The sequence below is a fragment of the Meles meles genome, chromosome X (assembly GCF_922984935.1).
Source record: "Meles meles chromosome X, mMelMel3.1 paternal haplotype, whole genome shotgun sequence".
In the NCBI taxonomy this organism is placed as follows: Eukaryota; Metazoa; Chordata; class Mammalia; order Carnivora; family Mustelidae; genus Meles; species Meles meles.
In genome coordinates this window covers 34804465-34876553 of record NC_060087.1, presented here as the reverse complement: position 1 = coordinate 34876553, position 72089 = coordinate 34804465, and the positions used below count along the sequence as shown (strand labels likewise).

At 47.3% G+C, this 72089-nt stretch overlaps 1 long non-coding RNA gene across 1 annotated transcript; it reads right to left on the bottom strand.

The window, feature by feature from the left end:
• Positions 1–22424: 22424 nt before the first annotated feature.
• LOC123934427 lies at positions 22425–45913 on the bottom strand. Its single transcript, XR_006816794.1, has 3 exons — positions 45727–45913; positions 28755–28850; positions 22425–28560 (listed from the first exon to the last, which is right to left on the bottom strand). It is a non-coding gene; the product is annotated as an uncharacterized LOC123934427 (long non-coding RNA).
• Between the last annotated feature and the right edge of the window lie 26176 nt (positions 45914–72089).

Here is a 72089-nt window from a genome sequence, read left to right as displayed (position 1 = left end):
CTAACTACCCTTCAGCTGTACACCCCCCACAACCCCTCCATCTCTGCCCCGAGCCTGAACCAACCACTAATCTACTTTCTGCCTCTCTAGATTTGCCTGCTCTTGACATTTCATACAGTATGTGAGTAGAATCATACACCACGTGGTCTTTTGTGTCTGGCTTCTTTCACTCAGCATCATGTCTTCCACATTCATCCATGTGGGAGCAAGTATCAGAACTTCACTCCTGTTTATTTGAGTAAGAGTCTAGCGTAGGGATAGACCATATTTGTTAATCTGTTAATTGGTTGATGGACATTTGGGTGGTGCCCACTTCGGGGCTATTGTGCATAATGCTGCTGTGAACATTTTTTTTAAGAGATGGAAGTGGGTAAGAGTGAAGAGAGAAGGAGAGAGAGAATCTTAAGCAGGCTCCATGCCCAGCGCAGAGCCTGTCGTGGGGCTCCATCTCACAACCCTGAGCCAACATCAAGAGTCAGCTGCTCAACCAACTGAGCCCCCCAGGTGCACCCACTCTGAACATTTTTAAACATGCTCATTTTGTGAATCCACCAGTAATTTTTGAGAACTGTTTCACACCAAAACTTTGGGGACCTAGACGTACAAAAATGAATGGAACCCTTGTCTTCAAGGAAGACACAATCTTCCACAGATATACCATCTGAGGGAGGTGTTCCCAGTGAGGGCGGGGCCCAGAGGCAGAGAGCACGCGGCAGGCTGTAGAAACTGTCCAGGTGAAGGCACAGAGGTGTTGAAGAAAATACCACATTCTGATCATTGCAAATAATAATAATAATAATGCTGCCTAATCTTCCCTGATGTTTGCTATGTGTCTAGTACTAGTCTAAACCCCTTTATTTACATGAACTCAGGGACTCCCCATGGTAGCCTATGACCCTATTATTTCCCCCAGCTTCTAGATGGGGTAAACAGAAGCACAAAGAGGTAAGTGATAACCTGAGGCTGGCCACCTAGAGGGGGATCCTGGATTCAAACCAAGGGTCCAATGCACCATCTGAGCCCCCATGGGGATGACCTTGTTTAATTCCCAAATCGTCCTAGTTGCTTAGATCATGGAGTGTGCGAGGGGAACAGCAGGATATGACATTGGAAAGGCAGGCCGTGCTAAGCCATATGAAGAAATCCTAACTCCCAAAGCAAAAGGGAACTGTTGAAGGTTCCTATGCCAGGCAACAACGCCAATGAGATTCTCAAAGGCAGACAAGCGGCAACAGTGGGAGGGTTGATGGACAGTGAGGAGAGACCATGAGTTTATTTTCCTATTAATATGACCTGAAAGTGAACAGTGCCTCGACCACCTTTTCCCATATAACACACCTGTCACAGGTGTGAAATTGCATTGGTTGTGCTGTCCTGGAAGCAATCCTTCTAGGAGGATGCCACGGTCAAGTTTTTATGAACATCATTCTCGTGTTTGCTATCATAGGTTTGACCCTGATTCCCAATGAAACTGGGCTGGAAGGTGACATAGATCTCACCGTGCAGAAGCAAGAATTCGGTGTACACATCTCTGTGGCTCATACCTCTTTTCCTAGGCACACCAAAGGACGGATGTCAGCTGACAAAGACAGGGCTCCTGTGCCCAAGGACCGTTGAAGGGGGCTTTTCGCACACACATATCCATAGCAGGACTGGTCCTCACCACGTGGGTATCTCACGGGACTCTTGGCCCTGCTTTTCCATCCTTGCCCTTGAGATTTAACTGTAGCTTCTATCCAGTAATGGAGCCCACCCAGACTATAGAACCAGCCAGGGGAGCACCGAGGGTGCTCCAGAATGAGTGCCAATAGAAACCAAGACATGGGGTCACCTGGGTGGCTCAGTGGGTTAAGCCTCTGCCTTTGGCTCAGGTCATGATCCCAGGGTCCTGGGATCGAGCCCTACATCGGGCTCTCTGCTCAGCGGGGAGTCTGCTTCCCCCTCTCTCTCTGCCTGCCTCTCTGCCTACTTCTGATCTCTGTCTGTCAAATAAAGAAATAAAATCTTTTTAAAAAATACATATATATATAAAAAAGAAAAGAAAAGAAACCAAGACATGACTGCGGCACCTATGCGAGGCGCATAGAAAATGCACCCGCTCGTTATCCCTCTGCCGGAAAACCACGGTTGTTTTATGGAAGGTAGAGGATGATCCTTGAGCCAGCAAGAGTTCGTATTTAACTCACAAATCCTCCCAATCCCTTTATGAAGCTGCTGTGATCATTTCCATTGCACAGGTGGAGACGCAGAGAGAATGAAGGGTTAGCGGATTGACCTGCTGTATTCAAAACTGTGCTGGTAAAACAAGGCTCTGGGCAAATCATCTCCCTTCATCCTCCCCCCAGATCTTTCCTTGTTTTTCTGTTAAGATCGAGTGTTTTCTAGGATCTGAGATGGTGTGGGGGTTGGCAAATGCAACACTTGGTACGCATGTCTCTAGAATCTCACCATTTTAGCTGGGATCATTGCAGGGATGCTACAAATATCTGTTGAATGAGTGAATAAATAAATGGTGGAAATATCTCTCGGGGTTAATTACTAAAGCATCACCCATCTCTCTATCTCTCTGAATGTGTGGGTATGTTTGGGTGTAGACATCTATATGTATATATAGACATCTATATGTATATATAGATGTGTGTATACATCTCATACGTATTAACAAATATATGAACAAAATATATATAAATAGATAAATAAAAGCAAAAATATGTGAATACTAACTTTCAATGCCTATATTCATGCTCTGAATTGAGTTCTCTATTTTAGAAAAATAACTAAAAATACCATAATAGCTAACTTTTGTGGCCTGCGTATTATGCACCGAGAACTGCTCCAAGCTCTTCAAATGTTTTAGCTCATTCAAGTCCTACAACAACCCTTTGTGAGGTAAGCTCTTATTTTCCCATTTTACAGATGAAGAAGCTGAAACAGAGATTTTTGAATACTTTGGTCAAGTTTTTACAGGTACTAAGTGGAAAGTGAGTGAGGATCTGAACACAGGCAGTCTGGCTCTAATTCTGGATTCTTCCGTTAAGAGATAAAGACAAGGTGGGGCATCGGGATGGCTCAGTCGGTTAGGCATCTGTCTTCAACACAGGTCATGGCCCCAGGGTCTGGGATTGAGCCCAGCATCGGGCTCCCTGCTTAACAGGGAGCCTGCTTCTTCTTCCCCTCACCCCTGCTCCTGTTCTCCCTCGCTCCTAAATAAATAAAAGCTTTTAAAAAAGATAAAGATAATTCTCAAATTGCTGATTGAGAAAACTATATGAATTATACTCAACTCCATCATAATTTGGCTCCCCTGGAGAGAAACTGGTCATTTGCCCTGTAGCCCCGAGTAACCTGATTGTTTTAAGTGTAACCCAAATAAAATTGGGTTGCCTTGAGGCCAATCTCTGTCTCAGCATATCCAAAAGAAACAAAAATCTCATTACCAAAAAGACTTAAAAGTAACAAAGTTCTCTTGAGATGATGGTGAGGAGGAACTTTTATTATGGAACATATAGGAAGACTAATTAAAATCTAATTCATATACCACTCTTTCCAAAATTTGTCTTTTTATCTTTTTCCTCTGCCCCAGCCTTCTGGCCCCTATCCTCATGCTGGCTTGTCCTACTCACTTTCTCCCCCTTCCTCTTCCTACCTCATCTGAGCTCAGAAATAGTGCTACCATTCTCCTGTCTGCCCCTCCTGACCCTGAAGAGCCAGGAAAGGCCTCACCGGTCAAGCAAGCAATGGAGATTTCCTTGCTATGAGACAGTAGGGGAAGTAAATTGAAGATACTTATAATTCACTTATTCCTGACCATACTTCCACAAGATAGGCACAATCATTATCCCCATTTTACAGATATGTCATTTGAGGCTTAGAGCAGTTAAGTAACTTCCTTAAAATCACACAGCTGGTAAAGGCAGAAGCAGAACTTGAATCTTGACCTGTCAAACTTGTAGCCCAAGCTTTTTCAAAATATATATGTATATATATTATTGAAGTAGAGTTGACATACAATGTTACTTTAGTTTTCAATTGCATAATATAGTGACTCGACAATTCTATACAGTATGCAATGCTCACCCCGGTAACAGTAGTTACCATCTGTCACCATACACTGTTATTACAATGTTATTGACAATATTCCCTATGCTGCGCTTTTCATCTCTGTGACTTATTTGTTTTATCACTAGAATTTGGACTTCTTAATCCCCATCACCTATTCGGCCCATCCCCCCACCCTCTTCCCCTTGGGCAGCCACCAGTTTGGTCTCTGTATTTAATCTCTGTGCTATACTGTAGGTGGTTCATGGATAAACATACAATGATCAGGAACCTGCTGAGTTTGGAGAACGTTTTCTGGTTCTACGAGCAATGCGGGGAGGGAGGCTCTGACTGAATTCTAAAGAGTTTTACATACTTCGTTGAAGACTTTAGACTATTCTTCAGGCATTGGGAAACCACTGGGGATTTTAATCAGGGGAGATTTTAATCAGAGAAATTTTAAACATGGGCTGTTTTGCTTTGTAGAATAATTTGTTGGCAAGGGTATGAAGAGTGGACTGGTAGCTCCACACTCCCAAAGACTTTTTTTTGGCTGCTCAGTCAATAAGTTTATTGTCTACATCTGAAAAATCTTCATAGAAAATAGTGGCTTGATTTATTAACTCTCAGCACCCCACTCTTGAGCATACATTGTGTTCTTTCCATGGTTCAGGCTTGCTTTCTTAGAGAGCTAGGGGAGTGGGTGAAACTGCTTAACCTAGGGTACATCTGAGAGATTGAAGTGCATCCTGGGAAATAACTATCCTTAAGGGAAAACATCTCTATTTATGCAGGTGTGCCATCTTTATTCAAGTGCAATAGGATAAAATTTTATGCAAAGGGTAACGATTCTACAGAAAGATCTGTTTGTCACTCAGATTGCTTTCTGTCTCAGACCTCATAGATTTACACCTGAGTTCTAAGGAGGGAGGACTACAATAAGGATAAAGTAAAATCTTAAAAAGTATCCAGTTCATGAACATGACTACCCATAGGGCCACAAGAACTTGGCCTTCAGCAGCACTGATGTCCTCAGTCTCCACAGGGATGGGGAATAATTGGGTTCCAGCACCAGCAGCAATGGCCACACCTCAGTGGGCTCAGGGGACAAGGCTCTGGGGATTGGTAGTCACAAGCAGCAGTGACATGCCTGCTGTTTGGGGCAATAGTGGCAACACAAATCGGTAGAGCATACCACTGCCGGAGGAAAGGAAAATGACAACTCTTTTGGAGCAGCCAAGACCACTGGCTCCCAGACTGTGCGTGAGACACTCCCTGGAAAATACTGAAACCATTTAGAACCCATGTGAGGAGATGTGGAATTCCAGTAGATGGTCAGGGGCCAAGCAAGAGAAAGGCAGTTTTGTGACCAATTTTCTGGCCTTGATTTTGACACCGGTCCTGGGGTTATGTGGCCTGGGGGAAGTCCAAGTGTCCACAGTAATGATACATAGGTCCAGAGGTTACAAAGGTTGAAATGGAGAAGGAAGCATGGAAGATAAGGGGAAGTGACAGATATGAGAAATGGTTAGAAGGAAGAGTGGCCGAGTCTAGTAACTGGGTATAGAGTCTTGGGTGACATCTTGGTCAATGAGGATGCCATTTGCCAAATACCAAAGTCCAGAAGAGGAGCTTGAATAGGAGATGATGAATTCTGCTCTGAGGCATGTTGAGTCTGAGGGTCCTGCAAGTGATTGAAGTGGAGGTACAGTTTAACATAAATGACAGGACAGATACATCTAGAAGGTACTTGCATGTAGATTGTAAATTTAGGAACTTGTGGTAGAACAAGTCATGGGAGGTGTGCCAAGTGAGAGACAAGGAACAAGAATGAATCCTTGAGTAAGGTCAGTAGTTCAATACTTGGTAACCAACTGAATATAGACATTAAAAGACTTCATACGTCTAATATCAGGTGAATATGGGCTGTTTGGGGAAGTCAAAACAAAAAGTGAGGGGGAAAAAGAAAACAGCATGATCTTGAGTTGGGTTTTTAAAGGTGTATGGGTAATGTAACTTAAGAGGTCCAACAGACAATTCAACAAAATCTCTTTGGGAGGAAAACTCATGCTGGGATCTGTTCATAGGCAAGTGTCAAAAGCCTGGTGGACTGGATATTTTCAGCATGCTCAATCTCTTCCAAGTGACTCAGCGTGTGAGAAACGCCAAGTCATTGGGGAAGAGACTGATTCCAGTTAATCTTTTCTTAGGATGAGACTCAGCTGTCAGTACAGGGAAAGTTCCTTTTTGCTTAGCCAAATAAGAATGATATCAGGATTGTATTAAAGGCACAGTTAAGTTGAATCCTCACCATCTAATGTCATTTCAACTTGCCCTACAGCATAGCATTCAAGTTAATCATAAAGTTTTTCTCCAATGAGGCATCTTTCTCCTTTTAAAGGAAGCTTCCAAGAGGTTTTTCTTTTTTTCTGGCCTGAAATTTCCACCAGAAGAGTCATTATTAAGTCATAAAACTTTAGGGAAACCAGACTGTAAGTTTCAACTAGCTTAATCCCTTTATTTAGATGAGGATAGTTAAGGGCAGAAAGGTTAATTCAAGGGCTCTCATTCAAATGCCTTCTGGGATCAGGGAGGCAACATCAGTGAGTATATAGCAGTCCTTGAATTTGCTTTTTAAACACCTAATTTTCACCTCCAATATGAAAAATGCTCCCCTTCTGTTTTTCTTGAGATCATGCGGCCCTCATTTCCAGCTCCCCTCCCCCAACACATTCACTAGAGACAGGGGAACACAATAAAATTTCTAACTACAGAGAAAAGGACCATTATAAGCAGGGTAACAGATATGGCTTCTAAGTCAGGGGTCAGCATCTGGAAACTAACAAGACAAGCTCCAACCAGAGAGGGTCAGCTTTTCCCTAGCTTCAGTCATCAGGGGTCTCAAAAGACTGTGAACCCATTGCTGCCAGACCTTCCAAATGTATTTACTTGTCTTCCTCTCTCTTTTGTCTCTAGACTGCTCCACGCTTTTTCCATAGACTTTAACTCGTCTCCTGAAACTAGGCTGTTGATCGGGATGAACACACAAATAACTTTCCTAGAGTTACCCTGTTATTTTTTGAGCATCTGGTGTTTTTCTGCGTTTCAGATGGATATAGAATGTTCCAGATGTCTCTAGCCTAGGTCATTTGGAACACAACACTCATGTTTCAGTTGTCTGCCTATCTGTTTCTCTTCTTACAGATATTTTCCTACAATAATTTCAAACACCAAACCAAACAGATTTTAAGAAATTATGTAGCAGTTCCTTCATAGTAAATAATGGATTAGGGAACCAGAGTAGTGCCATCGGGCAATTTTTCCATAAGTTCATGGTTTAAACATGCTAACGGGAACCAGAAATGCTTCAACATGTATGAATCTCTAAGATTACATGCTTGAAACTAGGAGGTTACCGGCAATGTCAATAGACTGTAGGTAAAACCCAGGTCTATGAGTGTATTGCTTGTATTTCTGGCCACAGCTTAGTTGAGTCTTCTGTCGCAGCGTCTCTCACAAGGCTGCGATCAAGATGCTGGCCTAGGCCTTGGTCTCATCTCGAGTTTCAACTGCAGAGAGATCCATTTCCAAACTCATCTATGTAGTTCTTGGGAAGCTCAGGTTCCTTGAGGGCTGTTGGACTGAGGGCCTCATTTCCTCGCTGGCCGTTGGATGGAGGCCATCCTCAATGTCCTGCCACATGGGCCTCTTCAAGATAGCAGTTTGCTTCATCAGAGCCGCCAAGAGAGTCTGCTAACAAAAGGGAAGTCACGATCTCTTGTAACCTAATCATGGAAGTAAACTCCACGGCATGAATTTGCCATATTCTCTTGGTAAGAAGCAAGTCATTAGGTCCATCCACATTTGAGGGAGGAGAATTAGATAAAGATGTGAATTCTAAGACGTAGGAATTATTGGGGGCCATGTAGAAGTCTGCCTACTCCAGTGTGGTTCCAAATATACTTTTCACCATACCAACTAGAGGTTAACAACCTCAGTTTTAAATTGAACTTGATTGTACCCCTTGAAATGGTAGAAGGGTTGAGAGCTAGAGATGAGATGTGTTAGTTGGGATACCAATGGCTGCTGTAACCAATGAACTCTAAAGTGTCACTGGCTTAACACAAACTAGGTCATTTATTGCTTTTGAATACCCATGTAATGTGGTTGTTTCTGATCAGTTAGTCCTCCTCAAAGTGGTGATTCAGGGACTAGGCTCCTTCCATCTTGTTGCTTACCTGTCTTGAAAATGGCTTCCAAGGGGTGCCTGGGTGGCTCAGTGGGTTAAAGCCTCTGCCTTCGCCTCAGGTCATGATCCCAGGGACCTGGGATCGAGCCCCGCATCTGGTTCTCTGCTCAGCAGGGAAACCTGCTTGCCCCTCTCTCTCTCTGCCTGCCTCTCTGCCTACTTGTGATCTCTGTCCGTCAAATAAATAAATAAACTCTTTAAAAAAATAATAATAAAATAAAATAAAATGGCTTCCAAGGTCACCCTGGAGGTTGTCTCCATTCCAAGAATCCAGAAATGGGAAAGAGCATGTAGGGTACTATCTGAGAGGTCTCTATGGGTCAGGCATGGAAATGGCACTTCCCCTCCATTTCCATCAGGTAGAACTGACAGGCCATTCCTAATCACAAGGGAGGCTGGGAAATAAAGTCTGTTTACGTGTCCAGAAAAAGAAGAACTGGTTTGACGAATAACTAGCCAGTCTCTGCCACAGAAGCTTCATCAAATTCATTCATTTAGTAAACATTAATGAAGGGCCTTCTATGGGCCAGACACAACACAAAATGTTGGGAAGATACACATGAAGGGATGGATATTTGAAGAATATCCCTATTTTATTCCTGCGTTTTCTTTCTTCAGTTTCTGTGGGTTTTTTTTTTTTATTTCCTTTATCATTTCCTTATATTTTCTCTTTCTTGCTTTTGGTAAACTACCCTTAGAGATGGATAGCAACAACTCTTTCTTCCTTCAGGTACATGCTATTCCTTTAATTTAGAAGAGAAATCTATTTCCCAATTCTTTGAATTTCATGCTGGCCTTGTGACTTGTTTTGACCAATAATATGCTGTAGAATTGATACAGTTTCACTTCAGAGTACTGGCCTGAGACCTTATGAGGCTAGCCCCTTCTATTTCCCTGCTCTACATACCCTGAGACCACTTTGCTATAAGGAAGTCCAAGTTAATAGCATGAGGAGGACATGGGGAGAAGAACAAAGGCATCCAAATAGCCAGTTCCAAGTGTGCCATTAGCTGAATGCAGCCAAAGGGGTCACTTTGGCCAATACCACGTAAGGCAGAAGGACTGCCCAGCCAAGCCCCACCGATCCACCAGATCAAAAAATATAATAGACCATTGTTGTTCTAAGCCACCAAATTCATAGTGGTTTACTACACAGCAATAGATCATTGAAACACAATTTATTCATTTTCCCCTTCTTTACTCCATGCTCACATTTCTGGAATGTCTTTCAGATAAGGTTCAGAAGGAATTGCTTCAGATAACAGGAAAATAGGTGAAACATATCACAGAGTCCAGATATACATGATACAACAAGCACCTTTAGCAATCACAATACTTCAAATCATTGAGGCAGTGTGGGCCAAGTATTTATTCACTCCGTAGAAAGTGTGGGCAAAGTATTTATTCACTCCGTAGAAAGTGTAATCAGGATAAAATGCCAAATGAACTTTGGATGTGAATTGCTTCCCTCCTAGGATATGACCTGTTACAGCCACATTCTGTAGGCATGTAAATATTGATAAATGATAAATTCCGTAGTTCAAATAAAAGAAAGTTCCAAGCGACATGGTCATGGATTCAGAATGTCAATAGTACAAGTGACTAGGGATTGATACGACATCTCATAGCTGAGAATATGGAGGGATCGATTCTGATAACTATTGATAATACCCTGGCTCTTTTTATGTATTTCTTTTACATATTAGGCCTAAAGTCTACACAATCTGGAGGGGTGGGGAGAAGAGTTACATAAGAAGTATCAATTCCAAGAGAAAGACTGATGGTAAAAACCTAGAGATGCTGTGACCTCACATCAGAGTCTTAAAAAAAAAAAAAGGCACACCCTTAGTTTGCAGAAAGGAAAAATGGCCCTTCTCCAAGGGATGAGCACAAATGATTCTACCATTGGTTTCCATCCAGCCTTGGCGAAGTCTTCCTTGGTTTCCTCTGTCCTTGAGTACTCTGGGGGCAGGTGCTGGCAGCCCAGCAGGAAGGGTGGAGCGGAAGTAGTGGAGGGCCAGAGCAGAGCCAGCAGACCCTCTTGATTTGCCCTTCTCCCCCGACATTACACTTAACCTCGTAAGAGCTGCCCCTGAGTCTCTGTGCAGAAGCCAGTTATCACTGAGTTTCATACCACAGTCTGTCCTTTATATGACTTTCGTCTGCTTCTGAGCAGATGATATCCTGTGTTCACTGTCCATGTTACAATCAAGGCATCCTCATTGGAATTAATTGCCATCAGTCAACAAGATTTGCCTCTGCTTTATGGGAGAAAAACAGAAGGGCCCCCATGCCAAAGATCTACAGATAAATTGAGAGCCAAGGAAGGCTTCCTTGAGGAGGCAGAGGACACCTGGAGGAAAGGTAAAAGGAGTCAGAGAATAATTTTGCTCTGGGACACCACATTGTCTGCACTTGGATGGGTTATAGGAGCCGAGACCCAAAGAGACTTTCTGTTTAAAGATCCAAGGGTGAGGGGCACCTGGATGGCTCAGCAGGTTAAAGCCTCTGCCTTCAGCTCAGGCCATGATCCCAGGGTCCTGGAATTGAGCCCCGCATCGGGCTCTCTGCTCCTCGGGGAGCCTGCTTTCCCGTCTCTCTCTGCCTGCTTGTGATCTTTGTCTGTCAAATAAATAAATAAAATCTTTAGGAAAAAAAAAAAAGATCCAAGGGTGAGACTCTCAGCATTTGTAGTCGGATGGCAGCTGGGGCAGGAGTCATCTGCAGGTTTTACTGGGATGAACATTCAGGGTCAGCTCCTTCACTCACATGCCTGACATCCCAGGGCTCCCCTGCATGGCCTCTCTCTCCAGACCTTTTTTATGGACACTCAGGGTCAAGGCTGGAATTAGAAACTGCCAGGCCTCTTCAAGTCTAGGCCCATAAGTGCCAAAGTATCCTATCTGCAATATCTGCGATATTCTGTAGGTCAAAGTAGTCACAGGTGACCCCAGATTCAAGGGGGCATAAAGAATGGTTGCTTCCTCTTAACGGAGACGCGGCCTGTGTTTACAGGAAGAGAGCAGACTGAGGGCAGCCACTGTGGGTGACCAGGTACCACACAGCCCCTTTCCCTCTCAAAATTTTCTTGGTTTGCAAAATAAATCTGTAGTTCGAAAAGGCAGGCTGGTAGTGGTTACCCCCGAGGGAAGGGTACATGAAGGGGCTACTAGGGTGTGAGGAATATTCGGGTATGTTCACTTTGTGAAAACTCATCAGGCCGGACACCTGTGATTCGTCTGTGTCACTGAATGAATGCCCTACTTCAAGAAAAAGTTTAGGGGCGCCTGGGTGGCTCAGTGGGTTAAAACCTCTGCCTTCGGCTCAGGTCATGATCCCAGGGTCCTGGGATCAAGCCCCGCATCGGGCTCTCTGCTCCGCAAGCAGCCTGCTTTCCTCTCTCTCTGCCTGCCTCTCTGCCTACTTGTGATCTCTGTCTGTCGAATAAACATTTAAAAAAAAAAAAGTTTACATGAAGTGAGATAAACAACTACAAACCAAAGAAAGGTGACCCTTTTCAGATGACAGATTATAAGGTCACCCTGCCATAGTCTGACGCCAGGCCACAGGAGAGAAGCCAAGTGACTCAGTTGAAGTTGAAGGTGGGAAGGGAGTGGCTGGAGTGCCGGCGTCTGCACCACTGAGAGGGAGGGCAATGGTGGGGGCGGTGGGGGGGCTTTCCCTTCACCTTAAACCAGGTGGTCAGGGCTTTATTAGAACTACTGAGAGCCTGACCTGTGCTCCCTGAAGCTTGAGGGAGGTAAAAGCAGTCATCTGACTCTTTCGCGGGGCAAATATGAAGGTGTGAGCGCTTGGTGAGCAGCTGGACGCAATGCAGGGAAAGAGGCCTGCCTGGAGAACCACACTGTTGGAATGCTGGTTCTCACGAGCGCCCTCTCTGGTAAGAGGTTCCCAGCAATGCAAAGTCCCTCAAGGACCAGAAGAGCTGCCAAACTAAGAGCTTTGAACATCCTCCACATCCCGGAAGCTCCTTGGCCAGCAGCAGCTACACGAGTCTAGCGACAGGCTCCCTCCCCTGTCCTCTGCCCCTTCCTGGGCACCCGCTATGGAAGGATGGGACATGGCGACTAGAGACTGGGGGACATGGACTGGGGGGAGGAAAAGGGAGGAAGAGGACATTGCGGTGCACCTCCCTCTCCCCTGCACACATCCCAGTCCGAATTAGACTGGAGCTGGAGACGGGCAGGGGCAGGTGCTTGAAACTGAATAAAAGATTGGTTTTCCGGAAGAGACAGGAGGGGATGTTTCATTTACTGAAATGAGATCGCACTTGAGTCCCTACACAAGTTGAGATACAAGTCAAACACAAGTTATAATATATGCTTGTGACTTCAAATGGACTCGCAGCCCCGCCTTATATTCACTGTTAGGGCCAGAGACTGGCACCAATCCAACTGCTAGAACGAGTGCCCTTGAAAGTGCTGCCTGGTCCCGGAGCTGTTTCGGTGCGCTCCCTGTGGCACAGACGCACGCGTGCTAGTGCTCTTGAAGAAGCAGCTCAGTTTCTTCCATCTGCGTTTCCTCATTTGCCCATCAATTCAACAACGGTTGTTCAGTTCACAATGTCTGGCACTGCACTGGGGCAAGAGGTACCATAACAAAAGCAACAGAGCGCTGGCCTTCTTGGAGCTGGCGGTCTGCTAGGGGAGACAGATGGTCACACCACCATACAAAGGAACGGAAAGGAGCACAAGGATGGGTGAAGCTCTGGCACTGGGAAGGCCAGCAAGAAGGTCACCCTGTAGTAAGGAATGTCATAGGACGGTCCCCCGAGGCACTTGGTGATTGAACTGGGCTCTGAAAAGAGACTAAGACGTAAGTAGGGGAAGGGGTAGAACATTCTAGGTGGAGGAACCAGTATGTGGGTTGACCTCTCAAAACTGGGGCTAGAATAGAGAATTGGGAGGGTAGAGATAGGTACCAGGTAGAGATAGGTAGGCTGGACCTTGGGGCCTCTGTAGAACTTGCTAGGGATTTGAGACTTTATCTCAAGAGCAATGGCACTAGGAACCCATCAAAGTGTTTTGAATATGAAGGAGATGATATCAGAATTATTAACCTCACCCTGGAAAACAACTCAAATTGGACCACCTCCCCATTCCCACTGCCACCAGCCTATTGCCACCCTACTGTACTTCTCACCTGATCTCTGAAATCACTTTCCAAGTGGTCCCCGTTTTCCTCCCCTGCCCCTAACTACCCCAACAGTCTGTTGTCCATACCACGGCGATCATGATCCTTTGAAAAACAGAAAATGGATCATGCCTTCCCTCTACTCAATACCATCCAGTGTCTTCCCACCATCTTCAGAACACAATAAGAAGTTTGTACCATGGTCAACAAGGTTCTACAGGAACTGGCCCTTTGCCTGGCTCCCCCAACCTCCTCTCCTGTCACTTTTCCCCTTGCTCACTGGACTCCAGCCCATGGGTCTCCTCACCACCGTCCCCTGCCCAAGCTGCCTACATTTCCACTGTGGAGCATTTGCCCCTACTAGGCCCGCTGCCTTCCCAGATCGCTGTGTGGCTCTCCACCTCTATTCGTCTGGGACTCAAATGTCACCTCATCAGCAAAGCCTTTTCTAAAATAGCACGCTGCCATCCCCAGCCCTAGTCCCTCCCTATTCCCTTTCCCAGCTTCTTTTTTCTTCAGAGCACTCACCAGTACCCATCACATTTATTTCGCTGATTTCTGTCTCCCAACCGGTGCCCCCAAAATCAGCTGCAGGCTGAGCTGGGACTTGGTCAGTCTCACGGATCCCATCGCAGGGAAGGGCAGCTGGCCCACGTTGGTCTCTTAGTAACTATTTGGGGATGAATGGAAGCATGGCTTCAGGGAGGCAGTTAGGGGAGGGCGATGGGTAAGGATAAAAGCAAAAGGACAGCTCAGAGTGTCTCGCCGGTCACTGGACCAGCGATCATCAGTGTGAGGGGTCCTTATCCTGGGAAGGGTATGTGAGGGTCATCTATTGAGGTATGAGGAAAAACACAAAACTGGAGTGTTCTAAAGACATACAAAGAAATCGAGCTTTCTTCGTACTTCCAAGTCAGAGAAACCAGAGCGTGTGGATGTTATTTTTAAAAGAAGGTCCCTATACTCAAGTTATTTCTAAAAGAAGGTCCCCAGAGCACATCTGGAACCTGTGCTCCAGATTTGTTAATTACCGCAGTGGTCACCGTCCACATGTTTGAAAATCCCTGAGAAACCCTGAAGCTTCGGCTAGGACGGAGGGCATGGGGTTGGAGGGAAGTGGACAGGTCAAAGCAATGGACAAAGGTAAAACTGTCAGGGCTTGGGAAGGCATTGGCCATAAAGTGATTAAGGGGAGGACGGCGTCACCACTGACAGGAGAACTGTGGGTAGGGAATGTGGCAGAGATAACCAGGGCACCCCGCTGCCGGCACTCACCTCTTCCTCCTGCACATCCCCCCTGGCTACAGCTTCTTTTCTCCCTTGCAGTGAAATGTGACCTTGACACTGGGTTCTGGCCAACGAACTGTGAATAGGAGTGATGGGCATCCAGGCCCAGCTGGCCTCGACACACAGTGAGGGGACCTCATCGTGCTCTCCCCACCCTCCCCATCAGCTGGGACTTGGGGAAAGAGCGCACCCCCAAGCCGCCAGAGATGATTTAACTTGTCGTTCTGACCTGTAGCCTATCCCTACCTCGTGGCCCTCCAAATGAGCCAGGGCACTGCAAGCCCAGGGCTGAAATGGCCACAGCTCTGTCCCCCAGCAGGATGGGCAGAGCCCGTGATCTCAGACCCCACTCCTCCTGCACCCAGACCCAGGCCCTCTCCAAGGGCTGAGGGCAGAAGGTGGCCATGGTCACAGGGGGAAGGCAGGACAGCAGTCAGCCAGGAATCCATCCCAGGGAAGCAGGGAGGCAGCCGGAGGTAGGACCACGGTGAATTGAGCCTCCAAGCCCCCAACACCATAGTCTTCCGTTGTGCCCTCGGACTGCATTTACAAAGTACAAAATCAATGACGAAATGATTAACAATTCCAAGGTGGCCACTACAGAGCATTAAGTTCCACGTGCGAGGCACTGCTGAGCACGGAGCTGTGTGCTCCTGGGCCGTGCAGCTAGGCCTGTGGAGCGTCTGTGTGTTTAGGGAGATCTGTGGCTTCTGCACCAGAATGTGGTGGCAGCCTCTGCCTTCAGGGTCCCCGGGTAAGAGGCCTCTAGTTGAAGCTCAGAGTGCCGTGGGCACGCTTTCCCGAACATAGCACGGGCTAAGAGCTCTAGCTCTCCTCCTCCCACCCCATCTCCATGGCACACTTAACCTTTTTCCACTTCTCCAGCTCCTTGCACAACGCTCAGAGAGGAGGAAAGTGAGGCTTGGGTGACCAGCTGGAGGGAATGGGGCTGGTAGAGAGGGGCACATAGTACTGAGAATGCTGAAGAGATACTCTTCACCAGGATGTGACAAGAATTACCGTTCCTATGAGACACTCAACCGAAACTTCCTGAAAGCCCTCCAGAAACTGCTTGTGGTGGGGAAGGGAAGGCACAACCTGTCATTGAAACAAGGAGAATTTTAGTACATTAAATAAAGGTCAAGAGGAATCTTGGCTATTGTTAATTGGTAATTGTCTACTACTTAAGGACTTCCGAAATAGACACTCAGTTGATCAAAGGAAAAATGAAAATGCAGATAAAACCCTCCCAAACACTCACCCAAATACTCAATGTGTGTGTACACACATACTCACAGACGGAAGAAAAAAGCAAGTTCAAGTGAAAACAATATAAGTCGATAACACTTACACTGCTTATTACCATGTGCCTGGCACTCTCCAAAGCTTCTGTAGTAACCACTTCAATCCTCATGCAAATATCTAAGGCATTATTATTATCCCCATTTTATAGATGAGAAAACTGAGGCTCAGAAGGGGAGAGACATATATATATATATATATATATATATATATATATATATGTTGACTAATGGTTTTGTGTGTTGTCCCTGTGTACGCACAACTAACCAAACCAGGCACGCAATCAGAATTCCCACCCGTAAAACTTCACTTTTCAGAAGCAGTTCTGGAAAGAAAATGTATCCAGCTGCACAGGTAAAGTTTAGGACGAAAGTAAGTCCAAAGCGTAGAATTGTAAGTCTTTGGGGCGCGTGGGCTGGCTGCCGGCTCTTAGTTTTGGCTCAGGTCATGATCTCAAGGTCATGAGCTTGAGCCTGCTTGGGACTCTCTGTCCTTCTCCCTCCCCCATTGCCCCCCCCCATGTGTGTGCTCTCTCTCTCTCTCAAATAAATAAATAAAATCTAAAAAAAAAACCAACAACTGTGAGTCTTAAAATATATCCAGAAGCACTTCTGTCTGGTTTCCTCTATTCCATTACACTCAGGGGCATAGGCTCTGATTTTGTGGAGGGCTGGGAGGACACGATGTTGACTGCATCATCCGTCAGAACAAAGACTAAGCCCTTCCCATAATTCCCATCTGTGCCTGTTCCCAAGAATAAGTGGAAAGTTCCCACATGGACTCATTTTTAAAATATTGCCGAGAAGCACACCAAAGGTGTTCTGACTCATCACTGGCTGGTGTCCACTCCGGAGCCACGCTTCATCAGCATGGCCCTAAAAGTCCCTTCATACCAGAGCAGTGACCAGCCAAATATAGCAGGGGCCCTATTTTTAAAAAGGTTCAAATGAGCTTTCAGTGAGACATCAACACATACCATCAGCACAGTTTTAAAAAAAAAAAAAAAAAACAAAACCCGGGCCCTGCCATCAGCATGGCATTCAAATAGTGCTGAGGCAGGATAACTGTGGGCCGCGGAGACAGAAGCGACAGCGGCCCCTGCTCAGTGACAGCCTCCATGGGTCAGAGCCACTAAGTGCTTTCTTGTGTATGCCGTCTCCCCATTGCGTGGGCGACTGCACTGCATGGGAGGCCGTAGTCCCCCCATTTTACAGATGTTGGTGCCAGCCCAGGAAGGACACATGACCTCCCTGCATTTGAGTAGCTTCTGAGAGCACCTGAAAGTTCACTCGGGGGTTCTGCATTTGGAGGTACGTGGGTTTGTGTTCCTGAACGGTGTCCCCAGGGGGCACCGGGGACCTGTAAGCAGACAAACCCCATTGGCCAGTTGTTGTGCCTGTGCCCATCAGTGCATGGACACAGCCCCTCAGCCATCGGCCCGGAAATCGCCTCGGAGTCATCAGGGTGGAGGGTTTCAACAAGGGATCACGGACCTAGATATAAAAGCAAAAATAATAAAAGCACTAGAGAAAAATAAAAACATCTTTGTGATATTGGGGTGGGGAAAAATTCCAAATACCAGCAACAACAGAAAAGCAAGTGCATAAAGAAAAATAGGGAATTGGCTTTGTTGAAATATAAAACTTTGGCTCTCAAAAGATATCTTTAAGATGTGGGAAAGCAAGCCACAAAGGGGGTGAAAATAATTCATATGTATATACTCACAGTCTTTTTTTGAAGATTTTATTTATTTATTTGAGAGAGAGAGAGCATGAGTTGGGAAGGTGCACAGGAAGAGGGAGAAGGTTTCCCACTGAGCAGGGAGCCTGTCGTGGGCCTTAATCCCAGGACCCTGGGATCATGACTTGAGCCAAAGGCAGGCGCTTAACCAACTAAGCCACCCAGGTGACCCTGTATACACTCACAGTCTTAAAGGCAACAAGGGGGGTGGTGGGTTTACTTCCAACAGTCCCTTCCAGGACCAATAACAGATCATGGCTCCTGGCTGCTGTCGCACCGGAAGACATCCAGAACTATCTATTGGTTTCTCCTGGTGAGGCCCTGTGTTCCTGTGGTCCTGCAGGCACCAGGCCCCTCTAGCTGGGAAAGCGAGACTTCTGTGAAGCATGTGGTTGGCAGGAAGCGTAAGCCCCACTCCTCCTGAAATAAGATCCCCTTTTTCTAAACATTCTGGCACATCTCCCTCGCAAGAAGGACAAATTCTTTTCAAAAGCGGGAAATGGGTAGCTAGCCGTTGGAGCTCTCACTATAGAAGTTTCCTGTTTCAAAGTCTGTTAGAGGGGGATATTATTCAACCACCCGTTCTTTCTTTCTTCATTTGTTCATCATTCACGCATCCATCCACCCACTCATTCATTCGCAAACATCTCACAAACATCTCATGGGCACCTGCAGTGGGCGAGGCTCACCATGATGAACACAGGGGTCCCGATGGCTGGGGCTCAGTGCCGCATGGGGGTGGGGCAAGACTACAGCCCCAGGGGGGTGAGGGTCCCATAGCAGATCACTGGTCTCTGCCCACATCCCCTTGGACCGCCTCACCACACACCTCCCTGCACTCAAAGACTCACTCCCATGGGGACCATCTGCGTCCCTTTGTCAGTGGGCTGTCCCCAGGAGGCAGGAGCCTGATTTGCCTGCATCCAGGAAAGCCAGAAGTGCCTGGGAACTGTCCTTCCCCTTAACCAGTGACTGATGGGGGTACAAATGCTCCGCAAGTATGAAGTCTGAAAAAGTATAATTACTCCAGCTCCCTTGTCCTCTGTTTGGGACAGTTCTGAACAGTGCCCTTCACCGGGTCCAGAGCCCCCCTCCACGACTGAGCCAGTTTCCTATCGTGACACTAGGATTTATAATAAGAAATATATATTTGGTCTTTGTCCCCATTTCTGGCAGAGAACTCCTAAAGCCCTTAGAATTAGTGTCTTGTGATGTTAATGAGGCGATTAGAAAGCACCTGAGGCTGGGGGCTGGTTGCCAGGGAAACCAACGGTGACTAGAGGGTTGGTACTTTCAGTCCCACCCACTGACCTCCCGGGAGGGGAGAGGGCCTGGAGGTTGAATCACTCACCAATAGCAAAAGAGTGAAGCAATCAGGCCTGTGTAATGCAGCCCCCATAGAAACCCAGAAGGATGGGGCTGGGAGAGCTTCTGGTTTGGGGAGCACACGGAGATGTGGGTGGTGTGGCGGGCCTGGAGAGGGCAGGGAAGCTCCTCGCCCTCTCCCCCTACCTTGCTTGCCCTGTGCATCTATCTCTTCCATCAGGCTGTTCCAGAGCTCCAGCCTTTTGCAATAAATTGGTGATCTAGTGAGTAAAACATTTCCCTGAGTTTTGTGAGCTGCGCCAGAGAATTAACCAAATCTGAGAAGGGACCCGTGGAAACCTCTGCTTCATGGCTATCAGGTCAGAAGCCCAGGTGACAACGTTGGTGGCAGGGGGTGGGTGGCCGGAGTCCTTACCTTGTGGGATCTGACGCGCGCTCTCTCTCTCTGGGTAGACAGGGCCAGAATTGAGCTGAATTATAGGATATCCAGCTGGTGGCAGGGAACTGCTTGGCATGAGGGGAAATTCCACGCATTGAAATTGGCACTAGAATCATTTTACCTACCTTCTGGGGGCTTGGTTTAATATTACACCTTGGCCCGGCTTCCTTCCTTCCATTTCCCATTTCCCCATTCCCTGCTGCTTATTCCTAGAAATCCTTCCTAGGAAATTGCTTCCCCTGAAATTCTCACCTTAGAGTCTACTTCTGAGAAATCCAATCTAAGACATGCTGCAATTGTGGAACACCAAAGTGGGGAGCTGTGGAGGCCCCGGCAGGGACACTGGCGTCGTAAAAATGTTCTCAATAGGACCTAGGTCGGTAGGTGTCTGTGCACATGCGTGTATGGTAGGTGGTGATGGAAAAGCGAACTGAAAGTGGGGTAGGAGCTGACCCCACGCCCCCACATTGTGAATTTGGGAACCGGCAAACAGTCCACTTTGACTGGTGCCCAATGCATACACGCCAGGATGTGGCAAGAGGTGAGGCGGGAGGGGTACTAAGGGGGCGGAGGTCTTGAAAGTCTAAGTCACTTTAAGAACTTGGTCTTCAGGACAACAGTGAGGCACTGGGGGACTCTAAGCAAAATACTGACCACACCAGGTTCACCCCTTTAAAAAATGTCACTCTGTTTGCAATGGGTGGAATACATTCAAGATGGGCAGGAGATTCTGGGAACTGTTAGGAGGCTGTCTCAGACATTCAGACCATCACCTAGAAGAGTTCATCGGGATGGAGTGGGGGAACATGAGCACATTCAAGCCACATTCCAAAGTCACGATCACCAAAACTCAAGTTTTGATTGATTGAGGGATTCACTGTGTGGGGATGGCTAAGGAGGAGAAGAGAAGAGGTAGTGATGATCCCCAGGTCGTCACAGGTCCGGATGACTAAGAAGCAGACTCATCTTTGGAAACCGGAGCGCAGGAAGTTTATTGCAAAGTGCTCTCAGGATTGGCCCTTGCTGGGGGAAAAGTACTGCAGAAGCAAGATGGGGCAAAGGCGGAAGCTGGATAGTGATGCTGTCTCCATGGAGGTTTCAGCCCAACTCATGGGGAGCTCTGGAATTGGGAGGTCCCCACAAGGGTTGCTCTGACTGGGGGCAAGGGAGTCAGGCCTCCGTTCACTCATATCACCCAGCCATTGGATGCACATGACTTTGGGGGAGAGCGCTGAACGTTGGGTGATATGGCTCCCTTCAGCTGAAGGCAATTCCCAGAGAGGGTTAACAGCTAAGCCATCAGGCAACAACCTTTCCAGAAGCTCAGGGAGTAGGCCCTTGTGTCATAACAGGGGTTCTGGGCGGCACGGCCCAGCATCTGCCGCAGACATTTAAGCATGAGATGCTGTGATGAGGCGTGCAGTGGGGAACACACAGGAAGTACCTGGTTCTCCATGTCCCCATGGCAGGAGCAGATGAGGTCCCTAACCCTGGCAAGAGGGGTTAGGTACAGGCTCTTGGTCTCTTTGGGGTCATGGGGTCGTAGATCTTTCTGACAAGTAAGCTCTTTACACTCACAACTCTACACCCGAATTTGTATGAAAGGTCAGGAACTTGTCTTAGGATGGGTTCCTCTAAAAGCAAACCCTGGAACCAAGATTTGGATGCAAGAGGTTCATCTGGAAGGCGAGCTCAGAAAATGTGGACACGGAATGGAGAAATGAGTGGGGAAGGGAGAAAAGCCAATAAAGTTACATCAGTGCGGGCCACTAGGCAACAGGGGCCCAATCCCACTGGGTCCCCCAGAGAAAATCTATGGCAAAGGGATTCACCCACCCTCTCCCATCCCTCACTGATTGAGGATCGCCCTGGAGGCCTTAACTCTCGGGGCACCTACAACCCACTGGCCATCCTGTCCCTAATCCCCGAAGGCTCAGGAACAGCTTGGTTCGGTGACCAGAGATTGCCCCAAGCAGAGAGGCACAGGAGGACAGCATCAGATTGGCTCCAACATGAGAGCCCCGCAGAGGTAGGGTACCACCACCATCATCGGCCACAGAAGTCAGATATTCCTGGGTAAGAATGTTTACCAGAGAGGGCTGAGGAACGCCAAGATGGCATACAGCGCCACCAGGGAAGTAGGGAAACAAGTCAAAACAAGGCATTGTCATATCAACAGCAGGGAAGCGATCAAGACCGGGGAACCACGCCTCCTGTGAGAGTCCCCACTGGAGCTGCTGAGCGCCCACGGAGAACTTAGTGCTCTGGGTGAGCTTGGTTCTTCTGTTGTCGCTCTCAGCTCCCCAGTCCTGACGCTGCCTGCTGTGAGAACTCAAAGACCAAATGGAAGGCTGGGCTTGCCCACGGTTGGTTGGAGAGCAGTTTGGGAGATTCGGGTGCAACTCCAGGATCAGGGGAACCAGGACTGAAGGGGATACTTAAACATTCAGGAGTTCTGTGGAAGAGTCTGGAAAGAATATAGAGGAGGCCAAGCCACTTTCCTTTGTGCCACAAGAATGCCTCAATTAAAATGCCATTCAGTTAGAAGAGGCAGAAAGAAAAACAAACCCTTCAGCTGTAATTTTGTGCTGAGCTTTTTTCATGTAAATAAAGGGGGGCAAATGGCATTTTCCATCAATCATAGGTGTCAAAAGCCCAGAGGTCCACAGCTGTTATCCTGCAGTATCACCCGGGGACCATTTAAACGGCGATCAAGTTCCTTCCGGAAAACAAGGCTATGAGTCCAAGTTCCAAGTTCAGGCACTTGAAATGTTTGACTTGAGTGGAGCCATAGAGTCTCAAAAGCAGCCTTACAAAGGGGGAGTTCACTCAAGGTTGGGCTGTAGTGGGTTTTGTGGTTGTGATTGCTGTTGTCTGGATTGAGTTGGGTCGCTCCTCAAAACACCTCCTGCCAACAAATTGCCCTTGGACAAGGGTCTGTCGACCCGGGATGGGGGGGTGGGGGGGGGACAAAACACAGCGCATACAAATCAAAGGAAAGGTTAAGTGGAACTTGGTAACCTTGGACTAGTCTGGAAATGAGCAACGCCAGCAACAGTCCCTGTACGCAGCAGACATTCAGCAGAGAGTTGCCGGTTGGTGCAGCTGCTGTTGACATTCCGTAAGCAAAAACCCACGGTGGTCCTGTCCTTGTACTTGGGAGAGATGGACGGATACAGCTGATAATGTTTATTCATATCTTCGTTAGATTCTAAACCCCTCGGATGTGGAGACTGTAACCACCCCCACACCTCATGACCCTGTGTTGATGGCCCCGTGTTGATGGAACTGTGTGTGTGTGTGTGTGTGTGTGTGTGTGTAAGTGTGTGTGTGCTGTAGACATACACACAGTGCTAACCCCGCTGTGTGGGCCCCGGAATGTTCTGGTGCTCATGTCGCAAAACTTGGGTCAAACAGGGATGGCATGACAGATTAAAAATAAAAGGGCAGAACTCCTGCTTTGTTTTTCTGCCTTTTTCCTGCTGAGTGATCTTGAATGAATTACTAAATGCTTCGGAGTTACAGCTTTCCCAACCAGAAAATGGAGAAATCGCCCCCTGTTTACAAAGTGCTCTGGCAAGACAACTGGAAATATAATGGAAAGTTTATCAAGTGAGATCTCTCAACTAGAATAGAAATTAAAGCATGACATTTTGGATAAAACTCAATATTTTGTTAGTCAAATTCCATCGAAATTATACTTAGGTACATTAACTTAATTTAAGAACTAGTGGCAAATTGTATTACTATTTGACACATTACTGCTCTGCATAATTATTCAATCAAAGCTCCCCTGAAACAAATTAATGCTGATGCAGCCTAATTTTTTAAAAATTCTGAAATAGTTCAAGAATACAGAGAAGTATCCAGAATAATATAATGAGCACCCATACAAATACCATCCAGCTGTTTGGAAGCTAGGCATTGTGCCAGATTTTCATCCCCCATTCTCTTCAGAAATAACCCGTTAGAGACCCAGTTGAAGCTCCCGGTGTATCCCTTCCTTGTGCCCCTTCTCCTGGCGGCAACTTAAAACAGATGCGAGCAGGGTCAAGTGTCACATGCCTCCAGCCCACCTGTGGTTTGAGCCCATGGCAGGGTCCTACCCCTCGGGCCCGCCTTATGTCTCTGCTCCTTTACTCCCAGGCTTTCCTCAAAACCCTCAAGAGTGTACTCAACCCTCACAGGCATATCACCAAAGTCCGGAAGAATAAGAATGAGTACCCACAGGAGAAACATCGACAGAAGGACAGAAGGCGGCAGAGACTTGGAAAAATGCCCTCTGGACAGACACTTCCCAGAGACCCTTTTCTCTTAAGCAGCGACCTCAAGAACGCACCCTTTCCTGGCTTTCCCCCCTGCCCTCTCACTCCTTGGGGCCGCCCCTCAGTGAATACCCTGCCCCCAAGTCCTGGTCTCAGGCTCCCCTGGGGGAGGGGACCCAATATGAGACGGGGCTCTCCTGCAACTATCTATCGTGGGTATCACAATGCATTCTTTCACACGTTTTAAACCTCCATATAAATGATATCATACTAACTTGCTTTTTTGCACTTATGACTTATTTACTCATTTTGTAGCTTTCTGGCACATGGAAAAGTAACCAGGCACAAAACATAGTTGGTTCCCAAATGTCGAACAATGGGGCTGCGTCCAACTCACTAAACTCTATGTTCAATCCTTCTCGATGCATATCCTATTAATGTTTACGGGTGCTTTTGAATGTGAAAAAAAATCCCAGCACAGAGTCCACTTTCCAGTGAGATGCAAAGGTCTGTGTACACGGAAGAAAGAGAAGAATATTTGAGCAAAAGTATTCATTTCCTGGGGTAAAGGACTACCTTACCGCACTGAATTGGCCAGGTTGAGTCTCCTGACTCTGAGAGTCTAATTCACCTCTGCTCCCCATATACCCAGCTTGGGGCCTTGCACATAGCAGGCATTCAATGAATCAAGGACTCACCATTGTATTGATGAGAATACTGGGGCCCCAGAAGATATAAGATCAAGTATCCACAGCCAATTAGCAGCAGACCTGGAAAGTAGGACCCAGTTCACCAGAGCAATAGGATGGGATATTTTTCCATGACGTGGAATGTCAGCAGAATCTAGACTAGAACCCAGTCTCCATGGAAAGGAAACTTTCCCTTCTTTCTTTTCCAGGTTTTTTTTTTTTTATTATTGAGATGTGACATACATATGGTGAAATGGAAAGACCACCTTTACCTGAATTTTTATATTTTTTTCCACCAACAGATTAAGAGATTCAGCATTTCCAGCTATCCCCAAATTGTCTCTATGAACCATCTCAGTCGATTATCCCCACCCTGAATGCTTTCAAAGAGAATTACTGTTTCTGTTTCTCATGCCATAGATTACTTTTGGCCCATTTTGGAACTTTATGTAAATAGAATCGCACAAATAATATATTTTTTGACATCTAACTTCTTTCACTCAGTACTATGTCTGTGAGACACATCAAGGTTGCACGTATTAGTAATCAGTCCTTTCTCCTTGTTGGATGGCATTTCTTTGTATAAATACATCACAACTCTCTTACCCATTCTATTGTCGATGTACATTATAGGTTATCTCCAGTTTGGAGCTATTATAAGTAAAGCTGTCATAAACATTCGTTTTTTTTTAAGTTTTTATTTCTTTATTTATTTTTAGTCATCTCTAACCCCAGTGTGGGGCTCAAACTCACAACCCAGAGATCAAGAGCTGGGTGCTTTTCTGACAGCCAGCCAGGCACCCTTAAACATTCTTAATTGTGTCTTTTGGATGATAAACATTCCGATTGCTAGGTCATAGGATTAGCATATCTTTCACTTTAAAAGATGCCTTACTTGAGGGAAAATGAGAAGGGTTTTCCCTCACCTGGCAAGGCTGGCAGGGAGTAAAGTTCCTGTTTCTAAGTGTCTCCTCATTAAAAACCAGAGTCTTTGATTGGAAGAGAACCAAGAAAGGCAGTGACCTGACCTCCCACGCCACATCGGAGTCCTACCCTCACTCCAGTCACAGCTGACTTGAGCTGGGCCACTTTCAGGAAGCGGAAGTCACAGTCTCCAAAGGACTTGGACACCTCTGCCTCCTGTGGCTTCCATCCACTCATCCCTTTACATCCCTCGTGGCTCAAGCAGAGCCATACATACTCCTTTGGCTTGGGTTGCAACTCTCAAATCCTTCTGTTGGCACTGAACACTAGACCAGAGTTGGCTCGGACAGAAATGAAATCTGTTTCCAATTCCAAATGGATTAAGGCTCACTACAGTTTCCATCAGCATTGACGGTGATGATGAGCAAACTAAGCAGAGGTGTTGCACAATGAGAGGTTAGTAAAGTCAAAGGGTCCGGTCCACTATTGATCATCTCACTCTTGGTACCACATGACATGGGCTCTCAGATCTTTAAAGGCCCCTGGAGATCATCTAATCCGATATTTACCCAGTGCCAAATCCCCAAAGTATTTCCAAACCTCTGTTTAAGCACGTCTAAGGGAAGAAACTTAGCTCATTCTAAAGCAACCCATCCCATAGTCACATGGAACCACTTTCTAGAAAGTTCTTCCTTTCAGCTTGAAGCTGCCTTCTTTTAATTTCCATCTATGGGCCCTCTTTTTGAAGTCTGAGGGCCTTGAAAATAAATTTATTTTTTCATGTAGCCACTGTGCAAACATCATAGGAGCCCATTCAGTATTCGAGAAAGCTGTCCTCATTCAGCAGGTGAATTGAAGAAGGGTGAAAGCAAGCAGCAGCTAGGGGGTTAGGATGAGGCGAACACTGTTTGATGTCATAGTTACTCTAGACTAGTAACCTTTCTATTTTTAATCTTGCTATGGCTTCACTGATTAGCAAAGAAGGAATGTGCAGGCTTCTATTATGTAGCAAGGCCTCGGTGATATCTCCTGTCTCATAATTCAGTGCCCTTGTACTTTGGCAGTCGACCAGAGCAGGATCTGGTCTATCTACTGAGCCCTCTGGGCTAATCTGGTTGGCAGTCTTGTGTGTGGGAAGGTAGACTAAGTATGGTCTTCCTAGACATATTAATATGCCCCAAATCAGTAAGCTAGTCTAGCTACTTCTTCGAATCTTGGTTTCATTTATGGCAGAATCCACATTTTAATACCCACCTCAAAGGAGCGTCAAAGAATCAGACACGTTCATGTATTTGCAGCAGTTGGCCCCATGCAAGGCACACAGAAGATGCTCCATAATGCTCTCTTCCTTCATCTTTCCCCCAGAGCTGCCCTTGAAACCAGGGATATCTGGGCATGAGAAGGAGCTGCAGTATGGGACCACAGAAAGACCTCTGCCTCTGTCTTCCATTCTAAGCCCACTGTGCTAATTTTAATACTGTGAGGCCCTAAACTCGTGATGATCCTTAAGAAGTCCGTTATCTTCTCTGAATCTTAGATGTTGAACATATCAAATTAGATGCTTCCCTAGTCTTAGGGACACATTTTAAAACCTCAAGGCCAAGATACTCTCTGTGAATCGCTGCCAGCAAAGCTGTTCAGAGGACCCTAGAATTTCCCCCAAGACTTTCTTCTCCAAGTCAACTCCGTCAGAGGCAATTTTGCCCCCAGATTATCTGTTTATCTAAATACCTCCATATACCCCTAGCGGTGTTTGATGCATCTCATAGGAAACAACATTAGACATCTTAAGAACATCCACCATATGGGGCCTTCTCAAATTCTCAGAGTGCGCCATGGAAATTCAGCAACCTTTAATACTTATCCACCCAATTCATCTCTGGGAGGAGGAGTTTTCCAGTATGTTCAGGCTTGATAACAGAGCTCAAGAGCTAAGCAGGGTGGGGCTGGACTGTGAGGGCAGCCTAAGGTCAAGCTCAGTACAGGACCTTGCTGACACAGTAGCCTCGGCCAGCTGTCTCCCTGGGTGATACTGGCCCTGAGTCCTCGTGAACAGTTGCTACCGTGACAGCTGGGAATGTAGGGCCCAGACACCATTGCGGTAATAACCAGTCAGCCCTCAGAGTAACTCAAGACACTCATTGTCTCCCCACATGGAAACAATGCCAGCCAAATGCAACAGCTTTGGTAGGAAGTCTCATAGTTTGGCATGAATAGCAACCCAGCCCATCACCCATTGATTTGAAATCAGCAAACATGGACCTAGAGTTCTCTCTGCTTCATGTGTTAGAACGGAACTGGGAAATAAATCAGATTGCCTCCAGTGCCTGCACTCTGTGCTTCTGCCCTGGGTCTTCCAGGGGCAGTGTCTTTCAAGAACGCATGCCCAATTTCCAGCATCTCCCAACTGGGTCCACCCTGATGGGTTGAATTGCTACCCTCCTTAGAGAACAGAAATCCAGTTTCTTCCTCTGTGTAATTCTGGTCTCTTCTTGGGTGCCATTTTCTTCCTCCTTGAACTAGACAGTGGTACAAAGGAAACCTTCTGGATCCAGCTAATGGGCCGCAGCTTCCCTCCCCTCCCCAGAATCTTGCAAGTGCTGGGTCAGATCTATCTATGTAGGAGGTCCTTGATCAGGGCAGCTCATTCACGGGGAGGACATTTGTTGACATCAGTAATCCAGTCATGTTCAAAGAAAGACAATAAGAATGAACCTAAAACAAATCATTTCTCTGCCAGAGCTTAGAATGAATGAGGAGGCTGCAGGGAGCGAGGGGAAGGAGTGCCGAGCAGGGAGGGGCCGTCCTGGAGGGCTAAGACTGCATCGGAACGTCCTAACAAGAAGAGAAGTGAAACCAGACAGGCTCACGTTGCACACTCTACAATCTCACTGATTTGAGACGGAGGTTAAGCAAGCCTGACAAAGCGGTTCATCAAATCGGAGGTGAGCCCCATCTCTTGGATTTCATTAATTCCCAGACTGCCTTACTGTCAGTCCCAATCCGTGTGGTTCACCACGTGGCGCTTGTGTCTTTCTGGCCTGGCTTCTGCCGTCCGTCTACTGGTGGCCTGACTCCATTCCCCGAAATCAACTCCCTGTTCCCTTCCTCCTGGCTACTGGCCGTCCGCTGGGAATCCTTAAAGCCCTGTAGAAGATGAGCGGGACAGCAACTGGTGACTCTCGTTTCCCGAAGGCCTTTCTATTTTTAATTTGTTGAAAATATTCCATGCTGAAGTTTCCTTTCTCTCCCTCCCATCCTCCGTGGTATTTTTAGGCCACACGGGCTCTTCAGAACGAGCATCTCGCTTGCTGGGCGCCGCAAATAGCTTTCCGCCGTACCTGTCAGTCACCGTGTACTATAGGCATGTGTCACGGGGAGAGCAGGTCCTTTCACTCCAGCCTCTCACACGGGCTCTGCTTCTGTGCGCAGCTAATCTGTCAAGGAATCAAAGACACACCGGCCTCAAAGGGGAGGCCCTGGCCCCACGGCCGCCTGCCAGGGTTATTATGAAGGTCCCTCCATCCTAGACCAGGAGCTCGCTGGGAGCAAGTGGCAGCAGACAGGGGAAAGTCAGAGATCAGGGATCTGAGCGGGGGGGAAGGCAACGTGTGTGAGCTGAGGGTGGGAAGGGGCACGTAGGGATCAGGACTTGAAAGCTGAAAACACCCAGGGATGTTGCAGTCATGACTGCTTTCGGGCAAGGACAGACACGAGAATGATCTGAGATGCTTGCAGGGGAGACCAAAGGTCCCCCCCGGTCCGGGGTCTCCTCTGTCAGGGGTGGCTCGGGCGCTTCTGTGGGAAGGAGGGAAGGGTGGAGTAAGCCGGCAAGCTCCCTCTTTTATATCACCCTCGCTATCACTCCTGCGGGGCCAGAGAGAGGCGATGCAGCTGCCCGGCCCTCCCACAAACACTACTGGAAAAGTGTACATCCATCAGGGCGGTGGTTCTCAAAGTGTGGTCCGCGGGCCAGCAGTGACAACATTGGTGGCAGCAGCCCTGGGGAACTTGTCAGAAATGCAGATTCCTGGGCCTGACTCCAGGCCCATGCAGTCAGAAACTCTGTGATGAGGCCCAGCACTCAGTGTTTTAACTAGCCCCCCTCCTCCCGCCCCAGCGCATCGGGGATTCGGATACACACCCAAGTTTTAGATCAACTAGATCAGGAAAAGACAAGGCAGGGATAATCTGGAAAGTCAACCGAAAGAGAATTTTTCAAGTGTGTAAGAGAATGGGATAGAAACATCAGGATATGTTGCCGCTTCTTTTATTTTTTTTTCTTAAAGGTGGAGTAACTTTTTCTTTTTTTTTTTTTTAGATTTTTACTTATTTATTTATTTGACAGAGAGAGATCACAAGTAGGTGGAGAGGCAGGCAGAGAGAGAGAGAGAGGGGAGGAAGCAGGCTCCCTGCGGAACAGAGAGCCCGATTCGGGGCTCGATCCCAGGACCCTGAGATCATGACCTGAGCCGAAGGCAGAGGCTTAACCCACTGAGCCACCCAGGCGCCCCTATGTCGCCGCTTCTTATGTGATTCCTGAAATGAATGCCATCGACATCTAAAAAAGCAAAATGGCTGTAGACCAGAGGAAAAAAGCAGAATTACTTCTCTGAATTAATGTCCTAATGTTAACAGGACCCTTTTTGATGTTTCCTTAGGGGAGAGGGGGTGGATTTTCAGCAGAAAAACTGTCTGGAGTCAGTTGGGACCAGTGCATGGTGTTTTGATTATGAAGCGAACATCCCCAAAGACCACGCATGCCTGAAATTGCCAAGTCCCCCCAAAGCTTGGGCTTAAAAAGTCACATAAATATGTTATAAAAGAAAACTGATGTTTCTAAAAGAAAAACCTGCAAGGACAGCTTTGAAATTAAAATTCTTGGCTGCTCGGTATAGTAGAATAAAGTAGAAGTCTCCCTCCTTGCTCTCAGCTCACGGCCTTCCATCTTATTTACCGAGAAAATTGAAGTCAGCAGAAGTGAAATCCCACGTGTGAGCCTACCACCAGCTACCCCCACCTCCCCGGCCTCCCAACCCTCCGCTTCACATTCCCTTGTGCAAGACCTTCCCACAATGCTGGAAGGCCACGTCCGCCCCTGGTACCCTGGGATGCTATCAGCTGCAAACATGCTCCTCCTGCGACTACTGGTTACCCCTCCCAACCCAGTGGTACCCTCTGCACGTGGACATTCAGAACTGTGGCCTGGCCTTCACAGTCTCTCTTGACCCTGCGGCCACCACGAGCTACCAAGCTGCTCCCCTGCTCCATTGTGTAGTTAAAAAAACAGGACCTGAGTCTAACTTGCTGTCTCTACTTTCTCTGCTCCTTGTCTTTTCAGATCCCTTTCCAGTCAAGGCCTCACCTACTCCACCAACATCCTCCTTCTGCAGGTCACCAGAGATTTCCATGTCGTCAACCCCGGTGACCTGTGCTCCAGCTCTCTGGCTCTGCTTCTCAGCAGGGTCTCTGACACGGTTCACATCTCACTGGCCTCTCCTTCTCTGTCTCCTCCCTGAATCCCCTCACTTCTCCCTGTCCTCAACTTTGGAATGTTCCAGAATGCTCTGAGTCTCTGCCTACTCTAGCTATTCCCATGTTCCTAAGTGAGCTCATCCAGTCCCTCAGCTTTACAATATCCACCAGGAGATCAAAAACTCTCCAGAACCAACCATTTCTCTCCACCTTCACCGCTACCACCCTGCTCCAAGCCCTCATCGTCTCTTGCGGGGACTATGACAGTAGCTTTCACCCTCGTCCGATTGGTCTATTCTCTTTCAGACTGGTCCTTTAAAGAGCCAAGTCAGATCATATTACCTCTCTACTCAGAACCTCAAGTTGTTCCATCTCACGAACACTACGAGTCTGTCCCTAGACCTGCAAAGCCCTACCTGACTCTGCCTTGGCTTCTTCTGGGAACTTCTAGGAACTCTACAGAATGAGGAAGTTCTCCCCTCTTGCTATTAGGCTCCAGCTACTGTGGCCTCCTGGGAGGTCTTTAAATCTATCAAGCTGCTCCCACCCGGGCCTTTGTTCTTGCCATTTCCTCTGCCTAGAAATGCCCTTCCCTTATATCTCCATTCCTTTCTTCCTGATTTCATTTGCATGTCTGCTCACCAAAGAGATCTTCCCAAACCCCCTACCCTAAAGTCATCCACACATCCTCACTCCATTCTATCCCACCATTGGTCACTGTACCCTGCATTATTTTTTTGTCATAGTGCTTCCCACTCCCTGGGATGCTATGTATGTATTTACTTCCTTATTTGTTGTCTGCCTCTCTCTTATGGAATATATGCTCCATGTTTCCCAGCATCCGGAAAGGTGCTTGGCACATAGTAGAGGCTTCCAGTAACATTTTGTTGAATTGATTAATGGATAAATGAACAAAGGTATGTTCTCTGTCCTACAGAAGGTGAGGGTGGGGTCTTCTCTGTCGGGGAAACTTGACATTTAACAGGGCGTGTACTGGTTCTCTGTCCTGAATCTTGACCTCATCATAACTCTAGGACCTTGAGCAGATGACTACAACACTGTGAGCTTCAGTTTGCTAATCTGCAAAGGAGTGATGGTAATTGCACTCGTTTTTCCAGGGGTGTTGTGGTAACAAATGAATGAATACATAGAAACTCCTTAGAACAATGCCTGGCAGGTAGGAAGCATGCACTGTTGCTACCTGCCCTGTGTAAGTTTCTTGGGCAATTCTGGTATATCGCCAGGTTTGAATATTGGGGCTACAGACTAGAGACCCCATTAGATGAGAAGACAGGAGATGTTCAGGAGGAGCAGAGCAAGCCAGAGGTCAAGGAGAAACTAAAGCAGCACACACCTGGCTGCTTTCTATTTTTTTTTAATTTTTTTTTATTTATTTATTTGACAGAGAGAGATCACAAGTAGGCAGAGAGGCAGGCAGCGAGAGAGGAGGAAGCAGGCTCCCCGCGGAGCAGAGAGCCCGACGCGGGGCTCGATCCCAGGACCCTGAGACCATGACCTGAGCCGAAGGCAGAGGCTTAACCCACTGAGCCACCCAGGCGCCCCCCTGGCTGCTTTCTAAAGGGTGAACGGCTTCCAACGGATCCCAGGACAGGCCCTGTGCTCTCCTAAGGGCATCCAGGTAATCTGCCACTGGTCTGGGGGGAATCAACACCGTCTCGGTGAGATTCTAGTTGGTTATCCTCACCCAGTTCAAAGGCAGATGAACTGTCTTCTCCAGCCACAGCTGGTGACAGAAAGATCCATGTATGGCATGCAGGGCTGCCAGGATGTAGAGAACATCACAGGGGTGCTAATCAGTCCCAGCCATAATAGGGGTACAGTCGGCGGCAACGGCCCCTCCTCCCAGCCTCCGGAAGCTTCCACATGCCTCACAAAAATCTTCCAACCTGCTTCCTGATGTCAGAAATCGCTTTAGAAGGGGACACGCTTTCCTCTGGATGGCAGAAGATGCCCCAAAGGCAGACACTTCCAGAAGAATCACAGAGGCAAACTGGCCACGTATTTGATCAGTCACTCTGCAAAGGAGGTATCGATAGGAGAAGGGCACGATGGTGTTCTGCGCCCCGACTCACTCCACCCAAACTCGTGGATTTCCCACCTCTGTCAAACCCCCAGGGGGGACTTAGTTCACCCCAAGAGGAGCAACGAGAAGGACATGGCACTCATCCACATTTTGTAAGTCACTTCTGTCTCGGCACGTGGTTTCATTTAGCTCAAGTGGAATTACCGCTTCTTTCTGCCTCCCATACCCCTCCGCCCCCCTCGGCCCCCTTCCCACACATCTCTCCCTTCTAGCTCCTTCTACAAATGCCTGCAATTCCTGGAGGGCCCTTCAGGTGTCTGGCCTATCTTTCCTGGGCTGGGACAGCTCCCGGTCCAATGGCCTGGTTGTCAGCATCCAGGCTCCTTTATCTCCTCCTGGGTCTCCCTGTGCTCTCTACCCTTGCAGGTTTATGGTGTCAGCAGAATTCTAGGCCCTCGCTGGAAAGCGCTGATCTAAAAGTCTGGAGCTCCCAGCCCTCACCGCTTCCCATCTTTCTTAGGAGAGAGTAGCAGATGCTTCTAAAACAATCCTTTTGTGAGACTTGCCTCACAAAAGGGGGTCTCCTCACTTTCCCAAGCCCTGGGGTTTTTCTGAAATGATTATTTTACACAATGTTACATTCGTTTCTGGTGGGCCACAGAACAAGCCTCACTTTTGTATCAATCTCTCCCCACTTTGCCGTCACTGGCTTTTCCTCAAGGGTGCAGAAGGGGCTGAGAGCACAGCTGGGCCCCAGGCCCCCAAAGGACCATTCCCCGAGCAGCTCCACTAACCCTGACATGATCTTGGGCCGCCCTCCACAGGGTACTGCTCAGGTTGGTGACCGTGGCCCTGGTGTGTCATCCACCTCCAACAGAAAGATTAGAGGGACAGGCACTGGACACAGATGACCCCATTGAATCTTTACAACCTTTCTACAAAATAGGTATTATTGTCCTCTTTTTACAGGTAAGGACCTGAGGCCAGGGGAAGGGAGCGAACTTGCCCACAGCACTCCAACAAGTCCATGTGGCACCTGCCACGTGAGCCCGTCTTTTGAAGATGCCCACGGTTCCGAATCATCTTTGAACTGCCCCTTCCCCCCCCCCCCCCCACACACACAGAGGACATACTCCTTGATCATTACAATTAATAAGCAAAACTGACAGCACATTACCCCAAATGATCCATTAGAGTCTCTAACTTGGGTCATGTAATATGGAAGATATAAACCAAAACAGACTCCTAAGGGGGTAATCAATCTATCCTTAGAGCCAGGTCTGGCATAGAGGAAGGACTGAATCAGGAGTCCAAGATCCTGGGTTAAAGTCCTTGCCCAGCCACTCACCAGCTCTGGGACTTTGGAAAAGCTTCCATTATCTCTCCCAGCCTGTCGCCTCATCTGTAAAATGGGAACTTTGACACTTGCCTTACCTGCCTCATGAGCAGAATCGAATAAGTTCGTGGAGATTGTATCAATGCACCTGTCAAGAAAGAAGACAACAAATGCCTTTGCGAGCTCAAGCTATTACGGCGTGGACAGTAGAAATGGTATAGTCACTAACTCAAATACACAAAATTGTAACTTTCAAAAATTTCCCGTAAACAGGACTTAAATCCTATCTGGGGCTCCCATCTGTGTGATGCAGAAAGCATAGCGCGGTCACTAATAGGCTGTCAGACACCCCAGCGATTTTCTCAGTCATCCAGAGTGAAACTCAGTGCCAACGCACAGTTCCCTGCATTGCCTCCCCTCCTTTCCCTAGGCTGGTGCGTGGCTCCGGTGTTCCCCAAATGTCGTCTGAACGCCAGCAGGAAGAGGGGTCTTCCTCGAAGTCGCCATCTGTCTATGTCTTTTGAGATGTGCCTGTGTCCTCTTTCTTTCCTGGTTAGGTGGTCCATTTTCTGCTGAGATGTTGCCCTTGGGGCCATTATACCTCCTCTCTGTCTCTCTCTTTCTCTGTCTCTCTCTTGACTCCTTTTAGTCTAGCCTCTAAATATGGGCTGTTTACAAGATTCAGTACTTGATCCTACAGCATTTTTTCCTACTTTATTTCCCTCAGACACTTTATCTACCTTTCTGGCTTCACATCAAAGGTGAAGATCCCCCAGATCAAAGCTCTGGCCCCAGTGTCTCCCCCTGATCATCACACAACCATGATGGTGATCTCGGAAGGAAACATTCATTTTCCTGCGGGACTTTGTATCTCCAGCCGCCTGGCAGACACCCCCCGCCCCCACCTGGGTGCTTTGCAAAGACCCCAAACTCGCTCTGGCTAAGGCCAGATTTAGGATCCGTCCCCCAGAGAGCCAGCTCCCCTCTATGGTGCCTTATGGCTCCCAAGGGAGGTGCCATTAACCTCCCCCACCCCAACCCACCCGGCACAAGGTCAAGGCTTGGAGCCTCTCTGCATCGTTCTTTCTCTCTCTCTCCTCCCATCTGCTTGGGCCTTGCGATGCTCACTTCTCACCACTTAAGTTCTCTGGAAGCTGTTTTTCTTTTCCGCTCATACTGGCACCACCAGCGTTCAGGCGATTATTGCTTCATGCCTCAATTACTAAAATCGCATCCTGATTTGCTTCCAATTAAAATGCATCCCGCCCGACAAGTCTCTTATCTACTTCCCGGTGACCTCCCAATCAATACTTGTTGAAACATAAGGGGTTCTTAATGGGTGGCACCGGGTTAGCAGATGGGCTCCAGGGGAAACTGCGAACCCTCTGAAATAATAGGAAACATTACTTAAACCAGATGATTAGAAATTTGATTTACGATGCAAATGTTTCTCGGGGAAGGAGCGAATGTGTCAGCCTACACTCACACCTGAAAGTCTCTGTGGCTGGAGTTAGGAGCTCTCTGGAGAGCACATTTGAAGGGAGAAAATGAAGGCCTGTGACCCAAGGAGACAGTCTTCATTCATCATTGGTTCCAGGGACTCTAATCAGCCAGTCAGTCATTCTGTATATGTGGAACGCAGAGGATATACCAGAATTTTCGAGGTAGCATTTCACTTCATCTTTATCATGAGTCTTTTATGGCACCCATTTTAGAAATGAGGGCATTGAGGCTCAGCCAGGGGAGACCCGTGGCTTGAGGCCACACAGCTGGACAAGAGCGTTGCAACCCAGACCCAGTCTACATCCAGCACTGGCATTCCCGCCCAAATCCCTTTAGTCGCCCCAACCTTCTGGGTGCCGGCGACTGGCCCTGCCCTCGGCGTATAAACACGAACAGAACTGAGTGAAACGTAAGTTAAAGCCCCCGGCACTGGGCCGGATGCAGAGTAGGGGTTCAAAGCAGTTGGTTCAAAGAATGATTATTGAAAAGCATTGTGCCGAGTGCTCAGCTTAGGGAACTGGCAGGGCGATAAGGGAAGGTCATCCAAAGTGCCAAGGCAGTGCCAAGCAAGAGGGTCCAACTGCCGGGGACAACCAACTGACCATACTGTGCGGGCCATTGAACAGCGAGCCGCTCAGAGCCAAAGGCTTGGTCTCCATCAGCCTCTCTAACAGCCTTCAACACACGGCTATTAAATAAATCAAGTCCAATCTACAATTTTACAGATGCAACTGAAAGCAAGAAAAGAGAAGAAATACAGAAAATCAGCTGGGAAATTCTGGCTGGTAAAACTACAGGCGAAATGTCCCTTTGTCTCTTCTGTATGTACCTGACGATCCAAACAAAGAAGGGGATCAACATTATCTAAAGGAAGAGTGGCGGCAGGATCCCGGGGTCAGGCGGACAGAACGCCCCTCTCCAGTCTTCTCTCACAGAGGACCCGCAGGTCTGTTGCATAACGTGTCCTTGACCGAGTGGAGCTGGGACTTATCTTTAGGGCAAGTTTATCTCACAGATAAACACACCGGCACTCCCCGAGGCGTGCAATTTGACCACACCGTGTGGGGAAAATCAACCGGAAGATTGTGGCCGGGCTAGAAAAATCAGAAAAGCAGCCTGACAGGCTCAACCTGGGTTTTTAATTAATCATTCTCTCATCCTTCTGTCCCCTTCTAACCCGGGGTCTGCCGCGGCCACCAGCTCTCGGTGCCTCAGCCGGGAATTCTTTTCCTCAGTCAGGGAGTGACAGCCCCCTCTCCCTCTCAGGGGACACTTTCCACTGTTACGTGATATGACCATGGGCCACCTCGGCGAGCCCTGTTCGAGCTTTTCATTGGCGATTGCCGGCTCACCTCAGAAGTCCCAGCACAAAACTACGTGCCTCCTGCCCCCCTTACTTTGTTTTCAACTCTCAGCGCCCTAGTTTCCTCCACACTTTGGGAGGGAGCATGTGAAAAGCTCAGCAAGCCGACACAGAAGCGAGCCGGTTCAGCCACAGTAACCACGAGGCAAGGGACACGTGTTGCTTCTCTCTGATTTTCTTCTGGGCTGATGGGAGAGGCCAGGTCCCTGGCTGAGAAAGCCGCACATGTGAGGCAGCATTCATCCAGGATAAAAGCGAGGAGACATTTGATTCCGACTTTGGCCTGCATCCCCCACCCCCACTCCCCACCCCTACATAGAAAGTGGGCTTTTTTTTTTTTTCTGGATTCTCACTTGGATGCACAGCCTGAACAGCGGCACGATCGCGCCCATCTGGCTTTCAGGGCTTGGTGGGTCAGGAACCCGTGCCCCCATCCCTGCATTTCTGTCTGCTGTCCCAGCCCGGCCCTGGGGACAGGGCCTCTCTCACGTGGCCGGTTGGAGCTCTCCTTGGGGGCTAGAGGAAGATGGGCTCTGACGAAATCAACACGAAGGAATGGATGCCTTCTCCAGGGATGGAGGGGGGTGTTTATAAATAAAGTTCAGAGAACCAATAGCTTGGTGGAGGCGAGGTATATCATTTTAAAAGCAAGTGGCTATGGCGACATTGGCGTTTCCTCCAAAGCAAATCTGGCGGGCGTGGTCGGGGATAGGGATTAGAAAGTGTCCGAGGCGCTGGGCACACGGGACCCCTCAGTAAGGACGCAGAGGGAACTTAATTGGGACGTTTCCGAGGTCTCTCCCTGCGCAAGCACACACAGGCTCCACCCGGTCACATGCTGCCCCATCAAACCTACACGGAATGGGCTGCAGCTGGCCATCGGCACCGCCTCCAGAAGCCCCAGGTGAAGACAAGCCTATGACAGCAGCTGGGGGGAATTAAGAGGCTTAGACAGGTGGGCAAAAGTCAATGTCACCTTATACTAGGGGTTTTAACCTGGGATCCAAGGAGGAATTGGAATTCAGAGGTCCGTGGACTGAGATGGGAAAAGGTTGCCATTTTTAGACTCCCTGACCTCTAATTGAAATGTAGCATTTTCATGAGCACTGGGCATTGTAGGTAAGCGGTGAATCACTGAATCCTATGCCTGAAACCAATATTGTGCTGTATGTGGACTAACTAGAATGTAAATAAAAATTTGAAAAGGGGAAAAAAATCAAATAAAATTCAGTGTTTTCTTTGTTCGCGAAGGTAGGAAACAGACCGCCATTTTATTAGTGGTAACTGTGTCTTTGCCATTGATAAACGTCACATCCATTCATATCATTGTGGTTGTTTGGAATATCTCAATCTATCATTTCTGCTCATCTGTGCTTCAAAATTATGCCAGCTATTAGACTTGTCACTAGAACTTGTTGTTGAATATATCAATAAAACACATCAATTACTATCTCACAAATGTGTTTACTAATATTTTGATAACTACATTTCAATATAATTGGCTCCTTTTTGAATCTGATGTATTTTTGATGCATCTCAAAAACATTCTTTGTGGAGGAAATGCATTGGCTTCACAAAGCTGCCGAGGTGGTCCATGGCGCAGAAATACACGCAGCACCCCTGTGTTTGAGCATCTGATGTCAAGGGTCTATCATAAATGAATATGGGCAGCTTATTTCAAATAATCACCACAAGCCCACAAGCAAATTTCTCATTGTTCCTATATTATGAATGAGGGAACAGAGGATTAAAGCAGAGTCTGTCTGATTTCAAAGGCTGTGATCTTTCTACTACAGCACACGCACGTGCGTGCACGCACACGCACACACAGACGCACACGCGCACACACACAAATACACATATCTTTTTATGACTCCCAAACATCCAGTCAAAAATTCAATTGGAACAGACACTACTGGTCATCCAACTAAATTAACTAGTGATCTGTCTCTACAACGCCACAAGAACTGGTTGAAACAATGAAAAAAAAATCAATCTAACAGATGTTTTGTCTCATTGCACTCATAATTTGATGGCCCTCTCCCCCCTTCCCAAAATGGCTGAGTAGGCCAAGAGTTTCCTGTTCCAGGACACAAGTGGAATGAGCCCATCCAAGTCTAGGCCCCCACACCCCCTCCCCTTCCCACCCCCCTGGACACTTACCCCGCTCTGCCCAACCTAATGGCTTTAGGACTAAATTATTCATGAAGGGAAGGGGAGGGGAGAGGGAAAGGAGGAGGGGAAAGGAGGAGAGGCCAGGACAGGCCTATAATCCATTTTGCCTTGGGTGCTACCGAGAAAGACAGAGGGGTCTCCACCCTTAGAGAAGTAACATTAGAATTTCGAGGACCAGTAAGAAAGAAAAAAATTCCTCCAAGAGGACATTAATTCATGACAACACCAGGGAGGGCCACAAAGGAGGCATTCAGGGCATTATATTAGAGAGGGTCCTCACCTAGTCTGGGGTCTAAGAAAAGATTTCTCTGAGGAATCGGTGTTTGCGAACTCATCTTTTATAGTATTTATGGTTTTAATATCCTGCTGGCATGTAACCCTCCTTTCATTATAATATGAAATACAAGGCAGGCCTCACCTCTGCCATCTCCTCTTGGAGGAGAAGGGTGGGTTTCCCAGGGCTTCTAGTAAAGATGCTACTTGCTGGGAAGCGGGAGCCGGTGGCAAAAGCGTCTGCCAGACTTGGTTAGTGCACAGCCCCAGACAGCTTGAGGTGCCCCTGGCCGGTGTCAACACAGCTAAGCTGAGCAAGGTTGAGCAGCACAGCCCGCCCCATGTGGCCCAGCCCATCCCCGGCCCCGCGGCTGGTGTGCGAACTGGGGCGCACCAGTCACGCGCCTCGTGGGGCATTCCTACGGCCCCCTGCGAATTCCATCAATCAGCCTTTGCCGTCCCTTGTTCCAGTTGCACCAGCTGTACAGCATAAACCCAGTGTCTTTTCAACGAGAAGCATAACAGTCGCCATTAGGATAAGGGATGGTCTGGTATGAGGGAAACCTCCTTTTCCCAGGAGGCAAAGACTCCCGGAGTAAAGGTTTAAAATTCCTACTTGAAATCAAAATTACAGTGCGTGCAGGAAGTACCCCTTCCGATAAATTATTCCATCCGATTTTGTAATCCCTTTTTTCTCCCTCCTGCCTTCTTTTGACATCACTGGTAATGGGCGCTCAGCAACATGGGAAAGGAAAGGAGAGGAGCAAAGACATTACTGTTAACCCGAATCACAAATCATAAATTGAGTTTTGGAGGGTATTGCTAACAAATACGTACAAAAATTCTTTATGCTCAGAATGAAGTCTTTTCCTTACTTTAAGATTTCTTCCTAAAGCATCTGTTCTGTTGAAGGAAATACGTGATCTCATGACTTGTGGGGGGGGGAAAAATGATTTACCACCCACATAAGAAATATCCTTATTCTGGAAACTTCTGACTTGTACACCTCCATTTGGTCTCTTGCTATCTACATTCCAAGGGTCATTTTTGTTTTCTAGAGGAAGCCTTATGTAATGGTCACTTACAAAACAGATTTTCCTGGGTTAAATCATACCCAAGTATGCTAATAATAACAAGAATGTCACAGCCACAAGTACCTCTATGCACTTAGAGTCCCTCTATGCACTTAGAAATTTACTCCGTATTCTTAGCACAAAGAAACTAGAATTCTGTGTTTCTGTTAATAGGTTTGGATTTACTAGTTATTAAAGTAGAAAAACAAAATCACTATCAATCATTCATCTTCTCTATAACCCTTTAAATCATACAACTTGAAGATCTTCTAAGAGCAAAATAGAATTGTACCTCTTTTAAAGCGAGCAAATTTAATATATCATTGGGTTTTATACTTGCCACTTATAAGAAATCATTTGATCATACTTTATCCGACTTAACAATTATTCTGATTCTTTTTTTTTAAGATTTTATTTGTTCATTTGACAGACAGAGATCACAAGGAGGCAGAGAGGCAGGCAGAGAGACAGAGAGAGAGGTGGAAGCAGGCTCCCAGCTGAGCAGAGAGCCCGATGCGGGGCTCGATCCCAGGACCCTGGGACCATGACCTGAGCCGAAGGCAAAGGCTTTAACCTACTGAGCCACCCAGGCGCCCCAACAATTATTCTGATTCTTAATGGCAAATTCCTTCATATACTGATTTGAATCCTATCATTAAGGTAATGTATCCAAGTCCACAGTTCTCCATATTTTCCTAGCTTATTCTTTTTTTTAAAGATTATATTTCTTTATTTAAGGGAGAGAAACAGTGAGAGAGAGAGCATGAGAAGGGAGAAGGTCAGAGGGAGAAGTAGGCTTCCCGTGGAGCTGGAACCCCGATGCAGGACTCGATCCCGGGACTCTGGGATCATGACCTGAGCCGAGGGCAGTCCCTTAACCAACTGAGCCACCGAGTTGCCCCCTCCTAGCTTATTCTTTCTTCTAAGCTTGTTTTGTTTGGACTTCCGGCTGAAATACTAAAGTGTTCTAAAGCATATTAAGCTGATTCTGCAGAACACTGGTCTGTCATGAATTGTTGACACGCCAATAAAAAGGAGTTCCAAAGTCAAATAAGATCACACTGCAAACTGTATATCCTAGGAAAGTGACAAAGCCCCTTGGCATGACCAATGCTCTGAGGAGCCTGTTATGAAGAAACTTATATAACTTTATTTGATTCCGTGTTTCCAAAGCTTATTTAATCGTTGACCTTCCCTCTTCCCACTGGACCCATGATTATGGATCACACACCCCTTCCTGTCTTCAGAACACGGTTCGGGAGACTCTTAAGAGCACACGATGGCTGGATCTACGTGCACACACGGTTTTGCCAAATATGGTTTGATTCATGCAAACTAGTTATGAGTTGCTTTCAGAGGTTGTTTTCCTTTCATTTCATTTCAAAGGTTCATTTCATTTCAAGGGACTGCACATTTGACTTTTAGCTCAAGGATTGAGCTAAAAAAAGAAAATGAGGATCTTTCTTTTAAAAAAAAATCTGTTTCTGCAGGTAGGTAACACCAACTATCCTTAAGCAAAGCTGGAAATCCGATCAAGATCATTTCTCTGGGACTGTCTCGTTCCTTCTTTCAGGGGCGCCTGGGTGGCTCAGTCCTGACTCTTGACTTCGGCTCAGGTCACCATCTCAGGGTCCTGAGATCAAGTCCCGCGTGAGTCTGACTGCGAGCTGGGTGTGGACCCCGCTTAAGATTCTCTCTCTCCTTCGGCCCCTTCCCTCCTCTAAATAAATAAATACAAGTCTGTCTTTTGGGGCTGGGAAATGAGAAACCCGGGAGTGTGGGAGCTTGAAGAACTTGAGAAAACTCCAAACCCTTCCATTCACTAATAGTCCAAGAAGTCACCCCGCTTCCCTGCGCCACCTCCTCAGACTCCACATCGCTGAATCTCCCTATTGTTTACCAACAAACCAGTGTCCTTTGCGCTCAAGACGGGCACCTACAAGCAACACATTTAGGTGCACGAATTCCGTAGGTTGTCAGAGCACTTGCGATGGAGCGAACTCTCTAAGGGAAATTTCACATCACAGTGTGAGGTCTTCGGATCTCGCATATGGAGTTATTTCTTCACTAGGGTCTTGTAATTAATTCCAATTAAGGGAAACATTAAGTAATGTTTTCCAATTAAGCTCACAAACAGTTTTCGACCCATGGTAGAATGCCTGTTTGTTCTTCGCTGGGGACATTAATATTATTAAGCACTGGGAAAAGACGGTGTTCATGGCTTGCATCTCACGGCAGCTGCAGAGTTTCTTTTTCTAGAAAGGACGAAGATACGCTGCTTGTTCTTGGGTTGTGCATTTATTTGGGGGTGGCTGTGGTAGGTGGAGGAGGAGCCCTATCAGAGATTAGGGGGAAGATCTGAAGCCTGGGAGGGTTCTGCCTCTCTCTTTCTCCTTCCAGCCTTCCTCACCCTGCTGTTGACCTAACCGCCCTTCCCTGGGGGGAGTGATGCTCAGGAGTCAAATCCTACACCTGTGGCTGATTCTCAGGCAACACAAGGAAGACTCCGCCACATTAGAAGCAATTGGCTGTTTGCAGGAAGCATGATGATCTGTAGTCACATCTCATTAGGGGCGCCTGGGCCCCGTGGTGCACGAGTGAAGCAAACGCTGCCAATGTAATTTGTTTTATATGCCTAATTCTCTTCCTTATAATTAACATCTGAAATGCGAAAACAAAACGAGAGTGCTTTGCAGGCGTCTGGGCTCCGTGGAGCACTTTCAGGGAGACTAGGATTTTAGGGCAGTCTTTTCCACCGCAAACAACAGGGTGTGCCCGGGGTGGGACATCCAGAGGCCACCCTGGAGGGCTGATCCCTGGGGTGCAGTATGTGTGGGGAGGGAGGAGGGGACAGAGGAGGGAGAGTCGGCATTATCCTTCACCCCCTTGCGCTGGTTGAACTGCTGCCATGTTCTCTGGTATGAAGGGGGTCCTGCAAAGGTGACTCAGCCGTGGGACAGAGCCACCAGTCAAGACCTCTCTGTATATGGCCCTAGGCAGCCTTTGTGGCCATTCCTCCACTGCCTCCCCCCCCCCCCCCGCGACAGCTGGAAGAAGTCAGACACCGAGGGACAGAGGAGGAGTGAGGAGTAATGGGTCTTCTGCCACCAACCAGACTGTGAAACCAGGCGCGATTGTCATCCGCCAAGTCTCTGCAGTGGGAACGGGGCTGAGCCGAAAGGTTCTGGTTTGATCATCGGAACTGGAGCCTCCTCATCTCAGACCGGCCAGATGAGATCAAGTCCCTGTCATGGGTGTACTGGGTGGCTCTCTTGGTTGCGAATGCCAGAAACTGACCCTAGATTACTAAAGTCAAAGGAGAATTTGTTGGCAGGATATCAGCTCAAAGACTTGAGAAAAATGCCCCCGAGGTTCCCGCTAATCAGTAGGAGTCATCCAGCTCCTTGTCTCCCACCAACCTCCAGCTGGGAACATGGGAAGAAAGCTCAAATGTGGAGTAGCCAAAATGTTACAAGTGTGCCCTAGCATTGGGCAGCACTCTTGGCAGCATGGTGGCTGTTAATGGGTTTATGCAACTCAAAGATTTAGCAGATTTGTAATGGCTGTGAAAATGGGTTTTTAATCTCCCCTGGTATTTCTGGTCCCAAGTATTACTGCCCAGGTCCTGATTAGTGTCTTTCTGTCCTCCTCCTCTTCCCCCTCTTCTTTCTCCTCCTTTTCTCTTTTGTTATAAGCATATCCATAATCATTTGTTGAGCAATTACACAATTTGGTAAGCGGTTTACATTCATCATTTCATCTCCACGGCAACCCACGAAGTACACATGATGATTCCCATTTCCAGGTAAGGAAATTAAGGTTTTAAAAGGGAAACAACTTGCCCAAAGTCACTCCGCTAATGTATAACAGAAATGGGATTTGAGCTGGTGTTTGGCTGACTTCAAAGCCCAAGGCTTAGGTGGGACAAAGGACCCTCTCTCAACATTAACAAAATCTATAGACACCAACAAGATAATAGTACTTATAGCATGTGTTGATTCAAAATATGTAATGACAGGGGCACCTGGCTGGCTCAGTCGGTAGAGCAAGAGACTCTTGATCTCAGGGCTGTAAGTTGGAGCCCCATGCTTGGTGTAGAGATTACTTGAAAATCAAATCTTTAGGGGCACCTGGGTGGCACAGTTGGTTGAGTGTCCAGCTCGGTTTCGGCTCAGGTCATGATCTCAGAGCTGTGAGATGCAGCCCCGAGTGGGGCTGTGCTCAGTGCAGAGTCCACTTGAGATTCTCTCTGCCCCTCCCGCTCACGTGCACGCACACACACGCGCTCTCTTTCTCTCATAAATGCATACATCTTTCAAAAAAAGAAATTAAAACCTTTAAAAAACTTAAAAAAATACATAATGATAAAGCAATGTTAATTCTATATAAATTAAAATCTGTTTTATGAGTCCCAATCATACCTACACACAATGCTTTTAATCACAACAGGATATCCATGATTTGTAAATCATATGTGAAGGACACGTTACCTATCAAGGCTTTCACAAGGCCCCTCACACATGCCCCTTGCAATAATTATGTCCTCTCAACGCACCAGTTAGGGGGCAGGCACGGGACTGGAGTTTGGCCCGTTGATTCGGAACTCTGGTATGACCCAGAAGTCATGAACGACTGCAGTAAAACCGTCATTAACTCTGTGGCAGCCATAGAACATGCATAATAAATGTTGAAGGAGGGCAGGGGGAAAGGGAGGGAGGGAGGGAGGGAGAAAGAAATGGAGGAAGAAACGGAGGGGCGGATTTAGTTAGGAGAAACCAGCAGGAGAAGCTGAGCCAACGTGAAGGTTAAGACTAACAGGTTCCCCATGTTCAAAGGCCAAGTTCAGAAAAGTCAGCTCCTGCTGGAGTCACAGGCTGACTTCACAGGTCCTGGAAGGTGAACTGAAGCAGGGAGGCCATAACCTTGAGGAGGCAACCGGGGACCAAAGGAGCAGCCAGCCAGGGAAAGGGCTCCAGTAATGAGACACAGGCTGGGTCACTGACAGAAGGAAAGGAACCAAGCACCAAGACCACAACCCACCACCGGCCACCCAGGGGAGGGCTTCTCTTACCACGCTGCCAAGGGGGCCAAACAGGCTTCAGGGTTCCAGACAGCTTCACCCTTTCCATGCTTCCTGAAAGACATCGTTTCCTGGACTGCGTTCTCTGGGACGCTCTTGTTCTGTGAGATCTTCACAGGGCTTTCTACAAAGAAAGAATATGTGCTGAAATTCTATTCCCCTCTTGGAGTTTCACAGTATACACGAGCATGCTAAAGGCTGTTGCAAATGTGAAGTAAACACACCCATTTACCTTTATTGAACCAAACTGATTTTCCAAACTTACTTGATCCTGGCATCCTGTTGGCAGACTGCCCGTTACCATCTCAGAGAGCACTAAGGTTCCAAGATAAGAGGTACAGAAATACTACCCTACAGCACAGCCACGCTAGAGTCACGTGGACCCTTCTTCCATGGAGGCATGTCCTAGAAGCCACCTCTCTCCTTACTGTCAGCTTTCCAACTTGCACGCTGTTTAGGTTTCCATGCATATTCATTCTGACTCCAGAGAAGTCCAGAAAAGTCAGTGGCCAACTGAAGTGTTTCTGAGGCCCTTAGATCATCTCTTCTGGAGTGCTTTCCTTGACTCTTCCCCATCCCAAGCCTACCTCAGTCCCACCTGACCCCAGCTGGTCGCCACATCCCCAGTGTCAAGGTGAAGAGCACACACTGGGAATCTATCTGCCTGGCTGTGAATTCTGACCACTTTGTCCGCTCCGCCACGAGACTGTGTGTAATTTCAGAGCACAGGCTGTGGCTGTAGCTCTGTTTCTTGCGTCTAGCCCAGTGCCTGACACTTGCGGTCCATCCCCAAATATAACCTGGTGGATAAAGAAATGATCTTCTGTGATTTTGAGAGAAACCAAACGGAGACCAAAATTTGTTTTCTAGAAAACGACAGCAAATTGAGAGGGATCAGCTGATGATTAAACACACACACACACACACACACACACACACACACACACACGCACATCTCAGGTGTGAAGCCACAGCTGAGAGATGTCTGCTCCCATATATATCCCATTGCCAGTCTCATCCCTCCAAGTGCATAATTACAAAACAAATGGTAAATGCCTTGTTTCATTTGAGCATCTTCTTTTACTGGCGAATTGATTTTCTCTCCCTTAGCAAAAATTTTCGGTGGCCTTACAAAGGGGAAAAATTAACTCTTACATTTGCATGTCAAATGTTTTAATTTCCAATTATAAAATCTGTCTTTCTAAGACATTCTAGAAATGGCAGCAGAATGGAAGCCTGGCTACGGGCTCTAAATTGCTCTTAGCAGCTCAACTTTCTAATGTTCCATTCTGGGGCAAGCATTTCTTAATTGGGTGGGAGTTTCCAGACTTTTCATCTGTCTTCTTCGTTTGCGAGGCGGGGGAAGAGAGCTGTTTTGATTCCCAAGCCTGGGTTTTCTTAACAAAATGATTGTCGGGAATGCTCCTGCCCTTCCATTCTCCTGCTCCAGCCACAAGGAGAGAGGCACCACTTAATGATTCTTACCTGTAAAAGGGAAGGGGAAAAAAAGCAGAGAAAGTGGTAGAAGAGGGCAGATCTCCACAAGTCAGCCCCCAGGACCACAACTTTCAAATTCTAGCCACAGATAGAGAAACAGACTCAAAAGCGTTTGTTCTTCCCTATTTAAGCAAGATTCTGTTAAGCTAATCATACGCCACAAACCTTTAAAGCAGCCATATTCTGGTTAGCAGACCATTTTTACAGCTCTGTTTTGCCTTGCGGTGACAGACTTATCTCACTCTGTCCTTGTCCTAAACTCAGACATGACGGTGGGAATGGACCCAAAAAAAGAAAAATGCAATGAGAATTATCAAATATCAAAGAAGAAAATACCAAAGTCTGTGTTTTCCCCCGCTGGAGGTTTCAATTCACCTGGGAAGTGTTTTGTAGTTTGTAGCGTGTTTCAAGTTTAAAACCATCACAGTCCCAGCACTCTAAAAAAAGAAAAAGTCTCTCCTCCGTGTGTCTGAGCGTGAGTGCATGTATGTGTGTTTTCTCGCTCGGTTTTTCGGTTTTGTTTTTTTTGCTTTCACGAAGCGCAAACGTGAGGATGTTTCCTGGCCCAGCGCAGGACATCAGAAGACTACCTCTATGCTTAGCCTTGAAATAGACTGGACTGTTGTCTCTAGGCAAGTCATCCTAGCCAGCTGCTGTCCTGTTTCCCCAACTCCAGAAACAGAATGTACTTGCGTTCAGTCCTACAGATAAGGCACAGGGGCTATTTAAAAAGTTAGCCAATCTGGGGCCTCCCAGGGGCTTTCACAAGTTAGAAAACATTAATATTCTAAATAGTTCCAGCCCTCTCTAGCCAACGCACGTTTCAAGTTGCTTCATTGTCCGTACAGAGCCTTTTCTTTAATCTGCCCCAAGAGCGTGTGTGCAGGTTCAAATGGTGATAATTACCATAAAACAATTGTGTTGTCCTTCTCCCAATAAAAATCGCTCTGTTAATCAGCCAACGCACAGCCCCCTTGTCTGAGGACCCTTATGCCAAACTGGCGGGGTAGAACGTGGCTACAGATAAATTAGCCCATGTGTGATTGCATGCGAAAACACATTGATTTGGGATTTTTTTTTTTTCCCCTTTCCCGTTCAACCTGACAACTTGTCTAAATAGGCTTCTGCCACGACCTGACAGCTCCTGGACAAGCTGTGTACAACAGGCCATTAAAACGAAATGCTCTGAATAGGGAGAGTACAAAACACAGACAAAGGGATAAGATTGAAAGATAAAAGGATGAACAAAGGAAGTGTGGAGGGGGGGGTTTGGGGGGGTGGGGCCTGAAGACATCCCCTTTAATTGTGCTTTCAGACTTTGTTACAGGTTGGAGTCTCCAGAGCAGACCCTGTGATGGAGTTTAGGGTGCAGGCTATTTCGGAGGGATGGACCCTCAACGGCAGAAGGCAGGAGGCAGGGGCTGGACTGGGCAGAGGGAGAAGCTGAGCCCTGATGCAGGCCGGACAGAGTCCCTCCCGAACAGCCGCCCTCCCCCGCGGAGCTCAGCGTGCTCCTGCGTTGGCACCAAACGGTTGCGAATGTATTCCCTCTTTCATTCTCACTCGGTCTTTGCAAAGCCAAGGGCGTGCTCTTGGGCAGGGAGCTCCCCGCATCTCCACCTGGGCTGCCATACAAAGTCCTTCTCTGGATGGGCATGAGATTGGCCATCCCTGACGTGAGCGTAGCCCGGCTCCCTCCATCTCTGTGGTCACTCCCCAGCCCAGATGGTGTTATCAATTTCCATTGAGCCCAGCCTAGTAACAGTCCCTCTTATTAAGCACTAACCAGCCCCATGCTACAAGCTGCACCTACCGTTCCGTGCATTCTCACAACAACCGCAAGAGGCAGGGATTTTAAAATTCCCATTTTGTGGATGAAGAAACCGAGGGCAAGAAGAATGACTCGTCAAACAGCCTATCTCTGATGAATGGTAGTTAACACGTGCACCCAGGGCTGCCTGATTCCAAAGTCCACTCTCTGAACTATGACACTACCGGTTGCCCTGCTATCCCCAAGTCGGGTGTTCTCTGCGAAACCTCCCCTAAGACACATTGACATAAAGCAAAGAAGCAATTGCCATTCGTTTATATGGAGGAATTGTTGAGCATTCCCTGACCCCCAAAATCACCTCTCTTAGACTTGTCTGATACCTTAGGCCACATCTTGCTAACAGATGCATAAAATACATCAGGATAAAGCATAGGTGCTCACAGACACAGTTCAAAGCTTGTTGGCCTGATGCCGAGGTGCTGAGTGGAGTTCTGGGGGAAGGAGCTTGGGGGGCCCCTCTCACCACCTCTTAGACGGCTCGCTGCAACGCAAACGTGGAATGCTAATTTTGCTGCTATATTCGCTCTTTGCCTTTTCCCCCATAAAAGCAGAAGTCCTGTTCGGTCTTCATTCAGTTAACAAAAACAGGCCCTGATGTAGGTATGTAGGTATTTTGTAAAAGCGAAGTGGCCTAAGGCAAGACTTTGAAAAGCGGGGGATAGCTGTATGCCCTCGGGAAAGGACGCAGGTCTATGGACCACTGCGGACCACTGCAGCAACTCCCTCCCTGATACCATCCGCAAGAGTTTAATAGAAAACACTTTTATTAGGATCTCGGAGCTCACAGAAGAGCCTGTTTCTTCGGCGGGGAGGTGTTGCAGTGGATCCTTGCCTTAGCTTGAACACCAGACCCCCGTAAGTGTTTTATTTAGCACGTACTGTGTTCTGCTGTCTCTGGTTGGATTCCCGTGGAACCAGACTCTAGATTTTTTAGGCCTTGCTCTTGGGATCAATACCCAGGGAAGAGAGAGGCAAGAAGCAGGGGTGGCAAGACTAAAAATCTGAACTACAGTCAGTCCAGTTCCACTGAAGACCTCAGATGACCCCCTGGAAAGCTCTAGAGCTGAAATGGCTCGTCATAGTTGTTCTGAGTTGAGGCAAGGAGGCTGAGCCTTTATATGTTGTACTAGATAGTGGTTGGGTATGGGATACCATGTGGATGGAGCATGACCTTGGGCTAGGGGCCTCTCTGCAGCTAAGACAAATCACAAAGTGGGGCTCAGCTTAAGGCTGTTGGGAATCAACACTCCCAGCTGCTAGGGGAATGAGTTCTTCATTTCATAAAGGAGATCCAAAAGGCACCTCATAGTCCCCACTATAGTTCTTTTCTTTCTGGTACTCCAAGGGTTATTCATTATTGGTCCCATTTGACAGGAGAGAAGAATGAGGGCAAAACAAGTGAATGACTTATCCACAGACATGCAGGTAACATTCAACTATCAACCCATTCATTTAACAAATGTTTATTGAGTACCTTCTGCATGCCAGGCATTGTGCACTGTCCTGAGCATGTACTGGTGAACAGAAAAAGACCCCTGAGCTCATGTAAATAACGTAATAGTATTGACAACTATCCCAGGTACAGAAAAAAAATTTAGAAGTTTATTTCTTTAGAATAGCTATTCCTTTCTCCAGGAATAAGCATTTGAAGATTGCTTATACCTATTACCCAACGTCTTTCCAAGAGAGTTCAAAAATTGTAAACATATATTCCTAAAATTTTGAGAATGGGGAAAAGCAGATCCAACTTGTCCATGAAATCCATAGCATAATGAGGAAGTATTCGGTATAAATCAACCTTAAACCAGCCAGCCAGTTTTCCTCTGGAACCTCCAAAGGCACAGCAGAGAATCACACATGATTCTTCTTCATTTCATTGATAGCATCAATGGCATCAACAACGAAAACCAACCAGTCAGGCACTGAACTTTTATCAAGTACCTATTCTCATTAGTGCATTTCCTATTTGAAAAATTGTTGTTTGAAAGATCAAGTCCATTACTTCTAGATGCAGAGTGAATAAACAGTGTGGCTGAACCAGGTGTCTTATACGTAAGATTTTGGTTGTCCGATAATTTCATTCTTGACTGTTGAACCATGGAACAATCAAAATGGTGCTGAACTCATCACCCACAGATGCCAGTGCCTTCAGGCCCTCTGTGCTTGGACACCATGGTTCTTATTTGGATAGGGAAAGAAGAAGGAGAGGAGAAGTGTTGTCTCCACTCTGGGTTCTGATTCAGTAGACCTAAGATATAGCTTGGAATTTGCATTTTGAAAGTATTGTCCCCACCTCCCGGGTAAGAACCATGGCTTTAGTATCTAGAACTTTCCTTCTCACTCGCCCCCACGGTGTCTGGTGTTCTATTCCATCCGGGCAGGCAAGGAACATGTTAGCCAATTCAAAAGGCGGGGTGGAGCTCAGGTGTTAATGTGTGATTCTGAATCACACTGATACCCCTCTGAGTTAACATTTGTAGGTCAAGTGTGTTTGAGGCCTGATCAGGGATGGCATTGTGCAACCCTTAATGCCCGATTCAAGTTACAGCAGGGTTCCTCAAGACAAAAGAAGACATCGGGATTCTGGGACATGATAACGGATATGAAAGGTGATATTTCAAATGCTAAGCAGAATGAACAGGAAGCAGATCTTATCATCCACCACTCAGCAGGAAAGAGGTAAGAGGTCTTCTCAAAAAGTGATGGACAGATGCATCTTTGTGTTGCCAGGCGGCTTCTTACCTTGCCCAGGGAGAAAAAGCCACAGAGCTCCACAACGGTAGGCAAATGTAGATCTGACAGGACAGGAAGAGAAAGGAGTGCAGGCGATGCATTTACTCAGAATAGACCAACAAGTTTTGCAACCCTCTTATACCACCTGAGCTGAGCCAAACTTGCTCAGGAGAGAAGGTGGATGAACCCTAAGATTGTAACCAACGGGACAGAAATCCCAGGGGCCATTCATCTCAGAATGAAGCATGGACACCTGTAGTTTTCACCCCTTTGAATTCTTTTCTTTTTTATCGAAGTATAGTTAACACACAATCCTGCCAGTCCTTTTAGGTAAACCCTTGCTTGCCAAAAAGATGTGTATTTGGGAGAAAGTGTTCCAGAAGTCTTGCTGATAGCCTTGGGTTTTCACAAGTGAGCCCTCAGAGAAAGTGCTTGGAATGGTGTTCTGGGACATTCTACCATCACACGGAGGTAACTTGTTCTACCAAACAATGATAAATTCAGCAGTCATAGCAACCCAAGTTCCCAGCAGAAGGAACCTCTAGTCATGCCCCCAGATAGACTTGGCTACATAAACAAACTGCCTCGGGGGTGCCTGGGTGGCTCAGTCAGTTAAGCGTCTGCCTTCAGCTCAGGTCAAGATCTCAGGGTCCTGGGATTGAGTCTTGAGTTGGGCTCCCTGCTCAGCGAGGAATCTGCATCTCCCTCTCCCTCCATCCCTCCTGCACCCTCCCCTTGCTCTTCTGCTCTCTCTCTCTCTCTCTCTCTCTCACTCACAAATAAATACATAAAACCTTAAAAAAATGCCCCATACGGATACCCAGCACTATTTTTCATCAGGAACCTCAATCATATAAAAACCTAATAATAGCAGCTTGTGTTTAAATAGCTTTTAGGCTTACAAAGTATATTTAATATATATCCAAGCCTCAAAACAACCCCATGAGGTGTGTCTCATATGCCCCCATTTTACTCATGAGCAAACTGAGGCTTACCTAGATTAAATGACCATCTAAAGTGTTTACCTCAGCATCTACTTCTGACAGTGTTGGAGGGGTTTTTGCAGACTAACTTTTCCACAAAGACTGACCAGAAGAGGGGGGCATAAATACAAAGAGTGTGGTTGAAAGCTTCAGAGAGCTTCCAGAGGAACGAGGTCTTGAAAGGTCAGTATCTTAGTCCTCTTGGGCTGCCATAGCAAAAAACAGTAGTCGTTGGTTTAAACAACAAACATTTATTTCTCACAGTCCTGGACACTGGGAAGTCTAACATCAAGACATTGGCAGATTTGGTGTCTGGTGAAGTGTCCAACCCACTTCCTGGTTTGTAGACTACCATCTTTTCACCACAACCTTCCATAGTGGAAGGGGTAAGGGATCTCTCTGGGGTCTCTTTTGTAAAGACACTAATCCCATTCCCAAGGGCTCTGCCATCATGACCTAATCATCTCCCAAAGGTCCTCACCTCCTAATGCCGTCACATCGGAGATTAGGATTTCAACATATGCATTTGGGGGACAGGCAAACATTCGGTCTATAGTAGCCAGGATCCCAGAGAGAAGGGAAGTGCATGAAGGAGAATCTGGCATTCTGTACTCAATCTCCTTCTGGAGGCATCTGCTGATTCTTAGGAAACTTGAGGCCAAGAGTCTAAGAAGCCAAGTGCAAAGTGACAACCAAGACCCTGGGGAGCCCATGGAGCTTTTGGAAGTCTCATGGCATGGGGAGACAAAACTTAAAGTTCAGGGCTACCCAGGAGGCCAGAACTTGAAGGGCCAAGATTTCAGAGAGAAGGGAAACATACTAAAGTGAGCCTGATATTCTTTGAGACATTTGACACAATGCCCTTCCTTTCTATGTAAAGATACAGAAAGGTTGAAAGCAAAAGGATGGAAAAGGTATACCATGAAACCATTAACCAAAAGAAAGCTGGCATAGCTACCATAATAGCAAATCAAGTGGACTTAAGGATAAGAAGCATTATGAGAGATAAAGGACATTTGATAAAGAAAGGGTCAGTCTGCTGGGAAGGTAAAACAATCCTGTATGTACATAATAACACAGCCTCAAAATATAAAGCAAAAAGTGACTGAAAAAAAAAAGAGGAAACAGAGAAATTCACAATCTTGATGCAGACTTTTTTTTAAAAGATTTTATTTATTTATTTATTTGACAGACAGAGATCACAAGTAGGCAGAGAGGCAGGCAAAGAGAGAGGAAGGGAAGCAGGCTCCCTGCTGAGCAGAGAGCCTGACATGGGGCTCAATCCCAGGACCCTCGGATCATGACCTGAGCTGAAGGCAGAACCCACTGAGCCACCCAGGTGCCCCTTGATGAGGACTTTTAACCTAATTCCCTTATTCTTAAAAATCCAAGACCACCAGCAAGCCTTTGGACCACCCTTTCCCAAATACATATGTTCTGGCAAGCAGGGATTATAGCTAAAAGGATTCCAAGGAATGAAAAATGTGAGTGTGAGTGGTTTATTCAGAGACTTAAATTATTTCTATAATTCCTGTCTTGTTAGTTACTTTCCTCCATAACTGATAGAGAAAAATACAGGCAAAAAGAATCAGGAATAATATAGAAAATTTGAACCATACAAACAACAAAATTCACACACACACACACACACACACACACACACACACACACACACGGGCACATGCTGCAAGTGCCCATGAGATATTTATCAAAATTAAATATATGTCGGGCCATTAAACACATCAAAACAAATTTCAAACAACTGAAGTCACTTAGAATATGTTCCCTGATCACAGTTCAATTAAGGTAGAAATCAATTTAAAAATATGTATAACTAGGGGCTCCTGGGTGGCTCAGTCAGTTAGGCATCCAGCTCTTGGTTTCGACTCAGATCATGATCTCGTGGATTATGGGATCTGGCTGGTCAGGCTCTGAGCTTAGCAGGGAGTCTGCTTGAAAAATTCTCTCCCTCTGCTCCTCCTCCTCTCTCTCTCTCAAATCAATAAATAAATCTTTAAAAAATAAATGGAGAAGCAACATGGGGGGGTAGGGGGATAGGAGAAGAATAAATGAAACAAGATGGGATTGGGAGGGAGACAAACCATAAATGACTCTTAATCTCACAAAACAAACTGGGGGTTGCTGGGGGGAGGTGGGATTGGGAGAGGGGGAGCGGGCTATGGACATTGGGGAGGGGAGGCGAACCATAAGAGACTATGGACTCTGAAAAAACAACCTGAGGGTTTTGAAGGGTCAGGGGTGGGAGGTTGGGGGAACAGGTGGTGGGTAATGGGGAGGGCACGTTTTGCATGGAGCACTGGGTGTTGTGCAAAAAGAATGAATACTGTTACGCTGAAAAAATAAATAAAATGGAAAAAAAAATAAAAATATGTATAACTAGAAAATCATCAAGTATTTGGAAATTAAATATTCTCCTTCTAAATAAGGCTTGGGTAAAAGGAGAAATAACAGTAAAAATTAGAAAGTACTTTGAACAATGAATGAAGTTTTTTTTTAAAGATTTAATTTATTTATTGAGAGAGATAGCATGCACAAGCAGGGGGAACGAAGAGGGAGAGGGAGACGTAGGCTCCGCACTGAGCAGGGAGCCAGACACAGGGCTCATTCCGGGGCCCTGTGATCATAACCTGAGCTGAACGCAGACACTTAACCGACTGAACCCACAGACGCCCTGAATGAAGATATTTTACAGCAGAACTTGTGGGATGCTGCTAGAGCCAGGCTTACGTGGAAATTCATAGCCTCAAATTCATAAACTAGAAATTAAAACTGAAAGTCAGTATTCATCCCTAGATGGGAAAACAAAGCAAAGTCAAGTCACAGTAGAAGGAAGGAAATTGTAAAGACCATCAAAAGAATATTTACATACAATAGAGAAACTATCTACAAAGCCCAAGGCAGTTCTTTGAAGAAAAGGGTGGGAGTTCCACGTAGCCCAAAGTACAGCCAGACGTAAACCCAGGCATTGACCCGTGCTCTGTGGGGATGTGGCCAGCAGGCAGGAAGGCCATTTGGGAGGTGCCATAGGGGGCCAGGGGTGGGTGGGTGGCTGTATGACTTGGTGCCCAGTAAAAGAATAGCACTTGAGAAGTCACTGGGCTCACTTTCTAGAAGCTTCAACAATCAAGGAAGGAGTTCCTCAACCTGCCAGGAGCTCTTTTCTCACAAGTTTTGTTGTTGTTTGTTTGTTTGCTTGTTTGTTTTTTTCAGCTCTCTCGAAGTCGCTACAGTTTCGCCAGGTTGTGGACTAAAATCTTTGCATGGCAGGGGGTGACTGGGTGGCTCAGTCAGTTAAGTGTCTGCCTTGGGCTCAGGTCATGATCCTAGGAGTCCCAGGATCCAGCCCCACATCTGGCTCCCCGCTCAGCACGGAGGCTGCTTCTCCCTCTGACCCTCCCAGCTTTTGTGCTCCCTCTCTCAAATAAATAAATAGAATCTTAAAAAAAATTAAATCTTTGCATGGCGACGGTTTCTCCATTTAACGAAAAGAGTTCCCTGCCACCATCAACAGTGCCGGGTCAGGTGTGGCACCCAGCTGAGGGCGGGATTTTCACTAGTCTCCCTCCCGAGCTGGGAAAACTCAGGCCCTGTTCGCGGCAGACCTCTGGAAAGCTTCCATTTGAGTTCACGCTTCCCTGATTTTTTATCTGGCCAAGGAATCCAAGTGGCTTTTGCTGAGAAAAAGAGAACTCTCATTTATTGAGTGCCTACTGTGTGCCAGAGACTTTAAATTAATTACTCCACTTAATCCTCCCAACCCCTCTGGGCTGTGCGCAGTTTTCAGAGAAGAAAATCAAAGGGCAAAGTGTTTAAGCAGGCCCCCGCCACGGTCATGGAGCTTTAACTGGCAGCTTTCTTTTTCTTCTATGCCAAAGCTCCCTTTCTTGAAAGACGGTCAAGCCAAATAATTGAGAGAACCGGTTTTGCGGAGTCTGACAGACCGCGATTCCGCCTTACGGGGTCTTCCACTGAAGGTGTCGGGACCTTGGGCAAGTCAGCTGAGCTCTACTGGAGAAGAACGCCGCAAGCTTCGTGGTGGAACCTGGGGTGCGGGGATGGAAGAAGGCAGTGCACACAAGGGCCAGCTAGCCTCAGAGCTGGGTGCCTCCGAGAAAGGCTACCGATCCCACTTCTCCCCTTGCTGTTTCTATGGTTATCGTGCCGCCTCTCCGCCTCCGTCCCACTCCCGAGAGGACCGGATGGCTGCACCAGCTTCATCTGATACCATCCTCAAGAGCCCGGTCCACCGGGTACAAAAAGAAATGAGGAAGTTACAGCTGGAGGCGAAGCCGGGGCCTCAGCGGTCAGGCCCCGTGGGTTTTGTTTTGACCACTGAGTCACGTAGTGACCAGTGATCACACGGAACATTGGCCAGCTCTCCTGTTGTTCCTGGGGGGGGGGGTGGTAAAGCTAGCAACGAAACCTCCCATTTGGCCCATGAAAATGCACTTCCTGCTTTAAAACTGTCCTCAGGTATGGGGGAGGGGAGGGGGTTGTTAGGAACCACAATGAGCAGTTTTTCCTTGATGGGATCATTTCATTTGTTTTTGGCTTTGGCCCTCTGCTTGTCCCATGGGCTTCATATGTGTCAGAAGCAGCAGTCCCCAAGCTAGAAAAGCTTTCCAGCTCTGCTCCTGGTAGCAGTGAGCCATACACTGGAGCTCCTGGTCGGTGCTGGGCTTGGCCTTGTCACACTCATCGCAATTATGACTGTTCATTCGGTGGCCGACTTCCTTGACTGGTCCATGACGGAGCCAAGAAATGGGTGCACGGAGGATACGTGGTGAACACCAGTTGCCCAAATGAATGAACGGAGAACGAATGAATGGCTTCCTACCTTACCCACCAATACTTGGAGCTCGTATGTGCTACAGATGTCACTTGGGCGCTACCGGACAGCCTCTTTTCCCTTTTCTAGAGTTTATCTCCCAGGCAGGCTGAGATGTACCTCCCAGAGTCTTCCGGATTGAAATTAGGAAATGCGTAGGGTAGTGTGAGACAGGCTTCCTGGTGGACTTTAAACCCCACCCCCTTCAGCGCCTCGCCGGTGTTCACAGGCTCCTCCCACATCCCATCCCCTCCCCCCAGAGTTAGGGAAGTCAGCAGAGTGGCTTCCTATCTTTCGCCACTGTGATTCATCTTGCTTTAACTTCGCCCTGTCGTGTGGGAGTGGAAATCTGGCTACTAGAGAGCCACAGTCGGTGGAGCCACCTCCTAGAAACCAAACACACATCTGGCAGAGCTCACTGGTTTCCATCTCCCACGGAGAGGGGCAGATTATCTAAATGCTGATTAAGTCATGAGCTGTTGGTACTGCGACATTTCACTTTGAAGCACCAGAGATCCAGGCAGCCTCAAAGAGATGACATTTCTTTTCATTCATTTCTCCCACAGGGATAGAGATGGCCAGAAGGCAGGGAAAAACTCAGATGAAAAGTGGTGGTCTAGAATGGTAAGTGTCCCAAGAAACAGGGCTAAGGGAGGGGCTGGTGGAGTGGAAGAGACCAATGACAAGGGCAGCCTTCATGCTTTAAGCCTGTACCAAGGCAACTGCTCGTGTGGGCGGGTGTATACACACACACACACAAGCTCATCACTCCTGCAGGCATGGACTTCCAGAGCTCATGCATATCCGTGGTCATCTTGTTCCTGCCAAAGAATGTCCCAGAAGCTACCTGCCTTACCTTTAAAATGCGTTCTTCTCCACTGGTTTTGTGGCTCTTCTGACTTGACCACAAACACAAGCCTGGTTAGGAATGATAGACAGTATATAGGTGCCCCCACTTGGATCCCCATTTTGGCCAGTGCAACCTGTCCACCACTGCTGTGGGCCATTGGCTGCTGAGAGGATTGGCTCCAGCCAGCTGGGGCCCAGTGCCCTGCCCTTGGCAGCCCACAGTCAATAAGCAACAGAAATGGGGGCATAAAAGCCACCCCCCTTGCTTCAAGGTAGGGCTGCTCTGGTGCCCCAAGTGACACCAAGAGCCACTATGAAAGTAGGCTAATGCTGGACTCCCACCAGACCACACCCTCGATTAGCTCCCTCGGCCTTGTCTAGCCTCCTGCCCTCCCTGTCTTCTAAGACTACTCTCTCAATGAACGTGAACAAGAATCTCCATCTCAGGCACAGTTTCTAGGGTTCAAGACTTATAGGAGGCACTAAAACGATCACCAGGCACATAGCACCCCCCCACATGTCGGGAGTTCTAAGTGCTTCATGTGTATTCCCTCATTGAGTCCTTACAAATCTACCCCATGAGGTCAATGGTACAAATACCTCCACCTGGCAGTTGAGACCACTGAGGCACAGAGATGTCATGTAATTTGCCCCATGCCACACTGTAAGCGACAGAGCCAGATTCAAACCCATCCCATCCAACCACAATCGCAATCCACACCGATTCTCGTAACTCTCTTTAACATCTGCTTATGTTCCTTTTCAGAAAGCAAGTTCAGCCCTCCCTCATTCCTCCTGTAAGCTTTAATATCCAGGTAATCAGGGACATTTTGAAACTATCATCCTGAAAAACAAATCTCAATAACCCAAATGAGTTTCCTTCTATCACCCGCCCCCACCCCGATCCCAGCCAACATTATGTAAAGATTAATTTCATACTTGAGCAGATGCTGAGTGGTCTGCATGGCTGTGGCAACAGAAAGGATCCAACTTAAGGGAGAGTAGGAAAGACAGCTCCAGAGCACAGACTTTTCCAAGGGAAATCCTGTCAAAGCACACTTTCAGGTAGTCTCAGTGGTCGAGGCTGAGAGTTGCCCATGGTAGGGGGTAGGAAGGGCAGAAGCAAGGAAATGGGTTCATAGATCCACCAAAAGACAGGTTTAAAACAGCATTGTTATGATACCAACCACTGCAAGTTACCCAAATGTCCATCAAAAGTAGAAAGGAAAAAATAAACTGGGTAGACTTGCACAATGGATGGCCCTATGGCAGTAGGAGTCGTAGAACTCTAACTACATAGAAAACTATGGAAGACTTTCACACACGTGATGTTGAACAAAAGAAGCCACATGAGCGTATATGGCAAGATTCCTGTACATTAAGCTCAAAACCAGACAAAACTGATCTATTGTGTTAGGAGACGATACAGTGGTTACCTTTGGTGTGGGAGGTGCCTGGAACGGGGTAGGAGGGGTCTTACAGAGCAACGGTCATGTTCCATTTTGTGATCTGGGGGCTGGTTTCCTGGGTGTCTTGACTTCATGCAAATCCACCAAACCATACACTTGTGATTTGTGTACTTCCTGGAGGAATACTATATAGCTCAATAAAAAGATAAAAACCTAATCAAAGACAATTTTGTGAAGAGAAAGAAAGCCTTGGGGCACCTGGGTGGCTCAGTGGGTTAAAGCCTCTGCCTTTGGCTCAGGTTATGGTCCCAGGGTCCTGGGATCGAGCCCCACATCAGGTTCTCTGCTCCACGGGGAGCCTGCTCCCCCGCCTCCGCCTGCCTCTCTCCCTACTTGTGATCTCTGTCTGTCAAATAAATAAAATCTTTAAAAAAGAGAGAGAGAGAGAAAGAAAGCCTCCCACCACCCAATTCCCATAGACAGGCGTCTTTTTTTTTTTTTTTTCCCCAGAAGGAAAATTATTTCAATGAAGACTAAAGCAGTCTTCTCACCCGGTGATCACACTTGTAAGTTCAGTTTCCTGAGGGAGGTATTAAGTTGCTTTTCAGAGATCTCTCTTCATTCCTCACATTCTGCCCTGTGCTGGTTTTTGGAATGTTCTCTGTATTCCAAAGCACTGGGCCTAGGTGCTCATTTACTCAGAAAAGGGAAAGCAGTCAACAGAAGCATTCAGGAACCACTGGAATGAGATGTCTCTGTAGGCCCATCTGTATTCAGCTGGGGCACATGGATTGATCATAATGGCCAGTAAGGAGGGCAGGAGAGGGCTGTGTTACATGGAAGCCCATTGGCCCCAAAGCAGCAGGAACCCCTGGCCGACAAGGGCTGCCTTCGGTGCCTCCTCCGGGGCCTGTCCCCAGTGATGTTCCCCACTATCCCTTCCTCAACACAATGAGCGAGTAACCGCAAAGAAAGCAATAGTCTAGCTTCCAATAACCCTGTCCATTTATTTCAATACACAACAGGGTCCCTGATGTGGAAAAATCAGATTTCTGGGTCTCTTCAACATCTGTTTCTGGCAATCGTGATGTGTTATCTTTTTTCATTGCAAAAAGCAGCTGGTGAGTTGTCATGCCATTTCATTAAAACAAACAAACAAACAAACAAAAGACCAAGTGAAATAAGTCATGCCTTCTGAGAGATTATTTACAACTTCACCAGAGAGAAGGTGGAGAAATACTGTCCCCTTGGTACACAGAAGGCCTTTCTCTTTGTTCGCATGGGGATAGAGGGTCACATTTGAGAAAACATGAATGTGTACTTAAGATTTGTCCCAAATTACATCTGTCCTTTGCCTACAGGCTGGGGTTGGTGTCCATTTTTTGGCTCATTTGCTTCACAAACATTTATCAAATGCCTACTGAGTCAAGCATTGTGCTGGGTGCTGTGGACATGGCAGGGGATTAGACAAAGACCCTACCTTCTGGGAGCTTAAAGTCCCTCATGAAAGATCTGTTTACAACACAACCAGGTGCTGGGCCAGGGACCTGCTCCTCCAACAAAACTTGGAGCTTCTCCGTTGGGACATACCTGTGGGTGTAAGCAAAGTTGGAGCCTGTTTGTGTTGTTAGAGGTTCTGGATGATCTGACCTCCGCCCCAGCCTTTCTAAACTCCTGTCCTCGGACTGTCACTTGTCCACCTGGCTCACTGTATAGGGTCACACTGGGCATGTTTCTGATCCTCAAATGGGCCAAGCTCTGGACCGCCACCTTAGGACCTTTCTGTTAACTCTCTTCCCACCCCAGATTCTCTTGACCACGAGTCTTCTCAGGAAGTAGTTCAACAATATCTTCTCATTATGGAAATACCAGCTGAAATGCCACCCCTCAGAAGGAGTTTTCCTGACCATTGCCCAAGATAGCTCCCACCCCATGACTCCCCATCCCATTATCTTGGAGTTTCTTGCTCCGTGGACATGCGGATCTCTGGTCTTCCCGGCCTCCAGAGAATGTAAGAGCAATAACGTGGGACCTCATCTGTCTAGGTCCCTGCTGGATTCCTAGTACACACTCGTATTTCTTGGAAATTTTGATAAAGAGAAGAATAAATGGCAAAATATTAGAAATATTACAGAAGTTCAACCTTTGAAGATCTGTGAAATAATTATGGTATAGCCCATAAATGGGCTGTCGTCGATCCGATAAAACTTAGATCATGGCTGAAGTGTTTTTCAAACTATGGATTGTGATCCTTATGTGGATCATGTAATCAGCTAATGAATCACGGAAACAGTGTATTCTATTATATGCCATTTCATTCTAATACAGAATACACAATACCGGTGTACACGATATATACCAAGGGGGATATTGGGTAGTTATACGTACAGGTGTATGTGTGTTTACTCAGTAGCAACATAAATATATCTTTTACTATGGATCATGGTAAAAAAATCAGAAATCATTGTAGTAAGATTAATGACTAGGAAATATATTTATAATAAATTCAATGGAAAGAAGTGGGTTGTAAGAGCAAAGACGGTGTGCGTGTGTAAGATAAAATATTAAATAGAAACACTATTAGCTTACAAGAAAGCACAGAGAGGCATAGAAAACCAATGGAAAAAAATATTAATGAAAATACCAAGTAGATTTTACTGGGCGATTTTATTGTTTTCTTCCCATATTCATTTTTGTTTTGTAAATCATCTACCTTGAACGTGTAATTTCTTAAATGGAAGTTATTTCTAGAAGATACTGTCTGATACTCTTTAGAAAAACAGGTTTTTCTTTAATAACACTACCTCAGTGACGATGCCGTAAATTATTGCAAATAGGCTTTAAGTGCGTAAAGAAAGCATAATTATGACTGGGAGTTCTCTGTACAAAGTGTTTTATCTCACATTATTTTGTCTAATCTCCATAACGGTATACAACAGGGGAGACAAAGTACAGTCATCTTTCTTTCACAGGAGAGGAAACTAAGGCACAGAGAGGTGATGTGCCCTGTCCCCGTCACACTGCAAGGTAGTGGTTAGCTTGGCAAAAGCCCAGACTTACTCTGCTCCCTGCACTCCTCCTAGAATACAGCATCCCTGCTACTTTCTTGTGCTGTCCCCGGGCACAGTTATCCCTTCGCACCTCTGTCCTGAAGACATGACGTTTCCTTCTCTCATTCATCTGTCCTTCTCCTATGGTCTCTAGGCTGCCGGCTCTAGAGAATGGCTCAGCTGCTCCTCAGTCATGTACCTGTCCCTAGAGCCAGGAGGGTGTTGTCCTCTCTGTGTATTCACCGGGGACACTATAACATGGGGGTTATGTGCTATTGGAGTTTAAATCCTACTTCTGCCACTTACGAGCTCTGCGATCTTCTAAAGTACCTGGATAATGTCTGGCATTATACTCAATGTACGTTATTGTAAGGTAGTAGTAGTAGTAGTATATAGTTTAGGAGGGTCCTGTGGCCAAACCACAGTCATACACGGTGCCCTCTGATTCTCCCCATTCCCCTCCTCTCCCCCCCATTCACAGCAGGATTCCCTGTATTGCCCTCCTTGTATCGGCCCTGACTGCGAAACTCTTCTTGGTGTTCTATTCCAAGAGCACTCCTGATTTATCCCTCTTGTGTTTGAAGCCAAGGCTGCCAGTGCTGGCTGGTTCCCAACTCTGTGGACCTATGAATCCCACCGATGGGGTGGAAGACTCCGAGAGCAAAATCTATAGGGGTCCACGGTACAGACACATTCGGTTTTCCCTCCTGGTATCTGTTACCCTCCTTCTTCCAGTAACACCCCAGATTTCTGCTTAGACGTGGATCCCTCCTTCCAGCCTAAGCACCAATGATCTAAGTGGGGCTCTGCCCTTTACACCAGGGTGCAGAAAACAGAAAGAGAGAAGGGGTCACGTTCTGGTAGCTCCTGTCCAAGTCTCAAGCTTCCTTCTGATTGGAGTAGCAAGCCTTAGAAGTGAGGAAATAATGAGAAGCCACTGCCTGTGTCCTAACCCCCACCACGTTCCCCACCCCACACACACTGTGTGAGATCTGAGAATCAAGCCAGAGGCTGGAGGAGAGTGGGGCAGAATCTCCAGTCTGAGAGAAATGCGTCTCCCTGATGGCCCCAAGTCTCCGAATCAAGCCTTCCATAAAGCCAGCCTGTACCCTGAATTTCTCTGGGATGTGAACCAGCACTTTCTCTAAGTGTCCCTTAAGACAGTTGAAGTTGGGTTTTTTGACAGTGTTTAGCCAGTAAGTTCTTGCAACAGAAATGTCCTTAGAACCATTAGTGTAAAAAAGCTGAGAAAGCCTAGGGAAGAACAGAGCAGACCAAACGCTTGAGGAAAATTCAACAGAAATCATGGTGCATGGCGTTAGAGCCTCCAAGCCTCTCTGGGAAAACCCAGCTTAAACCTCCTTTCTGGGACTGAGGCTTCCCCGTGCCTTCATGTGAAAATATGCCTCCTTATTCAGAGGTACTTAAAGACTTCCCGCCTAGGCTAGTTGAGCCCCCCAAAACACCAGGAGACCACGACTTTGAGCAAAAGTGGTTGTAACAGAACTTGAGGCACAATCCGGTCATTGGTGTGAAACACACGAGGACCCTAGCCTTAGCCCTGGAGGACACGTAGGCTCACCATTTATTTCATCTTAAAAGCCACTGGTTTCCTGGTCCAGGCCTGTGGTGCTCAGAGGGACTGGGTCGGCTGAGCTCATGACTAAACATATTCCCTACGAGCCTACAAATATCCCTGAGATGCTGCTGAGTGGATTGTGACCAGCAAGCTCACCTCGTGAGGGAATGAGATGTCCATCACTGGAAGCATATAAGTCAGGGTCTGAGTGGCCATCACCAAGGGGCATTTTGGAGAGAAGTCCTCCCCTGGAAAGTGTGTGTGTGTGTGTGTGTGTGTGTGTGTGTGTGTGTGTGTGTGTGTGCAGGTAATATACAGCCTGGGAAAGCAAGGAGTATGAAATCAATTGGATTTTTGTTGACTTTGAGTCATTTTGATGGGACCCTCTCCCCCTCGCCCGACCCACACCCCTCCTCCACTCACAGGCCACAGGGTTGAGTGATTTCTTAGAGAGGCAGCACTTGGCCCCAGCATCCCTTTCATTTCCCCTCACCTCCGACTGGCAGAGACATTGCTCTAGCCAAAGCTCTAATCTCATCTCAACAGTGGCCGGGAGACCAGAATGGCAGCCGTCTGGGAGAAAACGCAAGTCATCAAGGGCAGGAAAAAGAGGACAGTTGGCTCACTGCTGCGTTTTCACCTTTTCTCTACTTCCTAAATCACCCTCTTGGCTGCCTTGGCAGGTATGGACTTGAAAAGGCTGCCTGTGGTGCCAACTGAAGCCTAGGCACCCCCACCCCCACCCCGTGTCCCTAAGTCAGGCAGCTCCCTTGCCGAGCCAGGCGGCCTGAGGATGGGACTTCCTGGCTGGGGAGCTTGGGAGCCATGGTGCTCCCTGTCAAGGAAAAAGCAAAGAAACACCAGCCGTGGGACTGCCTTCACTCCCACACACTTGAAATCCCACAGAGCCTGATAGGTGTGATGAGGGCCTGCATTGCCCAGAGAGGTCAAGAGAGAGGGGGAGTTCATGTGGGAGGGGCTGAGGGTCATTTTATCTCCCAATCTCCAAAACAAGATGGCGCCGGTTTCAGGCATCTGCTTTGGGGGCCCCAAATTTCAACTTGAGGTCACTTGGGTCTCTTGTGAGTGGTGAATAGAGGTGAGAAAAACAGCAGGAGTGTAGACAGGGAGTGGAGAACTGGGGGCTTAGGCTATTTTCAGTCAAGGTTGGAAGATATTCCACACCTGAGGCACATTTCTGTAAATGAGAAAGTCATCCCCCTCTCCTAGTGCACAAGGGCGGAGTTCCTCCTCCCCAGATGTCACCCTGGGAGGAGTTTTTAATCATTAGCTTCAGGTTGATAATAAATCACAAACACGGCTTTGTGTTCTCTGAGATAGAAGCAGGAGACTGGGGTGTGTGTCTGTGGGGGGGGGGGGGAGGCATTGAAAAGAAGATAGATATTCCTTGGGACGCCTATCTGGCTCAGTCAGTTAAGCGTCTGTCTTCAGCCCAGGTCACAATCCTGGGGTCCTAGGATAGAGTCCTACATTGGGCTCCCTGCTCAGCAGGAGGCCGGCTTCTCCCTCTGCCTGCAGCTCTAACCGCTTCTGCCCTCTCTCTCTCTCCCCCCCCATGCCCCCCATCAAATAAATAAATAAAATCTTTAAAAAAAGGAAGATAGATATTCCATTAATTCCCCCAAATATATTTTAAAAGTGGTCTCATTAAACCTTATGACTAAAAGGCATTTAATTCACAAACTCTTCCTCAGAGGCTCAAAACTTCCACAATGAACTATGTCAGAGAATCCTTGACCACAGCGTGCAGGTGGGTTGATGGCTCCACTCGGTCCGGGCATGTCCACCAGTGTGCCCGATCACAGAGCCTCACACGGAATTCACACCTATAATCCACCCCCAACTACAACAAGAAAAGTCAAGGCTGAATGATTATCCTGAATTTTGGAGACAATACTGATAATCGAGTTGGGTACTTCTGGCTAAATAGATGTGGTGTCATTTAGGGACGCCTGGGTGGCTCAGTGGGTTAAGCGTCTGCCTCTGGCTCAGGTCATGATCTCAGGGTCCTAGATGGAGCCCCGTGTTGGACTCTCCACTCAGCCAGGAGTCTGCTTCTCCCTCTGCCTCCCCCTTCCAACCGCCCAGCACATGCTGGCTCTCTCTCTCTCAAGTAAATAAATATCCCCCCCCCCAAAATAAAAAGATGTGTCATTCATTTGCATTCTGTTCTGTGCCTATTTCCAATCCGACGCAGGACTCTACCCAGGAAACAAAACAGAAATCCCTAAGTTATATGAATGACAGTCCTGACTGGATGTAAATAGAGAGGAGTCCAAGCGCCTCGTGATCGGAGCTGTGGCTGACACTTTGGTGGGTTCCCAGGGCCCATTATATTCCCCCGCGCAGAGCTGATGCCCTAATAAATGTTTGTTAAATTGAATGCAGGGATTTCATGAGCTCCAAGCCACTTGTGAGTCACTGGCGTCAGTACAGCTAATTGACAGGCTTGACCCAGGATATAAATGGAACTGGGCCACATAGGGACAGTAAGGCGACCATCTTTCCACACCAAGATTTCTCCAAGTATAGCCTGCCACCTACCAGCATCACAATCACCGGGGTGTTTGCTAAACATTCAGATCCGTGTGGCCCCGCCCTTAGGAAATAAGAAGGTAGGGGATGGGGTCCCGAAAGGTAGGTGCTAAATTAGAGGACCAGTACCTTCTCTCCCACCCTTGGCAGGTGCTTTTGAGAAAATGCTACTTCTGTTACAAGCTTGAACCTAAAAAGAGCACATCTCATTGAACCTAAGACACAGTCCATTGCCAAACGCAGGGTTATTTTCTGAGACATCTGATGCTGCCAACCACACTCTTGCCGTTCCCCTATCCATATGAGACATGTTTACTTTGGGTGGGGAATCTTAAAATTGCTGAAATGTGGAACCTGCCCCCTGTACTCCCCAAAGTTTAGTAACCCCTTAACTGTCTCCCGCGGTGTGTGGAAGGGGGTGGGCACGCCTGGGAGATGTCTGGGCTATCTCTACTATACGTAAATAGGGCCATTTGATCTTTATTTTCCATTAATTTCTTGTGATCTGGGGAGTTGTTTTTCTAAGGAACTGGGATTACTCAACGTCAGGATACCCAAAGCCAGACAAAGGTGTTGGATTTACTTCTTTAAAAAGAGAGAGAGGGGCGCCTGGGTGGCTCAGTGGGTTAAAGCCTCTGCCTTCAGCTCAGGTCATGATCTCAGGGTCCTGGGATCCAGCTCAGAATTGGGCTCTCTGCTCGGCGAGGAGTCTGCTTCCCTCTCTCTCTCTGTGTACTTCTTGTTATCTCTGTCTGTCAAATGGATAAATAAAATCTTTAAAAAATAAGTAAATAAAAATAAAAAGAGAGAGAGAGAAATTGGAGAGAGGCCAGAGGAAAGCATGATTAAATGATGAGCACATAGCTCCCAAGGAAATCTTAAAGAAAATCCCCTAACTAGTAAGGCTTCCAGGTTTAGCAAGAGTCTAGAAATGCACCAAGGAATGCAGCTTGAGGAAGAGAGCTAAGCAGATGTACCGCTCTAACTTTGTCCCCAGAAGACAAGGAGGGCACAGTGCTCCGGAAAACCTCAAATGTCCCCTCACCCCATCACCAGGAGGCTCGCCCCTAACACCTGCCGGACTGAGCCGAGCGTACAAATGGAGGTCCACGCACCATATGTCTGAGTGTTTGGAAGTTATATACCAAGCTAACAAATGTTTACATTGAAAAGCTTCTTTCCTCCTATCTTGACAAACCGTCATAACAACTTGGAAGGCCAGCTGTGAATTCTGAATTTAGGGCTCATTAGAGTGCCACAGTGGAATTTGGGGGTGCAGAGAGGGCTGGAGCTCAGCCACCCCCTGCTTTTCCCACCCGCATTGTGGGTATGTGGATGTGGGTGCTTCGGCTGCCTCGCCAAGCTGCTTCTACAGACCTCCTCATTTCCACCTGCTGAATAGCCACATCTGCCCACCCCTCCAGCCTAGAGCCACACATACAGGCCTGGCCCGGCAGTCAACCCTCAGGGGGTGGGGGCGGGTGCCCTGGCAGCAGGCTCGGGACTTTTGAGCAGGGAAGTCAGGAGTCCAGGAATCCAGAGTGTTCTAGGAGGGCAAGTCCTGAGTGGGCACATCCATTGGCCCTTCAGAATCTTGCCTGAGAGAGAGGGGAGGAGCCAGAGGAGAGAATCTCTGAAACAGTGTTTGTCAAACTTTAATGCACACCAGAATCACCTGCGGGGTTAGCAGAAATGCAAAGCCTGGTTTCTTAATTCTGAAGCGGTCCCCACGTATTCTCACTACTTTTTTTTTTTTTGAAGATTTTATTTATTTGAGAGAGAGAGAGCACACGCACAAGCATGAGGGGTGGGGGGAGTGGGGAGAGGCAGAGGGAGAAGCAGGCTCTCCACCAAGCAGGGAGCCCTACGCAGGGTTCGATCCCAGGACCTGAGATCATGACCCAAGTTGAAGGCAGATGCTTAACCGATTGAGCCACCCAGGAGTCCCCAAAAGTTTTCACTTGTAACAAGCGCCAGATGATGCTATTGCTGCTGGTCCATGGACCACATTTTGAGCAGCAACAGTCTAAAGGAGTAGGACTCAGGGCAGGCATCCCTCCGGCGCTGGTCTAAAGGGAGAGGGTACTTCCCATAAAGTCTGGGACCAAGAGATGTTTAGTAGTGAACGCTTGCTGTTATGTGGGTTGCTTGATAGAACAGGGGAGTAAGGAGTGCGGAAGGGTGGAAAGAGGGAGGAAAGAAGGAAGGGAAGGAGGAGCAGGAAGGAAAAAGAGGAAGTTCTTTCCCCTCGACTTAGACATCATTTGCCTTAGTACAGCAGTCTGTGTTTACTGTGACTTGTTTGATACTATCAGCCTTTTCCACACCGATTTTTCCCTCTTTTCCCTCTATGTTTGCACTCTGGTTTTTCTAAGTCCTTCAAGGACAGTGACCAAGCATTTCAGGTCTTTTCTCTGCACTAATTCACTTTCAGCAAAGCCTCGCCTGAAACCCAGGTATCTTGGCTCACAGTCCCAGATCCTCCCCCCATCGCCACTGTGTCTGCTAAATAGTAGAAATGTTAATTCGGAGAGACTGTGAATCTTCTGGAAATTTCCATATCACTGAAGATTCAGAAAGTCAGTTCGCATTCCCTCTGTACCCTTTAGTTATTAAATCATAAACTTTAATTTAAGGCATTTTAAAGGGCCCAAAGGAATTTTAATTTGACGTGAATGACTTTCAAATCTGAATAATAATCAGATCATATAAAACTGTACAATCTCTATTACTCTTAAATAATAGACCAAGTTTAAAAATAATCAACAGCCAATGTAAGACTCCTGTATAATTCAATCGAACCCTTATTTTCTGGGCTAATGAAAGAGGAAGTGTGGGAAGTAATTCCACATCATTTGTGTGTGACTTTGCTTAAGATGGACACTCCTACCTTCTGTGTTCCTTAAAGACTTTGTTTCAATTAATGACATTCTTTAAGGAAAGGACGGCTGTGGCAGAATAGCCCAGACAATACCTGGGAGGTATTAGCGTATGACCTTTAGCACTGAAATCCAAACAAAGAGGTAAGCGTTCACAAGCTCAACAGAAAGCAACCCACCCCCAACCTTTGTCAAAACGAATGATTTGCTATATAGACACATTGGGAGGTATTACCCGAGACCTGCTTTGAGAACAAACATGGGGTGACCACCCAGTGAGGAGAGTTTAGGGCACTTGCAGGAGAGGAAGAGCTGTCCCCTATGCAAAGATCTTTGTTCCACTGTCCTCAGGGTGGTAGCAGAGAACACAGGGACGTCATTGCCGCCGCATATATTGGCATAGGTCATCAGAACAAAGCGCCTCTCACACTCAAAACACCCCAGAGCACCAGATGCCGGGAGCCATATTGGATCCAGAGAGTGAATGAGGTCAGCCTACATTGAGTTGAGTCACACGGGAAGGGGCACTCCATGGCTTGGGCTCACAGCTTGGAAGAAGAGTGCTTCTCAAATGGGAGCGGGCATCACAATCACCTGTCAGGTTTGGGAAAACTCCAGATGGCCCCACTCCCAGAGCTTCTGATTCAACAAGCATGGAGTGAGGCCTGGGAATCTGAATTTCTCACAAGTTTCGGGTGATCCCACGGCAGCTGCTCTGGAGACCACACGATGTTGAGAACCATGAGACCATGAAACTCTGACTATACCTGGTAGCATTTCTTTCTTTATACTGACTAGCAAAATGGGACAGCTTCCCACCAGCCCTCTGCTTCTTACTATTATCCTGACAGGCGCCCCAAATTCTACCATTAGCAATCTGCTCCATTGGACTGGAGAGTGGTCTCCTATTAAAGAAGTCACCTGGAAAAACACCTGGGCAAGTCCATCCTTGCCAAGCACTGCTTTAGTGCAATACTTCTCAAACTGGAGCTGCTGAAAGAGCCTGAAAAGCACTGGAAATGCTGATTCCTGGGCCTTACCCTCAATGGTTCTCGCATAATTCATTATGGCAAAGACTAGGACTTGACCTTTTCGTAGTTCCCCAGTGGAATGGTAACTGATGTCAGTTCGAAATGCACTGCCTGTGCAGGAATTAAACCAGGTGACACAGTGATCAGATCTCAGGTGTGGGGACCTGGGTGCCACGATTGGTATGTAGTGAAATGAAGACACATCAGAAACAACATTGACTGCCTCGCAGTTCCCCTCAGGCCCAAACTTTGGTCCAGGCAAGTGTAGAGTTGAAGAAACTATGTCCTCAACTTGGACACCCACCTTGACGGAACACTGAGCATGACTGGTGGCAGGAAGTTGACTTGGTTGTGCTGTCCTTACAAGGGCAGGTGCTACCAGGGCTGAAACACATCTGGACACCCACCTGGCATCTCAGGTATTCTAGAAGAGGCCTAGGGAAAGCAGATCTTGCTCTCTCTGTCAGTCGAGTAAGCAGTATCTTTAGGCTAAGAACCAGCTTAGCTACAAAAACAGTAACAACATGGGCTTTCCTTTCCCGTCCTTGGTGGGGAACAGGGTCAGGAGCGGTTGAACAAGAACCATGCACGGAAGAGTGAGCAGTGCAGGTAGAATATGAAAAATGCCTTTTGGCTGTCTCCGAGTTACATGTCACCTAGTCACCCCCTTCTCCTCATGTCTTGAGTATGTTATCACCTGGCTCACTCGCCTCTCTACCACTGCCATGAGAGTTATTCTTGGTGATTTCAATGTCCAACATAGATAATCCTTCCAACTCTAGCTTCTCAGATCTTTGACCTTTTCTCCTCTCCCAGTTGTGTCTCTGTCCTATGCTTAGACCTGTCACACCCAGATGTAATCATTACCAATAGCTGTGTCCCTAACATAATCTCAGTGTTAAGTGTCCCACTCTCCATCTAGCACCTCCTACTCTCCCACATCACCCTCTCTAATCCCCCCACTCCAGCAATTTTTGGATCTCGCTGGGAGTTATCCACTGCTCCTGCCAGCTCTTCACTCCCATCAATATTCTGTAGCCTCATGGCCCTACTCACCTCCTTTGATACTATCCTAACTCCCACTCCGTTTCTCTCCACTTCAGCCATC